This window comes from Lactuca sativa, chromosome 4 (assembly GCF_002870075.4).
Source record: "Lactuca sativa cultivar Salinas chromosome 4, Lsat_Salinas_v11, whole genome shotgun sequence".
In the NCBI taxonomy this organism is placed as follows: Eukaryota; Viridiplantae; Streptophyta; class Magnoliopsida; order Asterales; family Asteraceae; genus Lactuca; species Lactuca sativa.
The window spans coordinates 85,194,220-85,266,308 of NC_056626.2; the positions used below are offsets into that span (position 1 = coordinate 85,194,220).

The 72,089-nt window shown below is 37.1% G+C and overlaps 1 protein-coding gene across 1 annotated transcript; it reads right to left on the minus strand.

The window, feature by feature from the left end:
* Positions 1–17,463: 17,463 nt before the first annotated feature.
* LOC111917174 (actin-related protein 2/3 complex subunit 1A) lies at positions 17,464–21,775 on the minus strand. Its single transcript, XM_023912828.2, has 16 exons — positions 21,625–21,775; positions 21,444–21,519; positions 20,573–20,658; positions 20,354–20,430; positions 20,121–20,215; positions 19,956–20,025; positions 19,811–19,880; positions 19,536–19,609; positions 19,400–19,451; positions 19,095–19,176; positions 18,812–18,900; positions 18,638–18,723; positions 18,493–18,556; positions 18,275–18,366; positions 18,080–18,141; positions 17,464–17,748 (listed from the first exon to the last, which is right to left on the minus strand). Exons 2-16 carry the CDS (start codon positions 21,511–21,513, stop codon positions 17,684–17,686), a joined length of 1,134 nt encoding a protein of 377 aa, XP_023768596.1. The 5' UTR covers positions 21,514–21,519; positions 21,625–21,775; the 3' UTR covers positions 17,464–17,683.
* Positions 21,776–72,089: the final 50,314 nt, after the last annotated feature.

The window sequence follows — 72,089 nt, forward strand, 5'->3', positions numbered from 1 at the left end:
CGAGAGACCAACCCATCGGGTTGGGTTTAGGGTTTGGTTTTAAATATTTGAAAACCGATATCATTTTTTAGGTTCGGTTTTGGGTCAAAACCGACCCATGATCACCCCTAACTGAAATCAAGAACCAAAAATTAAACATAACAAAAAGAAATAACAGATACCCTAGATTCACAACTACTGGTGATGATTACTATCAGCAGCTTCCAGGTGTCGAAAAATGAAGACGAAGGAGGCCACCACAAAATAAATCAGAAATATGAATCTCATAATCACTAATATGCTACCGATATGAACATTATGCAGGTTGAAGGCGACCCCAATAACGAAGATTATCCCTACGATATAATTGACATCATGGAAAATTCTTGTGTATAGTTCCATGTTCTAGGTTGATATCTAAACATGCCACCCCTTCAAAACATTCAAAATATATAACATTACAACAAAACTCATACTAGAATATTCAAAATATCTTACATTACAGCAAAACTCATACTAGAATGGGTTATTTAAATAACATCTGCCAAAGAAGTTGATACGGATGACTTAGCATCATTAGGAAACAATAATTTCAAGTCCGCACTTCCAAACAATAAGAATGTCATTCTTAATGCGCCATTGAGATCGTCACCGCCGTTTGTGGCATTATGTTTCAGTATCAATGTAGCATTTTGTAACGCTCGTGTTTCTCACTAAGCATTAATTATAAAATATGTATTTAAGTCGGTCAACAATTGTAACCTTATATGAATATATGAAAGTGAATTATTCGAATATGTGTGACTTATATTATGTGCGTAGAAATTGGACAAATAATATGTGTATATTACTTGTATAACACTTATTTTAAAACATAATAAATAGGGCTAAAATAAGTGTAAAAAATAAATAAATAATCTAAACGAGAGTTGTAAAGATCGTGATTACGGGCTCATACATATAAAGAACGCTTAAATATGACTTCGTATGAGGAAGTTATGATTTTTCAAAGTTCCGTGTCCAACCCTATATGTAAGTCCCAAAATTTGCTTGTGTATCAATCAGATCCAATTGATGGTGCGGAATCCCAATCAATTGGATGATGTCAGATCAAATAGAAGAGAAGGAGAAGAAGAATAACTTGAATCTAATGTAATGATGATATGATTGATGCTCCTTACAATAGATTCTCTCTCACACACACACACTTCTTTTCTCTAACTTTCTCTCTCTTGTCTAGCCTTCCCTCCTTTTTCTTAACCGTACACTCCCACATGCACTCCTCTATTTATATGGACCTCCAGCCATACACATGTGTACAGCCGCACACCCTGTGTACGGCCGTACACAGAAACCGCAAACACATACAACATTACATAAAAATATATTTTCCTAGAAAAGCAAAGTATAAACCATATTTTTGACCCAACAATCTCCCCCTTGGTTTATAACTTTCTTTTCTAATTGACCCAACAAGCTCCCCCTAAAAAGTAGCTGGCTTTTTCTTGTTAATCTTCATTGGGAGCTTGTCTTCAGCATTAATCTTTGATTTCTTCACAGCTTCAAGATGAACTTGATGAATCTTCATGAATGACTTCATCTCAAGCGGTTGGGCTTTTCTTCAAGATTTGACTCTGAACGCACATTGGGTGAGGAGGCTTGATGTACAGATTCTTGAAAGATAGCGCTTCAACTTGAGAATCTATAGAGAGAACAAATCTTCTGGATCACTTCAGCAGGTACAAAGATAGCAGCAGATTGATTGAGGAGGCTTCAATGCAATCTGTGACATAATCTTCAAGTACAGCTTCACCATGCTTCTGGGGTTGACAAACTGAATGTCGAAAGAATAATCTTCATTTCTTGCTCCTTCGAATGTGAATTCTTTGATGCTCACGGACGAGGCTTTGGCTCAGAAATCTTCAACACAAACTCCATGAGTCTTATCTACACCTGAAATCACTTTTCAAGACAAAACAAAACTAAAAGAAAACTTAGCACACAAATGAAAACAGAAAAAAAAATATTTTTGGATTTTTGATTTTTCTAAACAAGAAATAAAACATAAATAACACTATTTTTGGATTTTTAAATTTTTCTGATTTTTCCTTAATTTTTTTTTTTTGATTTTTGAATTTTTTTGATTTTTTTTTTAATTTTTAATTCTCCCCTAATATTTAAATTAGAAGAAACTATGACAAATTTAACAAAAATAAAAATGATATCTAACTTCAAGAGAGATTTGGGATCAAAGTTTTTAGACAGCCTTTATCCACTTATCGGTACCTTTCATATTTACATCTTTGTCTGGTCGATCGTCGGTATTGTTGTCCACTTAAACACGAAAAATTGTGACAAATTTAGGACATACTATTTGTTACAAGACAGGTGAACTTAAGTTCCTAAAAATTATATCTGATCCTAATTTATTAGATACTATATCTTAAGGACCATTCATCTGACGACGACCAGGGATATTATTATCCACCTAAATTGAGCAGCGAGATCTATAGACAATCTGTATGTGTTCAATTTTAAGTGTACTAGAACGTGTTTCCCGCTTCCTGATATGCCCCAGCCATCAAGAACTTCCAGAGTACTCCTTACACCGGGTGAGCAGACAACCATTCAGAGAGAAGATAGATTCAGAATTCTATTACTTATTACTTCAGAGGGGTTGAGAAGTAGAAGGTTGCATATGTTGTGTACCAGGTCGGATTAGAAGTCACGCAAAGGAGACAACATATGGCTAACAGATAAGAAGTTTTTCACATATATAACATGCAGAGAAATAGAGTTGCATATGTTGTGTACCAGGTCGGATTGGAATTCACGCAAAGGAGACAACATATGACTAACAGACGGAAAGAAAGAAAATGATATTCTACAGACCTAATTTATCGGAATTTACCAGTCGCCCCATCCAACCGGAATTAAGGACAAAATCCGCACATCGAGGAAAAGTTAAACCACGGTTCCAAGTACGAGTTCAATTAATGGATCTAAATAGGTCAAGATTTGTCAAGTCTATAAATTTCCTAAGTTCAACTCTCCCTAGTCAAGTCCATTTAAAAAATTTCCGTGCCTACCGACGCATCAAACCATAGCATAGACCCTTCAACTTCGGGTACGTTACGCAGACTCAGGTTGCCTGTTATCACTTTATCATATCACTTCCCAGAACATCTCCCTCAGGCAACACATTTCATAACCAACAATTTTTTTGATTATCTGATTTTCTAATGTTTTTGGATTTTTAAAATTTTCTAATTTTTGTTTTGTTTTTATTTCTCCCCCTAAATTTGTGCATAAGAGAGAAACGAAAGTAAATGCGCAAATTTGAGATAGGTTGCGTATTAGCCTATGTGCTCTGAATGAAAGTCGTAGTAATCATAATTCTGAAAGCGTGCATATAAAGAATGCCTAAATCTGTCTTTGTAGGAAGAAGTTATGATTTTTTTAAAGTTTAGGTGCAGTAGTGTGTGACATGAAACTGAAATTAAAATTGTTTGATTATTAACCAAAAAAACATAAACGAGAATTGAAGATCTTAGAAATATCAACCCATCGATATAGAGAACGTCGAGAACTGAGTTTGTATAAAGAACTTACGAATTTTACATGGACTTTTGCATTGTAATCTTCACATACTATTAAATTTAAGATAGGATGAGAATTAGCCAACATAGTCTAAACGAAAGTTGTAGTACTCATCGATATCTATGTGTGGATATAAAGGGCGTCGAAAATAGAGATCGTATGAGAGAGATATGATTTTTTTTTTAAATTTGATAAAACTACCTGAGATATGCGACGCTGCACCAGCCATTGTCTACCATGTGTTAGCTTTTCGGTGTAGGAACTGCACCTACCTACCAAGGGTGTGGCGTGCCTCCCCTTAAATCCACCTATAATTAGAATGTAATGCCCCTCATTTTCCTCACATATTCCAAATCAATTCCTTTGGAAATCTCCACTCTTAGGTCCGAATTCCTCTAGTATTTAGGAGTCTTTAGCAGAGCTATGAGGCATTAGAGAGCCCAACAAAATAGAAGCTTTCAGGTCAGAGTTTTGCCAGCAAACTTTTCAGACTTGTTTCAGAAAACTCTATAAGCTTAAGTTAATCTGCACTTATAATACCTTAAATGTAACTTATATTTATGTTTATTAACATTATTATAAACCTATAAATAAGATTTATCAGTGATTCCATGTCATAATACTGATTGATCTACTTACGGGGATGATGTCTATGCTAGATTTAGTAGGTGTTTAATGTAGATTTTCCAAATAATATATATATATATATATATATATATATATATATATATATATACACACACACACACACCCCAAATGGATCCTACTTTCAATATGATCTTACATGGTTATTCCTTATCATCTAGATCTTGATGTATTCATTGAGATTATTGAGGAATCTAAACTATCATCATTATAGTCGTGATAATTATGAAACAAAGACTAAGACTTAGTGATAATTATATCTATATCTTTCAAAAGGAAAAAGCTAAGATGTTAGGCTAAGCGTTGTGCTAATCATAAGCCATCCACTTTCATTAAGTGAGTACATAGTTACTTTCATCTTACACGTATATATGAAGTATTTAGATGATTATATGTTATTTGTGCTTATTATATGTTTTTAAGATATCTATGTTAGATGAAATAATATGACATGATTTTTCTTGATTTAACCATATATGTATTTTTGTATTTATAATATATTGGGTAGCAAAGGGCTATGAAACATGAAAATGATGATGAGAGGCTGTGGCCATTATAGTACTACTACATTAATGTGATAGGTTTTGAGCAATACATCATTCCTATGGTGTACATGCAAACCCTAATAGCTTTTGGATCTAGTTTGTCTAATGAACATGGAATTGAATATCCAAAGCTATAAACCCTAGATCTAGCATACAATTAATCGTATTAACATAAAATAGGGTTTAGGTCTAACCTTTGATTGTTATATAGCATTAACAATCTAACCCTTCGCTTCAAAAAGCTTAGTGCCTCAAGTGTTGCACCTCTAATAGAGTCACAAACACCACTATAGTACTACTACATTAATGTGATGGGTTTTGAGCAATACATCATTCCTATGGTGTACATGCAAACCCTAATAGCTTTTGGATCTAGTTTGTCTAATGAACATGGAATTGAATATCCAAAGCTATAAACCCTAGATCTAGCATACAATTAATCGTATTAACATAAAATAGGGTTTAGGTCTAACCTTTGATTGTTATATAGCATTAACAATCTAACCCTTCGCTTCAAAAAGCTTAGTGCCTCAAGTGTTGCACCTCTAATAGAGTCACAAACACCACTAAGCAACTAGATGAAGAAGAAAGAGAATAAGGCACCTAAAAACGTCAAGAAACCCTAAGGGAAGTCTTAGCCACGTTTTTGGGGCCATAGGGGTCCTTTATATAGGTAGGCTATTAGGGTTTTCAATTAGGAAACCCTAATCTGACTGCTTAGGCCCTAAGCAGCCCATGGATTCATTTAACATATCCCTTGGACGAATTCCTTATGGGCTTCCCATAGAACTCGTCCAACCTATATATTATTAGGTAATCCATAGCCCAATTGCAATTATCTTATAATTACAAATCCAGTCCCCTAAGTTTAATTAATCTCTTTTAGCCACAAAATTAATTCTTAATTAATTCTTGACTAATATTAATTAAACATTATGATTTCTCCTTTAATATGTTATTCTCATAATATATTAATAAATCATAATTAAACCTTTCTCTCCTCAATTCATCCTACATATTGCTATGGTGAGGGCAACCCAAAAGGACCATGCTCATAATCGGGTCAAGTACATACCAAAATAGTTATGGACTTAGACACTAATCCAACAGTCTCCCACTTGGATAAGTCTAATAACTATTTTGTATAACTTCAGAACCTGATCAACAATCGTAGCTTTCAAAAGCCGCTGTCAACTCTGATGTTATCAGATACGCCTTTAGATAAGGGATTCTATATTCCTTCATTCTCAAGATATCGTATAGACATAAGACATGAATTTTAATCATTCTCTCTATACCGTTTCCCGACTTCCGATTTATGACGACTGATAACAGACTACAATTGAACATATCAACTTAGTCTCGGCTTGGCCAAACACTTAGGTGTCATCACTAAATCATCGAGGGGCCCACATATATCGCTTTTATCCCACTTTGGGTAAAAGGAATGGATAAACTTCGACTCAAATGCTCACTTGCATTTACTGATCGAATCACACACAATAATAAGTTTTATAACATCAATTTACTGGTGCGTTTACTTATTATCAATGTGTAACCGACCAACAAATAACAACTCACACGTCTCGGTTTCAAGAATATACAATATTATCGACTCACAATCACTCGCGATATAATCCATGAAGTGATTCACGTGAGCGTGGGTTTAATCCAATACTCTAATCTTATCAAAGTACTCATGAACTTTGCAGCAAACTTGTGCTATGTCTAAACTCTTCAGATAATCTACAGACTCTTCATGACAGTCTTCCTTTATACCTACTTCCAACATATGACCGACTGTGGAGGTTTGAATAACCCAGTTATTCTGGAAGTCAAAACATGCAAACTGAAACACAACAATAATACTTAATCTTATATGGCCCCAAACTTGTGAGAGTAAATAAAACACTTTTATTTAACCACCATATTGATTACTCATTATTCATCATTTAATGTTTCAGATAATCAACTTACTACTCGAATTACAACAATAATTGTCTCATGCTCCAAGCATGCACACTTTGTTTCCTATGGTCCATGCTTTGTAAAATTGATCAATTGAAAACTTTTCCAATGATGCTCATTTCACAATTCATAATCCTCATTGTTAGTGTAAGAACACAAGGTTCTTGCCACTACTAGAATATGTTAGATTCTAACATTTTATGCAACGATCCTTTCGCAAAGCCATAGCAAAAAAGTCACCAAGACTTGGCCAATGAAATTACAAGGTCTCTATAAGAAATTGTTACAAGACAATTCTATAGACGTGATGTCTCTCACTCAAAGTACATTCCTTTGAACATCCTTTTGCATAAAATTTTCTAATCTAGACATAAATTCTCAATTTCCAACTCCTAATATGAAACATTTCCATATTTGACATATGACAACTCATTCTTAATAGAATCTTATCTATTCATAATAATGTCGATATGGTCCATCCAATACTATACTTCCAACTACTCACAAGCGACCAATCCTCGGCGAACTTTGGATCGTCCTTTGATAGTTGTTTAATTATTTTAGTCAACACCGATTCTAGTCCTTTTTCCCTCTTAAAGCGCTAGACATTTGGAAAATTTTAGAATGGTCAAATATTATAGCATTTGCAATCGATCCTATACCTGAAGCGTATGGGAAACGGTGCATAATGTCTTACATAAAGATATGATACTTTATCAATCTTCTGCCATAATATTTTATGTGTCACGTTCTCACAATTCGAACTATGAAGAGGGATGCCGTAATCATAATCGAAATTTGAGAACACACTATGTATCCTTTGACTATTTATTAAAATTTCTCAATCTAAACTTAGATTTTGAAACGAAGTATAATATTCTCTCCCTTAATTATAGCAAAACAACTTTTCAATCCATGCAACTTTGCAAAATTGAATCTTTGTTTTTCTATAATTAATATTGCTAACTTGCAATACTTACCATAATAATCATACAAGCATAACATTTTTGCTCCCACTATCATGATGATTATTATCATATAAGCATAACACTTATGCTCCCACTAGCTTTGACATGTATTCAGAAACAGCTGAACTTCCAGAAAACAATACCTATTGAATTTCTGAAGTTCATATTTCTAATACCAGATGCTTCGATAAGCCTTTATCTAAGCTTCTTAAACTTATACACGTTTGCCTTAGAAAGCTCACATGTGTGTCTTGACAAATTCAGAACTTATGTTACTAAGTCCCAATGTTAGACTAATTGCCAAATCTCACAATTCGAACTATGGAAAGGGATGTCGTAACCATAATCGAATTTGAGAATACAATTTTCACAATTGCTATCTTCCTAAAATCTCTCTTAGTGAAAACATTTCCTCACAGTCATTTTCATGAAGGAGGGAATCTTATGACACTTAGATTTTATGTGTTCCTATCCATGTGAATTTGCCAAAACCAAAGTTTGCGGCAAATCCAAACTCATATGGACCAAACTTTCTTAATCTTGATTTCTTGCCTTATGGTAACACGAGTGCCCACCATGTCTTCCAAGTAGTTTAGCAACTTATCCTTACATATCAATGTACTTTCCATCGATCAAGGTGCTTTGTTTTTATGCATTCAAATGAGAACTCATAGAACTCACATACAAAATTAACTCAATTGGAATGGAACAGAAACAAAATAATGTCAATACAATAGGTTGTAAACCTCAAGTCGTGTGTTAGTGATGGTCGAAAAGGTTTATTCTTGATTTGTTCTTGAAACTTTTTCAAGATCATTAAAACTCCCACTGACCTCTTGACATATATGATTCTCTTGTCAAGAAACTTTCCTATACAAAACAAATATTCAAGAGTTAGTGCAGTTCTTATCAAGACAAAACACTTCACATGATTGGTCCTAGTTGGTCTTTGTCTTATCCAAGACATCACAACTTACCAATTTCAAATGTGCAGAATAAGAAAACTTTTCCAAATTCCACATTTGATGAGTGTTATAAACCTACTTGAGACTTGTCACTCAATTCACAATCTTGGAGTATAACTCTAAGACTTGATGTTGGAACGAAGTATGATTGACTTCTTGATTTTAACCATTTCCACAATTCTCGATTCCTCTTCTTAGACATACAAATGCACTAAGACTCACTTAGAGGATCAATTGAGATATGATTCTTAATCATTAAGACTTATCATAAAACACAATAAAAGATACTCTCCCTTCTTCTTAGAATAGAGAAACTTTTATCTTTCTGCCTACTTGATTCTTCTTTATTCGTTCTACTATTCATTGAAGCTTTTTCAATCAACTCAGAGTTACACTTAATCTTATAAGTATAATCATCTTTATTAAACTTTAGTAAATCATGACGAATATCTTTGTCACTCTTGTGGTGGACTTGATCAACACACAACCTAGTGTACTCGATCTCCTAGTCCTTCACTTGACACTTTGTCAAAGAATGAGTCTAATTTCCAAATATGAAGTCTCTCATTCATCATGCAACCAAGTTGTATGATTCTAAGTTTCTATCCAATTGAAACTTGGGCGATGAGAAACTCTCCCTATTTGGTAAATTCTCGACATTTCCACAAATAACATAATTAAGAATCAAACTCATTATTGCTAATAATAGAAACATTCAAACATCAATTGTTTTCATACACGCCATTGCAATGATAAATAAATAATATAAAATCAAAATTTATTTTATTGCGGAAAAATTTGTCCTTGCAATGCAATTCAACTGAAAAAACTATGTTGTTACATATTCCTAAGCAATCTATTCTAACTCCAAGTGGTAGCTCAAGAATCCAATCTTCAAGCAATGCGATCGAAATCCATTTCTTCACGATTAGATTCAGCTCACTTCTTCCCTTAAGCTTCCCCTCTTTTCTTCAATCCTACAAAACATCAAAATGTAATCTTATCACATCATGTATTAAGAATCTAGAATTGGAACTTAAAAGAGTTAGTTAATGGATTTTATCTAAAGTGGAGCCATACGTCTTGACTCTCCCATCTCTTAGATCTTTCAGGTAAATAGGGCAGCTTCGTCTCCAATGCCCCTTCTCTTGGGAATAAAAGCAAATGAACGCTTTTGGAATGGCACAAGGAACTATCTCAGAATTTACCTTTTCTGGATCTCCAATGTCACCATTTTCAATGTCCATTGAAGTCTGGGAGTTTTATTCACTAGACAAATTTGCTTGACCAGCTCGCCAAATCATCGCTGATTCAGCAGCTATAGCAAATAGGTCAAATCAATGAGGGTCACGTCATGATCCATCATATAGTACTCTCTAACAATCTCACTATATGATTCAGGATGTGACTGAAGAACCCAGTCAACAGCCAACTCACCTGAAATCTCGACACCCAACATCCTTAACCTATCAATGTGTGACTTCATCTCTAAGACGTGTGCACACACAGACTTTCCATCTTCGTGCTTACTTGCCAATAGGGCTTGAGTGAGCTTGAACTTTTCAAGCCTTCGAACTTGTGGGTTAGGGAGAACAATTGGAGGAGGTGGAGGAAGTGAAGCATGATTTCTTGTTCCTCGATCATATCGTGGAATATCATCTTCATTTGGAAAACTTGTTCCAAGGGATTTAGGAAAACCATAGTTGTTTGACATCTACAAAACGGGAGAAAATTCAAGTTAAGTTGATTATAATCCTTGATGTAACACCCAATTGAAACATCGAGGCTAGGATCCAACACAATACTCTACAACCTAGAAGAGGGATGTCGTAATCTAGTCGCAGAATATTTGAAGGTAGGTAAATGATGATTTACCAAATTCCACCATGAAAAACAAAAAATAAGTTTAAGTTTTAAATGAATTGAAACTCCTAGATCTTTTGAGATTCATTGAACTTTTCAATGGCATGTTTAATCTCGATTATGCCCTTCAAGTTTGCGACTGGGATGCCGAGGATCACAAACAAGGTGTGAATAACCATACGAATCACGTAGTGCACCTAATGCTACTATCACCTAATCAATGTGCCGGTTAGCCACACACGCTCCATTGATCTATGATTAACATCGAGTCACCATTCGGTACCAATTTCATCCCAAAATTAGTGTGCCGGTTAACCACACATGCTCCACTAACGTTTGACAAGGGTACGAAGTGTAATTCCATGGATTAGCATACAATTTCACATTTTGCCTAAAGTAACTAGAATTTGAGAATTTGTAAAAGCATGTAGTTACTTTGTACTTCATTATAGTTATAATGGAATGTTTATGTCCTATCCTACCCGTTCGGCTAACGTCCCTCCACTAGTCAAGAGTGTGGTGGGTAAGAGTGGATACCCATTCAATCGCCATTTTATATGCAAATTTCCTTAAACACCCCTTATAGACCACCTTCATGAATGAGGCCTACTAACGGCAAGACTGACCTTTTACTCATATATAATATTAGACTTTTAATGTTATATATAGTATAGGGTGTATTTTACACTTTTAAAATACAAGGTGATTTTATTTAATAAATTATACTTTTAATTTAATTAAATGTAAACCAAAACTTTATGGGTTTATTAAATCTCTTTTAATTATACACCTTAATTAATTAATAAAACCATAAGGGTGTAATTTGAATTTTTTTCAAAATACTAGGTTTTTAGAATTTAACATTTCAAAATTAAACTTTTTAATCAACTTTTAAATTCCAAAACTTGAGGGCAAGTTTTGAAACATTTCAAAACATTAGGATTTAGAATTTAAATATTTTAAAATTAAACTTTTAATCAAAATTTTAAATTCCAAAACTTGAGGGCAAGTTTTGAAACTTTTCATTTTAACTATTTAAATTTCAAAAACAAAACTTTTAAGTTCAAATTTAAAATATAAAACCTAAAGGAGAAAATTTGAAACTTTTCCAAAAACATTCTAGATCAACAATTCAAATAAGGCAATTATCTAATTTTGACCTAATCAAATATCTTGCAGGATAATTCATCAAATAACTCAAATAATCAAACACTATCTTATAAGGTAACAAATATTTGATTAATGGTAATTATCTTCTATTTTGGTAAGGATATTCACCCAAAATCAATAAAAACCGGATTTTATTTATCAAAACATTTTTGGTAGTAATCCTAAGCCAAAATAGCAAGAAAATCGCGAAAATAAGCTGGCAGACTTACTGACTCGTCGAGTTCAGCAATGGATTCAGCGAGTCCATCCCTAAAAACTCAAAAAAAAATTCGATTTTCAGTTAATATTCAATCAAATAAGCATCAAATTTATTAACAAATAGCCCTAGGCTCTGATACCACTGATGGGTTTTGCGCAATACATCATTCCTATGGTGTACATGCAAACCCTAATAGCTTTTGGATCTAGTTTGTCTAATGAACATGCAATTGAATATCCAAAGCTATAAACCCTTGATCTAGCATACAATTAATCATATTAACATAAAATAGGGTTTAGGTCTAACCTTTGATTGTTATATAGCATTAACAATCTACTCCTTGGCTTCAGAAAGCTTAGTGCCTCAAGTGTTGCACCTCTAATAGAGTCACAAACACCACTAAGCAACTAGATGAAGAATAAAGAGAATGAGGCACCTAAAAACGTCCAGAAACCCTAAGGGAAGTCTTAGCCATGTTTTTGGGGCCATAAGGAGCCATAAGGGTCCTTTATATAGGTAGGCTATTAGGGTTTTCAACTAGGAAGCTCTAATCTGACTGCTTAGGCCCTAAGCAGCCCATGGATCCCTTTAACATATCCCTTGGACGAATTCCTTATGGGCTTCCCATAGAATTCGTCCAACCTATATATTATTAGGTAATCCATAGCCCAATTGCAATTATCTTATAATTATAAATCCAGTCCCCTAAGTTTAATTAATCTCTTTTAGCCACAAAATTAATTCTTAATTAATTCTTGACTAATATTAATTAAACATTATGATTTCTCCTTTAATATATTATTCTCATAATATATTAATAAATCATAATTAAACTTTTTTCTCCTTAATTCATCCTACATATTGCTATGGTGAGGGCAACCCAAAAGGACCATGCTCATAATCGGGTCAAGTACATACCAAAATAGTTATGGACTTAGACACTAATCCAACACAATGAACTAGTCATCTGGCAACATATAGATGACGAACACGGGATATTCTAGGCAGTCCAGTGGAACACTTGCAGACTCGCAACCTATAGGCGTTAATGAACTACGTGTTCATTCGATGTACTCTTTCTTGCCCATGGTTTCTTTAATGATATATATATATATATATATATATATATATATATATATATATAAGGAATCCCCGAGGCAGTATTGACTACTCGTTTCATACAATGATCCTTTAGGATATGTGCTTTGAGATCGTCATTTGAGAATCAGGGAGTGAGAACAACAGGAACGGGTAATAAGGTTAACTTTTTGATGAGAAACATAGACTTAATTATATTAATGTGGATTGAAAACCTATGTGTTCACCAGGCTCCCAAGCCTGACCCACTCAGGTTTTTTGTATCACAGGTAGCGGTACGAAAGCACAAGGATGATGAGATTAAAACTACTGAGAGATTTAAGGAGTTTGTAGGCCATTAGTATAATAAATTTATGTAAGGTCTGTAATGACTAGTTTTATGCTTATATCTCTGTATCGATGATGACGTCCTAAGTTTTTAATTATTAATGAAAATTGTTTCTTTAGAAATGCTTTTATCTCACATTAAAATTACTATGGAATAAATTCCGCACAAATAAAAGAATAATCTGTTTTAAATAAGCATAAAGAAAATATCTTTTCGGACCGTAAAATTGGGGATGTCACACATTTTCCGGAGGATCTTGGGAATTTGGCATAGATAAACTGGGGGACGAGAGGATATCCTGGGTCGAATGACATGGTAATGAATCTTCTGGATCATCTAGATGATGTGGATTAGATATTAAAGAATCCTCTTGAATAGCCACCTGAGATTTCTTGGAAAACAGACTATATGTCGCAAGTGGTAGCTTCATAGACCGCCCAAATTGACTAGTATGCCTGAAGGTGTTTGACAACTGGCCTGAGGCGGCGGGAAGTTACTTTGTGCAAGCAGTATAGGAGAGATAGTTACCAGAATAATTTCTGGAGAAAAGATATTATGAGATTTCCTAGTCAGCGTTCCTGGATGATGTGTCAACGATAAAATTGATGATGTTCTGATAGGTAAGATAGTGGCGGCGGAAGGTGGTGAGGTTACATGCCTTACATAGTGAGATTGTCAACGGTTCGACGTCGGTGTAGAAGATAGGTGGTTGTCTTGTGGTAGCAGAGAGTTAGTTTGTACATCACTCGTCGGAGGTGTTGTTTCGCTTTGTGAAAAGACATGTCGTGATGAATGTATTAAAGGTGATGTGGCTGCTCATCGAAATTTGCGTCGATGTGGCTTTGCCGTTTGAGTTTAAAGACTAAACAATCCCAATTATTCATCTTGGTTTCTATAATTCTGTTTCTTTCTGTTTGTTTAGGTGTATATTACAAAAATGTGCAAAAAAATGATTTTCTTTGTGTGATTTATCTAAAAGGTATGTGCATATGAAATTTGTGTTGTTTACAACTTTACACTGAAATTTCTCAAAGAAAAAAGTTTCTAGCAAGGTCAATACATGAGAGGTGATCATGCTCACTCGATGATTATGCTTGAAGTCGTGGTCTCACAAGACATATGGATTTTGTAGGCATTCATTGGTGTCATTGTTTCCAACAATGATCTCAATGTCCTCCATCAATCTCCATTATTTGATGAATAAATGCATGAAAAGGCACCCAAGTGTCCATTTCAGGTTAGTAAAGTAGATATACCACGGTTGAGCTACTTTTGTGAAAACATTTACATATCCAACGAATGACAAACGGAGAAGATTCAAGGCGACATACGAAGCAAAAATAAAGGATGTTGAACTAGATTTTAATGTCCTAAAATCTTGTTGGGTTATAGTTGCACTCCCTACATGAGCAATGCAAGCGCGAATGATAGGTGTATTTTATACACCTATTTTGCATGTTGAATTTCGTCTTCTCATTGCATTTTAGTCCTTAATACTTGCATTAAATTAATAATTGGGAAACTTGTATGACTTGTTCAGAATGTCTGGTACTTCACTATTTTTGAATAATTTTGTAGGCATTGCATGCATGCGGGAAATGGAGCTTTGAAACATAAAGGAGAGAAGATAAAACATACAAGATGTGGAAGGAAGCTTAAAGACAACCCAAAGTCGCTGCACTTCATCATAGCAAATGACTACACTTAAAATGCAATCCATGTTGCACCACCATGAATCATGTTTGTCCATTTTATCATATTTTCGAGCAACGGGCTGAAGATAAACTGAAGACAGAGTGAAGCTTAAAGACCATTTGGTGTTTCAGCAAAAAGCGCAGTCACATGCAAGATCTCATGGTCATGAGTTTCCTTTGAGATTAATTTGGGCATTTACTATATGAGTTAAAATAGAAGGAATATGCTCATTTTTTAGGGGACGGTTTTTGTAACTCTGGTGGACAATTTTGGGAGACTTTTGGAGAATTTTGAAGACTTATAATCATTGCAAACACTTTAATTTGCAGTTTGTAAGCATTAAATGCTTTCAAGTACATTAATTTGTTTGATTTGATTTTAGCATAGCCTGGCTAAAAACCTTGGTTTTCGATTTCTATTTAAAACATGTTGATCGTTTGATTTGAAACATATGACTTGATGCTTGATTTATGATTATATTTTAGTGATTGTGTCATTATCTTAGCCATAATCATTGAGCTTGACTTGTGTTTAATTGACCACTTATATGAATTGAGTTCATATGTTTAATTAACTTTTAGGGCATCTAATTGTTCTATAAAGTTCATGTGAGGTAACAAGGAATATGTTTTCTTATTGTAGAATACAAATCATATGTTTTCACACTTCCGAGCGTATGAGAAGAAATGAACATTGTTGGGAAGCTTGTACAAAACTTAATGTGGTTTTCCAGTACAATCTAAGAGTGTGTTTGGGTTGAATAGTAATGCTAGGTTTAGTCAAAGAGTGTATGTTGATTAGATAACTTAACAAGCGAGAGACGTTAAAGTGTGTTAACATCTTCAGTACCAACATAAAATAGTAATTATGAATTATAACAAGACATAATCAAATTAAATGACAACATTGAGAACTGAAACTGGAACCGTTTCAACCTATTTACAAAATTTATTTAATCTTTTGCATGCTTTCAAACTAGATTGTTCTTTATAACAACCCCAAACAAATAAGTATAGACTATTGTCATGTGTCTTTGTGATTCGGCTATGCTTGTCCTGTACTTCGTTTTAGTGTATTTTTTTAGTGACTCTGCTTGTCTTATATTTCGTTTTAGTGTAATTTTTTTTAGTGCAATTGAGCAGTGAATTATAGGATACTTTTGTACCTCTTTATTTGTTGGTTTTAACACCATAACAACGAAAAATTAGGAAAATAATGATTGTTTGAATTATAATGCACAATAAGATTATAAAAGACGAAGATGTAGTGATATATTATAATCGCGTAATCGATCCTCCGGTCGATCAATTAGTAAATGATGATTTCTCCAAGAATTGCAAGACTAAGAAATGCACCATAACTTTCAATCAAATCTCGTGGAACAGATTGCGAGCGTCTACATATCTAACATCGATGGTTAATAGTTTTTTTGTAACTTGGATGTTATTTCAACGGTGCTTTTTTAGTTTCCACGATACCCCACCCTCCATTTTCTCCTCCTTATTATATATATAATTAATTTTCAGTGGCCTTAGGAATAATAAAGTTTTTATGTTTCAAACTTTTGCCACATTTCTTTGCCTGTTTTGACATTTTTAATCCTTAAAATAATAAATTTTCCTTTTTTTACTTTTGCCCTAACATTTGTCAACTTGCGACTATGTTGCTGGCTCATCTGCTTTTTCTGTTTTTTTTTTACCTCAATTTGCTTAGTCATCCATTTTTATCCACTTTTGCTCACATTTCTTTGTTTGTCTTGACAGTTTTAATCCCTAAAGTAATAAATTTTCCTTTTTACCTTTTTCCCCCATTACAAAACAGCCAATGATTAGCAAAAAAAAACAGATCATCTTTCATAAAACTTGCATGTTACAGTTTCTCGCCACACTAAACCGTTTCAAACCCACAACGTAGTGCAAAGGTTTTTATTAGTTACAATGATTGATAAACAATGATATGTAAGATTATTTATAAAAAAAATGTTAGTTTGCTTTTCCAGGCATATGTTAGATACACATCTTTTTAGTTCTCACAAAACAAACGACGGCTGGTGTTGTGAAGCTCGGTACTCAAACCTTGTTCCTCAAACTTGTCATGTGATTGTCATTTGTATTCGTGCTGTTTGTCCATTTGAATAAATCCACTGCTATAAGTCTCTTAAGATGTTATAACAAGTCGAGTCAAAACACAAATTTAGTGATTGGATTTCATGTTCTCAGAAGCCTTGAATTGGATTGTTCCTAAGTAAATTCCATGATATCTTTCTATGAAGGATCAAACTAATACGAAAGTGCCTCAAACGATTAATTTCTATTTCCATGTTCGATTTTCATTAACCTTGGTCAAAAACCCCAAAGTACCCTTACCTATTAGGTGCTACATGGAGACGTCAGGTCTAAAGCTGTGTGAACAAGTTGCATAGATCTCAACAACAAAAAAATAAAAAGGAATACGGAGAGATATTCAATTGATACTAACAAGGAAACAAAGTCATAGCATAGCATAGCATAGCATCGTTACTTGATTTATATTGTTCTAGTATATAAGAAACACCATGTGAAAAACAAAAATACGGATGTTAAAAAGACACACTCCAGATAGAAGCTTGAAAAGTACAATCATCCATGCACGGGGTACAACCTTTATTCATAAGATTTACATTACATATACTCGAGTAAGTCTTCCTGATTTTTCAAATCCCATATCACAACTTTTCCATCTAATCCTGTAATATCAATCAAAAAATAATATCATCAAACTGATAACTCGACTGTGCTATGTACTTATTTATGCAACAAAGTTACACATTTTATTAAAACATGTAACGTTGTGACTTTCTTACCTAAATGCACAAAATAAGAAATTGGTAATTTCGGCTTTAATTTTTTTTTTCTTATCTCAGCAGTGTAATTAGCTTTGTATTTGGATGACATTGCTATAACTGGGAAGATATTTAATGTTGTAATAGGAAGAAATGAAAGTAAGATGCTCTAAAAAAGAAATCAATGAAAGTACAAAATGGTTATTGGTTTAAAAAACGAGGGAATTATGTTTACCTGAAGTGCTAAAGCTTGTCATTTTGTTACTCCCTGATGATGTCTTGAAAGGCACAATGCAACTACAAATGTCAGATAGGAAAATTAATTAAACAAGAGTGAAAAATGTCATTATGCCTTCACAAGATTAAAATTAAGAAAGATAAATTAAATTAGAAAAAAAAAAAAAAAAAAAGTAAGAATTGTGATATATACTTGATGCAGTTGTCATGAACACCACCACGAGATTTATCATTACTGGTTCCCTGTTTTGAGCTTCCATAGAACTTCCCAAATGCTTCTGTCAGCTGCAAATCAGAAACAATTAGTCAATTACAGAACATTCAATGATGATTTATGGCAAGTTTTTCTGAAAATAATGAAAGTTGACTTTTTTTCATCAAGAAAGGCGTAAATAATTTGAGTGTAAGAACCTGCGACCCATATCTTGCACTAGAAGATGCTGACTTTTTTTCATCAAGGAACCTCACAAAGCTCCTAAAAACATACATCAAAGAAAACAAATGAAATATACTTTTGGTGCAATTAACCCTGAAAATTTGAATCTCAGAATCATACCATGATCCTATTCCATCTGCTGCAAAAACCATGGGATTGCAGTCATATCCCACACCAATTACAAGTTTCTCAGAGACAAACATAACCTGAAATAATAAAATATGTTGTTTGTGAAAACTTGAATAACAAGAAGTGCAAAAACAATGCAGAATGATAGAGAGGATGCTGACCCACATCACGAAGAGGCAAATCACGCAATACTACACTTTGAGCAGAAGGGGAAGGTCCGATATGGTCAACAAAGTATATCATTGAATTATGACCTGTTTGTTATACCAACAAAAACATGGAAGATAATATCTTGTTACTCATTGTAGATTTAATTTGCCTACAATAATTTGTATGAAGAATTGCAAATATTCTATTGATTCAGCATTTTTCACTTAATCAGAATCCACAATTACAAACTTATAGCAACTTAACATGAATATGAAACAAAAAGTGTAAATTCCCTCACCTACATAAGCTAAGCTATTTCCACTTGGGGACCATTTGACACCAAAAGCCCAACAAAATGAGAGATCAAGCTGAACAATTTGCTGCTCAAACATAACAAGAAATAAACTTAATTTTTTTATAGCATTGTAAGTTTGTAACTAACATAAGTTATAAGTATAAATGAGAAAGTGCATGCAATTAGGGTTATGTGGTAGCATATATGTATTCCTCTAGGTTAATTAGGGTCATTCATTTGATTTTTTTTTTTTTATCTTCTCCATAGCACAAATTCTAGGTTAAGTCAGGAATATAATAAAGCCAAACCTCTCCAAATTTTGCATCTAATGAGGAGCCACTTCCTGATTTCCTTGGTTTACTGACAACCATAATCACATGTGTCAGTGAAAATGTTGTGGTAAAAGTAAAGAGATTAAATGTAGGAAAAGATGAAGCTTAATACCCTGCATCAACCCCTTTAATAAAAGTCGAGAAAACTCGACATTTTCCATCGGTAGATGTTGTAGCAATGAGAACCTGTCAAGAATAACCAATCATGTCAAAGTAATAACATTTTCTAACATATAATTAATTGTCTAAGAAACAGCAAAAGAAACTTATCCTAGAGTTGCAATCGTGAGAAGAAAAATGGATGTACAAAAAGAAAGTTTAATATCAAATTTAAAGTGGAAAAGGGCGAAAATTTTAAAGTTATGTGTAATAAGAGAAAATACAAACATTATTAGGATGCCAAGCAACACTGGTCACAGAAGAATCATGCTTTTTCCTGATTAGCTTACTAACCCACCTGAGGAAATGAATATTGTATATGGTTTATAAGTAACTGAAGAAGTTAAAAGTCTAAAGAGGAAGCTATTATTACCAGTTATTCTCCTGCTCATAGTAACATATACAAACAGTTTTAGCTCCACTTCCCACAGCAAATTTGTTTCCTGTAAACAATAATTAGTGACTAAGATGATACAGGTGAATCCTACTTATGTGTCCATGAGTATAATTGAGAATCCATAAGAGAGGTCTACAATACCTTTAGGGCTCCATTGCACACAGAGTGCAGCTCGATTGAGCCTGAGGATAACAAGAGTTGGTACCCATACAGATCCTTCTTGATTCCAAACATACCTGCAAATTTGAGAAGCTTTCATAACATAGAATCTAAAAAACAATAAGAACATTCACTCATGAATGAGAGAGAGAGAGAGAGAGATGCAAATAGGATCCCAAAATTGAATAGAATAAATATGTAAAACATTCACTCACGAATTGCGATCATGAGACACAGTAACTATTCTGTTTGATGATTTACTCCAATCTATTCCTGCAACAATTTGGTCATGCTGCACCAAGGAAGAAGCTAAAGTTTGAGAAATATAATGCAAAAGAATACCAAAGAAAGTAAAGGATAGGTGTGATAAGTTAGAAAGATTAAAGCATAAACAAGTATATAGAAAGGAAGTGATGTAAGAAAATATCAAGTACCTTTTGCAGAACATGAATCCTTTCCCAATTTTCTTCAACTGATTTGTAGATGTGAACCTCATGATTGTTTGGACAAAGAGCTATCACTGCAGGAAACACAGTCACTATTACAATCCTGCATAATAGGTGCAAGTAGAGAGAAAAAGAAAAACATGTTGCAAAATGGCTATGTTATCATAGAAGAGCATAGTAAACTTAGAAGAAACAAAAGGACCATGTACACAGTAAAAGGACATACAATAGAAAAAGAGAAAATATGCATTATAGCAAGCCTCAAACGCCTAAAGAAGTGGGCTACTATTTTCATAAGAATAGTTGAGAACACTTTCAAAAACTGCTTTGTAAGTGTTGAAAAGATGAAGTTTGGTCAGCCGTTTGGATCGATCTTACTAAGGTCCAGATGCTCCCAATTCTTCATCTCCATGGTAATTCTAGGAAATTTTCCTTTGAACAATGAACATACTAACCAGATCTCCAACATTTATAAGGATTGCAAAATGTATCCATGAAAATCACGAATCACATTAAACTCTGTAACATGTACTACAAACAAAAAAATATGGCGATGTTAAGTTTGCAATACTTTATACGAATTTGTCATTTTCAAAAGTATTGCGGTTGAGCATCTAAGTCAACAACATTATGTAGTATCTTAGGGAGCATAATTCATAATGGCAACAGCTATACCTACTAAAATCAAAAGAAATACATCAGTCTTGAAATCTGTAACTTCCCAAAATTTTCTTTCATCATTATGAACATATCTCTAATCGTGGAACCAAAACGGAGCATCTCAAGTTTATTAACCTATAATCAAGGTTACATCCAAACATAGACAAATTCATTATGAAGATATGTATCTGTATCTTACTTGAGTGGTCGGGGCTCCAAGCATGGCAAGTAACGCACTCAGCAAACTGATTAACTGCAATTGCCGCCATTTCAATCTGCAAACCAGAAAAAAAAAAAACAATATACTTTCAAGAACTGCTCGATCGTCCTATAGAATTTCCAAATTTCCGATAAATTCGATGAGGAGAGAGATAGAGAACCAGAATTAATTAGAATGGAGAACAAGGGTAATCATGTAGATTTGAATCGCGATGAAGACAAGATCTGTGACTGGATGCAAATCCTTGCGTTTTTAACAATCCATTAGGGTTTTAAAATTATTTTTCTTCATTACATTTTACTTTTTCGGGGGTTTTATTACGAAATTTCACTTTGAGTCCCTTCGGCTAAAACTGTTATCATATCAATCCTCTAAGCTAAGTAGATATTAAAAATAAATAAATAAATAGCCAATCATTTTTTAAGGCGATACCTTATAAAATACACGTTTTTAAAAAAACCTCTTAAATGACTAGGGGTGAGTATAAAAACCGAAAAACCGAACTATAATCGCTAAAACCGTTAAAACCGAACCATATTAACCGAACCATTTTTAAAACCGTTTGATTTGGTTATTATTTTTGATAACCGATATCTAGTGGTTCAGTTTTGGTTTTTATATGGTAACCGACCCTATATTAACCGAACCACTTATATATATATATATATATATATATATATATATATATATATATATATATATATATATATATATATATATATATATATAAATAATAATAATAATAATAAAATAGATTCCCTAGCAAATCTCAAAATCCAGCGTCCAATCGTCCATAAATATTGAATATACCAAAGCCCAAATAAAATAAAACTCTTTGATTATTGACAATACCGGCGACATTCTATCCTTCTTGAGTTCTCGTTTTCTCCATTCTTCTTCTTCAATCTTCATTGTCACAAGTCCACTTGCATATTAGAAAATAGAAGTCTCTTTCTCATCCCCTTCAGATTCACTATTCAGGTATTTTTTTATATCATTATGTTATTTTGTTTTTTTTTTCGTGTTGTACTGTACTATACATCTTCGTTCGTTCCATGTTTGTTTTTGAAGTTTGCTTTAATGAGTTTAAATTACAATCCCACTGTTACGTGACCTCTTAAAATGCTAAACCCATATCCACAAATTCTAATGTGGATATATTTTCAGGAAATATTTAAAGTGCATCAAAAAACCAAAATCCGAGTGGGATTGGAATTTAAATAGTTTTTTAACGCAAGTCTAAAATATTTAAGTGCCTTCACCCATATTATCACTAATTCATTATGAATAAATTTTCAGAAAATTCTATATGGAAGAAGCCACAAAAAACCAAAATACGAGTTTAAGGGATGAATTGGATCCGGTCATTGATGTTACTAATGAAAGCAATGAACCAGCAAATGATGTGGAATTTTATGGATTTCTTACAAATTTTTTACAATATTACAAAAAAAAGTTTCCGGTAATAAATATGTAGCATCAAATTTGTTTGTTGGGGAGCTAGTCACAATGCATGCGGCCATATCATATATGTGTTTAAACAAAAATGAAAAAAAAAAAAAGAGGTATGGCGTTGTCAATGAAAGCGAAATATGATAAGTATTAGGACAACTTGGATAACATGAATTTACTGTTGCATATTGCATTAGTTTTAGATCCTCGAAATAAGATGTTTTTTCTTGATTATTGTTGGGGTTGATTTATGGTACCAATTCTGAAAAAAGCAATGAAGTAAATCAGCGAGTGCTAGAAAGTTTAAAGGAGTTATTTATTCAATACAAGAAAATGACGGATAAAGAAAATGAGAAAAAGACAATCGGTTGTTCAACAGCTACAAATGCATCCTTTACTAGTTTTGTAGATCTAGATTTGGATGATGGTTATGCTAAATATTTGGAAAATCGTGGAAAATGTATTAATAATACTGAATTGGATATATATTTGGCCGATACAACGGAAAAGAAAATGAAGGGAGATAATTTTGATGTACTAAGTTGGTGGAATCGCAATTCGGGCAAGTACCCTATACTTTCTCAAATTGCAAAACATGTTTTAGGAATGCCAATTTCAACCGTTGCTAGTGAGTTGGCATTTAGTACCGGTGGTAGGGTTATTGATAAATTTAGAAGTTCTCTTACACCAAAGACCGCCGAAGCGTTGATATGCACACAAGATTGGTTACATTCTACGCCATCGGATTTGCAAGAGACGGCTATTCATGGACTACAACTACAAGAACTAATGGTGAATTTGGAGAAACTAGAAATTGGTAGCCTCTAAAATTTTCCTCGTTTAATGAGTTATATTTTGTAATCTTTTTCCATATAAATTTTAACAATTTGTGAAATGTTGTTTATTGTAGATTACTTTTCAAAGAGAGCAAAATCATATTTTTTTTTTCTTGATTTTAGTAGTAAATGCATTTATAGTTGATGTTTCATGTTTTTTATTCTTGATTTTAGTAGTAAATGCATTTTCCTGTTTTTAGTAGTTGATAGTTTTGAGAAAATTAGTAAAACAACCAATTTTCTAAGCAATGTAATTTTTGTTTCTTATATTTTATGGCAATGAATTTTACTTTTCTTTGAAATAAATTTACTTTTTATAACCTTTTTGGTTAACCAAAATTAACCGATAACCACACTTGAATTAACCACTTAACCATTAACCAAAACCGATTTTAACCACCTAGTAATGGTTAACAAAATGTATTAACCAAATAATTTGGTTATGGTTCGGTTTTTTCTATTAACCGCTCCAAACCGCTCCATACACACCCCTACAAATGACCTGACCATATAGCCACACAAGGGTTTCGCCTAGGGATGTGTTCGGTAACTCGAAGGTACCAAAATCAGGAATTGGATTTTGTAGAAACTAAGGTGCTATTTGTTTTTTCTAAAAATATCGTCTAACTATTTATTATTGCGCCGCGCAGCACACGCACAACAGTTGGCCATTCGCAGCTGTTTGTTTTTCAGAAGACTTTTGACTTAAAAACTATTGCGTGTGTGCTGTGTGGTGCAACACTTGACCATCTGCTTCAAACCTCTTCACACCTTACTTTAACTTATTACAGCATTCAACAGAGGTGAAAAAGCAAACAAGTTTTTTATTACATGTTGGAGCTGTTTGGTCCCCCTCTTCTGCTACAGAGTATTGCAGAGGTGGTCCGCATACTTCAGACATTTTCGCTTAGAAAAAACAAACAACATCTAAGTAACGAACCTATATCTAATATATGGTACCATTACTTTCGTATACCATTGTACCAATCCCATTTTACTATCAATTCTTTATGTGCAACAACATATGTTTGAAGTTATAAACCTTGGGGCTTAAGTATAACAAAGACAAAATTGTATAAAACGTTGATCCAAAAATGTTTGGACTAGCATGAGATGTCCAAACTTTTCAATTTGTTGCGAGTTTGGTCCAATTTTCTATGAACTTTTTCATAATGACAATTTTGCCCTAATTTTTTTATTTTTCATTATTTTTATTATTTAAAGATTTTTCTGATTAAGAGAAAAATAAAAAAGAAAATTTGTATTTTCTATTTTATTTTTATAATTTTTAATAACAGAAAAAATAGAAAATGAAAATGCAAACTCTCTCTCTCTCTCTCTCTCTCTCTCTCTCTCTCTCTCTCTCTCTCTCCCTCCCTCTAAAAAATTAACCCATCCAGCTTATTGATGGAACCCTAAAAAATTAACCCTAGCTTGATACCATTCCATACTACCAACCACCTACCATTGACACCTACTTGACGCAAAACTCAACCTAATAACCTTCATTCTCGTTTTTACCAACCCGTCGCCTCCTCTTCCATTGTCGTGAACCACCATTGATGGAACCCTAGCTGTCGTTCATTCATTCCAATCACTATCTCTTAATTCCACTGCTGAAACTAGATCTGCACCACCCGTGTTGGCATAAATTTTGTGGAAATGGAATTTTCAAATGAACTGAACATGACCCGTGTCGTTTTTAACTAAAAGAACATGAATCGTGTTCACGAAGTTATTATGGGATGAATTTTTCAAAAAATATAACACAACACGTAATCATGTTAATCAATTGTTAAAATCAATTTTACAAGTGTGCATCCTTGTTAATCTGCATCGTCGAGAAGAACTGCCCTTTGTAGATGATAAGGACCAGTGTCTTGTCTTAGGTATTCCGGAGTAGTAGACGAGGTTGAAGGAGAAAGGAGTTGGAATTAGGGAAATTGAAGCAATTGATGGAATCAGGAGCCATAATCTTTCTTTGTCGCCGGAATCAACACCAAGCCCAAAGCAGGGTGTCGGAATCAACACATGGAACACAAATTCTTTTCCCGAAGACAACAGGTTGCAGGTCGCAAGAGGTGGTTGTTGTGAAGGTCGAAGGTGTTAAAGGAACTAGCGAACGTCGTTGTGGCAGTGGTTAATGTCAAGCAGGGTCAGTTGATCGAGAGAGAAATGGTTAAATCATTCGATAATATACTTACAAGCAAGAAACTATATTTTTGGCTGGGCTGGTGACCTAAAAGTTGCGATCGATCAAAGAAAGAAAAATGTGGAAGATTGAGATGCAAAGAAGATATATGAAACTATTAAAAGTTTGTCCCACATCGCTGGTAGGAGTATTCTTTAAAGGCAAATGTATTCTACAAAAGGGAGCTTGTATCTCTTGGAAAACCAAACCCAACTGCGTTTTGGGCAAGCCGACTCCTTTGAGTTGGTGGGTCCCCTAGAGTTAGCTGGACCGACTTGGTCCGATTTGGAGTGCGAGTTGGTCCGATTTAGTCCAATTTGGTCCGAACTGGACCGATTTTGACCAGGGCTGACTAGTCAACCCACTAGCCCCTAAAAATTCCACCTATATATAAAAATGGATTATCAAATCAAGGCTTCTAGGACATTATCCTATTTCATATATATATATATATATATATATATATAATAATAATAATAATAATAATAATAATAATAATAATAACTTCCACCTATTTATTATTTAGAAAAAATACAACTAAATTAAGGGATTTTCTAATAAGGGCACATATAAGAATTATTAATTATCAAAAATATTACCATAATTAAATGTGAAATGCATTAATTATGGAGATTATTAATGAATTTTATATTTAATTATGGTAATGTTTCTTATAATTAATGTGTATAACATTTAATTATGGTAATAATTATGATTAATTAATACTTCTTATATGTGCCCTTAGGGCACATATTAGAAAATCCCCTAAATTAAATATATTATAATGACCACCCCACTCTTTTTTTGACACGTTGGGTCTCATCTCTTTCTTTCTCATGATTTTGAATACGCTCTTCTTCCTAAAAATTTCGATTGCAGGTCATTTAAAAAAAAAATCAAGTTTAATTCTAACTTCCCTCCACCACTTCTTGCTCAAGGATTAATTACTAATGGTTGCATAACATCGTCTTGATCAATTGGAATGCATTCATCTTCCCAAATCAATTGCAGCTTACACCTCTCATTTTCCTACGTATCCTACCAGATTCTATAATCATACCTTTATGTATATATATATATATATATATATATATATATATATATATATATATATATATGTATATTGTAGGGTTTCAAAGCACTCCATGGATGATGGCAATGGGCCCCTTTGATGAAGTGTAGGTTAACAGCCCAAGACTTGTCTTTTCCCTATAAATAGTCATGTATTATTCATTATTAGGGTTAGGAGTGAGGCAAAATGTAGCCGCCACGTTGTGAGGTTTCTGTAGAGTTAGATTCTTATTTCTTAAGTGTAATTTGTTCCTCACAATTCAATAAATCGAGTGATCATTCGACCTAATCTTCATATTTGTGTTTGTTCTTATTTTCCGCATCTTGTTCATCAAATCTCAATTAGGGTTTTTAAACTCAACAAGTGGTATCAGAGCGGGTTTTTGAAGATCTATTGATTTTTGAAGTATCGGTTCTTGGTTTGATGATTTTCTGCACAAGTTATTGAAGATTATTGATGTTTTGGCGTTTTAGCGTTATGGAATCAAGATTTCTGTTCAAGCAATTGTTAATGAAAACTTATGTTTTCTGTCACTGTTCATCTGGGTATTATTTTAATCCAACTCGTTTTCTATTCATATTAGATTTGCTTCTCGGGAATTAGTCCATTTATTTAATTTCATATTCATTCAATCCAAAATCAATTTACTACATCGATTGATCTATTTTGTTTGATTTGGCCCATAAGTATTGGTCCTTTACTATTCACATCGACCCAATTTGCTTTTCTTTTGTCTTTGTGCGTCTTATGCTTTGAAGACAACACTTCTATCTGTTCATCATTCGATGAACATTATCATCTGAGGTTATTGTTTCTATCTCAATCAAAATCGATGACTATTTATTAATTATCTGAGGTCATTGTTTGTAATCGTATATTCACCAATCGATTTTTTTATCGTATTCCATGTCGATTCTTACTTTCATATTCTCAAAGATCGATTTGATTAACTAGTATTGAACTTGAAATTATCTTTGAATGAATTCGATCTTTGATAATGGCAATTGGGTATTAATGTTTAATTATCAAGATTCATGAATCGATTCCTTTTAGCTTTCATCCAACTTTTTTTTTTCAATTCTGCCATTCAAAATCTTAAAGTCGATTTGATAAAGTCGTGTTGATCTTGAAATTCTAATGGTTTCATTCTGATTTATCTGTGATTGAAATCGATTTATGAAAGTGACGATTGGGTGTTTGATTGAATGCATCTCAATGTCTGATGATGAACGGACGAACATATTATATTTTGATTTGGAGAGTCAAACCAGAAAAAGTCAAAATCGAAACCATTTGGAATCGGGATAATGTAATTGATGTGGATGTGTTTGGCACTTGAACCATAGTCGTAATTTCTGATAAGATCGGATGTTAAGATCGGAAGTTTACTGCGTTCTGGATTTCCTTGAATTTTTGTTCGCATCGCCAAGTGGGTCTTGCAATCAGTGCTTAGAACAATCGGAATAAATTGAATGATGTCTCGGAAATGAGCATGTGTTTGGAATGTTGGGGCTTAAATCGGAAGTGTGGTCAAACTTTAAGGCCAAAATTGTTGTGAAAAATTCTTACCTGTGAACGAATGAAGAACAAAGCCATCTCAATTGGTATGCACAACGGTCAACAGAAAAGTCAAAATTGCCTGGAAAGTTCTTCCAGTGAACGTCCGCTTTGGGGGTATAATCGATGGACTCGAAACGAACTTGGGTTTTATGTTTGTGATTTGGAACGAACATCATACCTGCAATATTTCGGATGTGGAATTGATTTCTAGGCTCACACTAACATTCGTTGACATGGATTCAATTTGGGTTGTATTCGTTTGATTCAGAAGCGAACCTGTGATTGAGTTTGGTTGGTAGCTCTTGGAACAAAAGAATGGAGATTCGCCTTGGGGTAATGCTGATGAATTAGGACCGAACCTGGAACAACGAACTTGGGTTCGCTTGTTAATGGTTGGAGCGAAAGGAGGATAAACCAAAAGCGAACCTATGCTCGGACCGAACATGGTTTCGATTCAATGAACCTGGACCAAACTTGGTTTCGGTTGCTTGTACTTGGAGCGAACCTATTGCAGTCGATGTTTATATGTGCCAATTTCAAGGTTTCGCGTCTGGTTTGAGTCATCGTTGAAAGATCAACTGGAGTATGATGCTGTGCTCTTTCATCTACGTCTAAATGGGGAAGAAGATAGTAAAGTTTCATTTTTTTGGTCCCTGCAATTTCAGCGCATTGGCACTTTTGGTCCCTGTTGTTTTCACAGATTGGTATTTTTGGATCATTTCCAGTTTTTGCTTCAAATAAAGGGGTATATTGATGCTGAATTACCATTCCAGCCCCTGTCTTTCAGCAAGTGACAGTTTCGGCCCAATATTCAGAAAAGTTTACTACATTGAGGGCCAGTGAACAGTTTTGGATTTTTAACGCACATATTTTTTTTCCGTGAACAGAAAAATAAAGATTCCATCAAGTCTTGGCGGTTCGGAAAGTCGTTTTTCGTGATAACGTCAAATTTTCACGACTTTTTTCGGATTTTATACTTTATTGTATATATCATTTTGTCACGGGGGAGCATAGTTAATTTTTATCCATTCAAGATCATTCTCATGACCATAAGAAGGCTTTATAATCACGTTTTCGATTATAAATCGGGGGAGAATTTGATATGGCCATTCGAAATTGGAGTTGTAACTTTTCAAATTTGAAGATTTTTGATAAAGCTTGTGGTAGAATTATGAAGGTAGCTTTTACAGTGGAAGTTCTTCATCGAGCTTTGCTAAAGCTTTTACAGAGAAGTATCCTTTATAGTAGAAGTTCTTCATCGAGCTCGGCTAAGGACTTATTATATCTCCGACTTCTAGTATTTTCTCGATCAAGTGACGTTACGAATCTTAAAGTTTGGGTTGTTACATGATATTTTTTTGATGGCTTATATCATTAGCTTATTTGAAGATTATTGTGACTTGGAGAGGGAGCTCTTCAAAGACAAGAAGTGATTCGGTTTCTTTGATCTGAAATGGGTTTTTATGGCGGGTTTAGTTTTCATGAAGATTCTTTGGGATTACATTCGAAAATGAAGTTTAAAGACATTACTTCAGTGCTTGGTTTATATATCTTAGAGCATGTGTTTGAAGACTATTGAAGAATCAAGATTCGTGGATTGCTTCATATATTCCTCGTTGCAGATCTTTTTATTTGCTAAATGCTCGTTTTGGAAGTTAAAGAATTGTCATCCATTCCATACTTTGAGGGGGAGATTGTATGGTTTCAAAGCACTCCATGGATGATGGCAATGGGCCCCTTTGATGAAGTGTAGGTTAAAAGCCCAAGACTTGTCTTTTCCTTATAAATAGTCATGTATTATTCATGATTAGGGTTAGGAGTGAGGCAAAATGTAGCCGCCATGTTGTGAGGTTTCTGTAGAGTTAGATTCTTATTTCTTAAGTGTAATTTGTTCCTCACAATTCAATAAATCGAGTGATTATTCGACCTAATCTTCATATTTGTGTTTGTTCTTATTTTCCGCATCTTGTTCATCAAATCTCAATTAGGGTTTTTAAACTCAACATATATATATATATATATAGAGAGAGAGAGAGAGACAGAGAGAGAGAGAGAGAGTTATGTTCAAATGAGAACATTTGAGAACATTTTTTAATTAGACTAATACAAAAGGCCCCACCCTACTATGACGTCTCTCAACCTTTTTTGAACTTGCACCACCCAATTAAACCACCGGACCATTACCGGAGTCAGCGTCCGTCGTCGGAATCGTCGGACACTCGCCTGAATCAACCAACTGTTTCCTCTCCCTCCATATCCACTAGTATTATCGTCAGAAAATATCTTTTTCCCGGCTTTCATCTTCTTGAAACGCCTCCCTGTACCACCTCCTTGAATCAGTCGTGAAACCACGTTTTCGGCAACCACCTCCCTCTCCTTTACTCTCTCATATTGTTTTATCAGCCACCAGATTTGTTTTCACCAGATCTGAAATAGAAGGCTACGAAATCAACTATTCGGAAAACGAAGTTATCGGAAACCGCCCCTCTCTTATCATCTTCGATCTCGTTTCACTGGTAATCAAATTTGTGATTTGTGTGTTTGAATGAAAATGGGATCATCATGTACCGATATTTCACATTGATTTGGAGTTTTTTGTGTTGCACACCAACTGTTTGATGAAAGTCCTCTTAGAATTTTTTAATAAGTAGGGCTGATTTGACGATGACAAAAAGCTTTGCAAGGACCTGTTTAAAAAAGTGTGAAATCTTGTATTTGTTATAAAGTATAATACAATTCTTTCAATCATATATGATTAATATATGTTATAATCATAAATGTTTTAGTCATATATGTGTAAAATCACATATGATTGATATATGTTATAATCACAATTTTTTTTTGAATATTTACATTCTATGTTATAGTTTTTTAAATCATATATTATTAATATATTTTGTAATAATAATTCTTTATGTTGTTAATGACAGTTCTATTGTTTCATAATGTCTTTTACAAACAATAATGTTAATTTCTTCAGAAATGAAAATGAAATTAGTATTGAAGATGTTAATGAAGATGTTGAACATTCAAGTCATCAAATCACAAACTATATGGATGAAGATTTTGAACATTCAAGTCATCAAATCCAAAACTTTAGTGTTTCAGGTAAAAAAAATTAAATACTTATTTAATCTTTTATTATTATATATCAAGTTTTTTTAATTATTAATGTTTTTTAGAATTGAATATATATATATATATATATATATATATATATATATATATATATCAATGTATGTAATGTACAATCACATGTGATTGATAATGAAGTCCGTATACAATTACATGTGATTAATAATAATTTATTATATAATCACATGTGATTAAAAGTAATTCATTATTGTTAATTTAATCAGTTTTGTTAATCTTATGTGATTATTAATTAGTAATTCATTATTAATGTTTTTAGAATTGAATATATATCAATGTATGTAATGTACAATCACATGTGATTGATAATGAATTCCTTATACAATCACATTTGATTAATAATGAATTCCTTATATAAACAGATGTGATTATAAGTAATTGATTATTGTTGATTTAATCTGTTTTGTTAATCTTTTGTGATTATTAATTAGTTTTTTTTAATAATTATGTTTAATAGAGTGTTAATCATATCTGATTATGCATTTTTTTTAATATTTGAATAAATATTGACATATTTTTATTTTATATATGTTCAATTATTTATTTTAATCACATATGATTATATAAGGAGTTTTATTATTAATCACATGTGATTTTATATTGTTTTGATTTATGTATATTCAATTGTTTCTTTTATAATAATATATTATTAAAATGTTTTCTATATTTGATCATATAGGTGACTGTTCTAATTCTTTTAATGATGGAAATTCAAATAGTAGGACTAGTTCAAGTTGTGTATCAAAGTTTTATATGTCAGAGGTTCTGCATGATATCAAACCAGATGTTCCTGAAGAGTTTAAACCTACTAACGAAATGAGGTTCAAAGATGTGGATGAGGGAATTAATTTTTATAAAAGATTATGCAGAGAAAGCTGGTTTTGATGTTCGTTTGAACACATTAAGGAAAGTTGGTGATATAATAAAGCATAGGTTTTTGGTTTGTAACAGGATGGGTAAACCAAAATTGAATCCAACAGAATGTAATATGTGACAATAGTCAAATTCGGGTCAAGTCTAAGTCGAACAAAGTCATCGAGTCAAACCGGTCAACTCAATTAAACCTTGTATATTAAGGTTTGTGTTATGTAATTTCTGTATAACTCACTATTTTAACGAGAAAACATCATTTGGAAAATTCGTGTGTTTAATTTTCCTTAGCCTTAGTGCTAAACAATGAACCAAAGTGATAAAACAATGTTGCATACTCATCAGGAGTGTGTAAGATCCTAAAACATGGCTCAATGGGGCTTACGGACCTTGTGTTCTGAAGCCAAACACTCACAAATGTCACACACGAAACCTCTCTCAATCGTTTTCACTCTATCTCTCTTTATCGAGAATCTCTCCCAAATCTCTCCTTGTATGAGAAATCTCTCCAAGAATGTGAAATCTCTCCCAAATCTCTCCTAGTATGTGAAATCTCTCCCAAATCTCTCTTTGTATGAGAAATCTCTCCAAGTATGTGAAATCTCTCCCAAATCTCTCCCCTTATGAGAAATCTTTCCAAGATTGTAAAATCTCTCTCAAAACCCCTTTCGATTTATTTTGATCATTTAAGGGCATCCGTGTACTTGGCTTGATAAGAAACCGCTCAAGGAGGGGAAAATCTTGGAAAAAGACCCCTTGGGACCGAAGCCTCCCCTTAGGGGCCAAGTCCCTCTTGAACCGAGGTCTAGAGTAGAACCGAAGCCCCAGGAGAAGCCATCCGGAGCCGCAGCCAAGGAGGCCGACCACAGTCAGCGAGTCGCAGCAAGCCGACCGCAGCCAGCGAGCCGCAACCACGCACCGCAGCAGAACTTCCCTCGGACTGCAGCTTCTTTCCTTCGGATCCGCCTCCACGACCAAGACTCCCTCCAGATTCCAAGGCTGCTGATGACCGCAATCTCGCCCAGACTTCGGAATTCACCCTTTTTCACCCGGTTTTTGACTAATTCTCCATTTTAAGTCCGTTTTTAATTGTTTTAACGCGGGATTTTCTCCAGAACTCATATTTTAACATATAAGACCCTAAATAATCATAATTTGGGCATATTTTCATGAAAATATTTATTTGAGAATAAAATCTTTTAAGTGAGATCTTGAGGTGGAGTGTAGATCTTGCCATAATATTTGACACAAACCACCACCCTATGCCCATTCCTTTGACCAATCCTTGTACTCCCCACTACTCCTAGTCACTTCAAGGCACTACCCCTCTCTTTTCCCAGCCACCCACGTCCAAAAAGAGCTGGAGAACCCTCATTCACTCTTCACTTCACACATTTTTCCTCATTCTCTCCAAGTATCAAACATCACTTTTCTCTCAAATTCCCCCACTCCAATTTCGAGATTTAAGGGTTGATCTTCACACTTTCTCTCATTTTTGGTAAGTTCATCATTCTCCTTATGGTTATTACATTCCCTTTTACTCAAATTCATAGAGTACTTACACCAACATCATCACATTCATGTTAGATCTTTGAATCTTCAAGAGATCTTTCAAGTGTTCTTGAGTTGAACACTTCTCATCTTCAACATTCACCTGCTGAAATCACTCAAGGTGAGTTCATACCCCTATATTTTCGTGTTTTCTTAAGTTTTTAGGGGGGGGGGGGGGAATACAAGTTAAGATACCAAGAACATAACTAAGCTTTTCTAACAGCTTTCATCAGAAAAGTTGGACTCCATTCACGGACTGTTTTGGACAAATTAAACATTTTAGTTTTCAAAACTGTTTTAGGTGCAAGTAGTTCCAGTTCTTAGCTTTAAAATGGCTACTTTCACATCTCAATACGATTTTTCTACAATTTATGGTGATTTTTACAAAACTGCCTATCATTTCAAACATCAATTCGGACCAGTCTGTGATTATGGACTTGTTCACACAAGTTAGAGGTCATTAAAAATCATGAGAAAATTTATGGATAAACAAGACTCATTTTACAAACTCTCAGAATTTATGGATTCTGATTTGGACCCTTGATGATTTTTCTATAAATTTTCTAAGAACAGTAAATGAAAATATTAATAACAGAAAAATGCTATCAATATCATTTCACCTTGTAACATGTTGAGCAAGGTGTATATCTTTATGTGATTATATGTTTTTGAAAATAAATGAAATTTTGACTTAGTATATAGTCATACATCAGTTAACAAATGGAGTTTGCTAGATAGAGCATAGAAATAACGATTTGTTATAATCATAGCACATCTATTACATACAAACATTTGAATAAACTATGTTAAGTATAGTTTATGTACATTACCACTTTTTCCCTTGTTTTGATAAACTATAATAGGTATATTTTATGATTCATCACATAACACACTCATACAAAAAGGGTACATTCATACAAAAGGTTTTACATTCACGCACACCACACGTAAACTTGTTAACTTAAATTGTGAGACATTCTCTTTCCGTACGTCCGAGTGCGAGACTTAAATTTCTGGTAGCTATATCCAGAGTCTCTTGTAGGGAGAACGTGATAGTTGTGTATAGATCTATATTGGGTTAGACACCCCACACCTGAGCTGCATGCAACAGCTAGACCGGCAGGTATGTGGTGACAAATGTCATATCAGTTTCGCGACGCCTGAGAAACGTCGTGGCAGGTTCATTCAGTCATAGTATGGTTATAGCGGCTCACTTAGGAAGTTAACAACTCATAAAGTTTACGGGAATTTTTCTTTATAATCAAAAAGGGTTTTATGCCGATTTAAAACCATGGTTATATTATTAAGTATGGAAAATACTTGTTTATTCTTGGTTCTGGGATTTAGGACTACATACACATATTAAAGAAAATATTGGATTTTCTGGATACATATTCAAATGCCTTTACAAGGAAAATGGTTTAATTCTCTAAATCTCTTATGAACTCACCAACCTTTGTGTTGACACTTTTTCATTCAACTTGTATTCTTAGGAAATCACTAAACAGGAAATCAAGTGCATTTTGAGGATGGGACGTTAAGGCGTCAAACATTTCATATTTTGTCAACATATTGTAATTGATTTTGAAACATGTAATTCATACAATGATGTAACTTTTTCAATTATATATATGTTGGTTGGGTTTGCTTAAATCACTATTGCATTTATTGTTATGATACTATACATGAAGTCCTCCACCCCCGGACGTTTCCGCCATCCTTGGTTTGGGGGTGTGACAGATTGGTATCAGAGCACGGTTTATAGTGAATTAAGTATATCAAACAACATAGGATATACAAACTATAAACACATTTGGGACTAAGAGTCTCTGATTTTAAAACATTCTAACGGGTTATACTTTTAGAAAATGAATAGTTTCTTGTTTAAAAGTATACCTACATGCATTACATACTCGCATAGTGTCATAACTGGAAGAATATAAACTAAAAGAAGAGGAGTTGAATGCTACGAGTATGCCTTGGTATGAGTAATCAGTTCCGGGAAGGATATAGCCTGATCAACTATATTTGTCCAAGAAGTGACTTACTCATATTAGGGGATAGTCGTAGGGTGCAACAAATCTAATAACCTAACTCCACCCTACAAAGAATGCTCTAAGAACCAAATCTAAAACATTTAAAATACTATAGGAGTATTTGTATGTTGCTATATCGCAATATTATTATTATTAACCGCTATCTGCTTCTTACACCCCTATTCTCGCGCAGACGACATGGCAGGATTCCATTTACCAGGAGACCCATACTTTCCCAATCAGGGAAATGCCAGCTGGATTGAGGAAGAGCCCGAAGAGCTGATTGAAGAGGACCCTGAAGAGGATCCCGAAGAGGATCCCGAAGAAGAAGAAGAAGAAGAGGAGGTAGACGAAGAAGAAGAAGAAGAGGAAGACGACAAGGTGGACATGGATGAGGACGAAGGTGAAGAAGAGCCAGAGGAGGAAGTCTTCAACCCTTCTTACATCGCCAGGGTGCCTGCAAACCACTTTAGCCACAACGGGCTTGAGCCCCGTTGGGCAACCATGATCGAGAGGTGGAGCCGGTAACAACGCCAACGGTCACCATATGGCGACCAACGAGGTTACTATGACCTCAGTCACGGGGGACCGGCTGACAGATCCCTCCCCGTTATGGTCCAACACATCACGAACTTGGGGAACCAGAGTAGGGAAATGGCAGACCAGGTTCAAAATCTCAGCGCTATTACGGCAGCCACCGATGCACGCACCCGGGATCTGGAGAGGGACTTCTATCTCGTGGACCAACTCATCGAGGACCTTATCACTGCTCGAGCGGAGGTAAGGGAGTACCAGGAGAGGCATGCAGCTCTCGAGGAGAGAGTGATCGCGGCCGAACGCCGGATTGCAGAGCTTCAGGGAGCCTCGACCTCATCTCAGAGCCACCATGGACCAGATGCCACCCGCCGCGAGTAGTGTTTGCATTGCTCATGTTTTGTTATAAATCTAGGATTTCGAGTATGCGTTGGTGCTACTCTTTATTGCGAATAGGTTGACCCCGCAACTAAGTGATCACACTAGTCAAAGGGGCTTTTGTACTGCCAAAACTTTATCTTTTATTATGATGTAATGTAGACCTTTGTGAGGTCAAACTTTCTCAAAACAATATGTACTAACAAGTTATCAATGAATTTGGCATGTATTCTGCTTTCTAGAATGTTGACATGAACAAACACATGACTCTGCTTGGGTCAATACTATTTAATTCATAAGTTTATTGCATAAACTTTTCGATGAATTACCTTCTAAAGTAATAAACTCGGGATAAAATACAATTGAGATGAAACCAGTAGCACTCGAATCGTTATTACTATTGGAATCTTATCGACTTGTTATTTTAAACTTATGATAGAACTATGCCACCAAGGAAAAGACCAAGACCTTCCGGTAGCACAACACCACCTCCTCCGCCGCCGCCACCACAATTTGATCCAGCAATGTTCCAGGCTGCAGTAACAGCAGCTGTGGCAGCAGCTATGTCACAAATCAGCCCTAACGGTAATGGTGGATCCGGATCTGGTGCTACACCCTCTAATCAGGGTGACAGTTCGGGGTGCACAAAAGAATGCACTTACAAGGACTTCACAAACGGCAACCCCGATTCTTTCAATGGAAGCGGGGGCGTCATCGCACTAATGCAATGGTTCGAGAGAACCGAAGCAGTCTTCGAAATTTGTGCTTGCCCCGAAGCGAGCAAAGTCAAGTATGCAACATTCACTTTCATCGGAAGAGCTCTAACTTGGTGGAACGGCAGAGTTAAGTCGCTTACTCTTGCAGTGGCTAACTCCATAAGCTGGGAGGATTTAAAAGCTTTAATGCTGAAGGAATATTGCCCAAGAGGCGAAGTGCAGAAACTGGAAGAGGAATTCTGGAACCTCAAGATGTCGGGGACGGATCTCGAAGCTTATACCGCCCGATTCAATGACCTAGCACTCCTCTGTCCCGCAATGGTCACTCCGGAGGAGAAAAAGGTAGAACGATACCTTTGGGGGATATCACCCCAGATTCATGATAGTGTACTGGCCTCGAAACCCACTACCTTTGAGAGTGCCAAGGAATTGGCACAACAACTTATCGATCACAGGGCCAGCCGTGGTACCGTGATCGCCACCACCGACCAAGCAAAGGGAGGAAACAACAAGAGGAAGTTCTGGAACAATAAAAAGAAGCAACTGGCACTGGACCCCGTAAAGAAGCAAAAGACCGTTGCTGTCCGTGCTGCCACTACTACTACCACTCCAGCACCACCGAAGCAATATGCTGGAAATCTCCCCAAGTGCAACAAGTGCAACTACCACCACAATGGTGCTTGTCGGGAAATGCACTGCAAAAACTGCGACAAGAAAGGGCATACCGCTCGTTTCTGTAAAGCGCCAGCACGACCGAGCAACCAAGTTGCCAATGCGGGGGCAAGCCAAACCTGCTATGGATGTGGTGAAGCAGGACACTTCAGGAGAAACTGCCCCAAGGCACAAGCTCCTAATGCTGGTGGTGTAGGGAGAGTCCTAACGATGGGACACGGAGAAGCAGTCAAGGACCCCTCGGTGGTTACCGGTACGTTCCTCCTCAATAACTCTTATGCATGCGTACTTTTCGATAGTGGGGCAGAAAGAAGTTTCGTAAGTCACCAATTCAAACATTTACTTAAGCAAAATTCCAAGTCATTAAAAGATTCATACGTCGTAGAAATGGCAAACGGAAAGGTTGAGCGCGCTAATGATATTTACATAGGGTGTACCCTCACTCTAGACAACCATTCGTTCAAAATCGATCTAATGCCGATCACAATAAAAAGTTTTGACGTCATCATTGGTATGGATTGGTTGGGTCCTAATCGTGCCGACATTTTATGTTACGAAAGGGCCGTCCGCCTCAATCTTCCGAATGGCAAAACCCTTGCCGTTTATGGCGACAAACCTAGTGCGAACCTACAAATCATCTCTTGTGTCAAAGCCCGAAAGTATCTCCGAAAGGAATACCATGTCTTCTTAGCCCACGTCGTAGATAAGAATCAAGGGGTAAAGGACATCAAAGACATTCCGGAAGTGTGCAACTTTCCTGACGTATTCCCAGAAGATTTGCCAGGTGTACCGCTCGCACGACAAGTCGAATTCCGAATCGACTTGGTTCCCGGTGCTACCCTCGTAGCCAAAGCACCATATCGCCTCGCACCGGCAGAAATGCAAGAGCTGTCTAGTCAATTGAGCAAGCTATTAAGCAAGGGATTCATCAAACTAAGCTTTTCACCCTGGGGGAGCACCAGTTCTATTTGTGAAAAAGAAGGATGGATCCTTTCGCATGTGTATCAATTATAGGGAGTTAAACAAACTTACCACCAAAAATCGATATCCCCTACCCCGAATCGACGACCTTTTTGACCAACTTCAGGGAGCGAGCTACTTTTCAAAAATTGACTTGAGGTCGGGTTACCATCAATTACGAGTTCAAGAAGAAGATATCCCCAAGACGGCATTCAGAACTCGCTATGGACACTACTGTCACACCCGACCCCGAACCAGACGGTGGAAACGTCCGAGGGCTCTTGTGACTTAAATTGAATACCATCACAATGATTATACATGAATCATAACACCATTCATCACCATGCATTGAAATATTACAACTGATATTGTTTACATTTAGTACATTGTTTTAAACATTACAATTCCCTAACGTAAACCGTTTGATAAATAATCTAAGCAAAACACCATGACATAACTTGATACATATTCTTCCGTTTACCTATTTCCTGAGAATACAAGTTATTTTGAAAAACGTCAACATATGAAATGTTGGTGAGTTCATAAGTAATGTTACGGGAAAATGATTTTTTTGTGAAGATTGCAAACCCAGAAAATCCTATATTTTCTGAAAAGAGTATTTGTTAAAAAAAAAGTGTGAAGATCCGTAAATATGCTTGTCGATTTTGAAAACATGTATAATTGTTGAACTTTGTATACATCACATAGGTTAAAATGTTGAACTCCCCGGGAAAACCCGATGTTTTCCCAATATGTAAATTACATGACTTGTTTATTGTTATACCGATACGACGATTGTTTTTGATTACCCAGGTGACATTGGATTAATTAAGGGTTGTGAGTTGTTACAATCACGCATTATTGAAAATGACTAATTTATAACTACAAATTATGAACGATCCTTGAGGCGTCGTCCATACTACTCACATAATCCAACCACCCTGACTTCTCTTGTTTAACGTCAAGAATCTGTTTACTCGGTTTCTCATAGCCCCACAACCGAGGAGAAAGGAAGGTACAAATCCCCCTTTATTTCCATAAGTTATTCAAGGCTATCGGAAATGTGAAAGGCACTTGGCCCGACTCGCATTTGACTTCTCGACTTCGCTAGCAGTACTAATGGACCCTTGGGGCCCAATAGCACACTAGAGCTATTGAAAGTCCTTTTATATGGAATTAGGTCATAGAAGGCCCATTAACATGTAGGCGCGTCCCCTTCGGGCCCAAAGATCATGTTATTGGGCTAACAAGGCCCAACAAGCACGATTTGAAACTTTCAAGCCCAAAGATTAAATATTGACTCCTCATAGTTATCGCGTGTTTATTGAAATCCTATGATTTATTGATTTTTGTTTTGTTATTGATTCGAGATCGAATCAATTCATTCTGTAACGATATTGGGTGTTGAGTGTGTATTTGTTCTTATGCTTCGTCGGTAGTCGTGGGTCTTGCATTTCTTCTTAATGAATTAATTCATTTAAAAGTAAGATTTTTACTTTTTCACAACCTTTCTTTTATAAAAATGGCACTTTTAGTCCTTTATATATAAGAATTTCATTTTAGTCCTTAACACATTATTTTGACACTTTTGTGTCATAAACTTGTAGAAAAGACATTTTTACCCCAAATTTTGTTTTGTAACAGCTTTAGTCCTTCCAGAATAAAGTTTTCTCGGTTAAAACCCTCAATTTCGCAACTTTGACAGTTTTGGCCCAAAATAGAAAATTTTTACATTTTTGATCCTTTTTGAATTTGAAAAGCATTTTTGACCATTGGAATTGTTTTATTTCACTTCAAATCCCTTGTTTTATAGAAAGTTGCATTTTCCGCCCCTCAAATTTGGAAATTTCGCATTTTGAAGCTTATTGGGCCGAAAAGCCCAAATTTAGCCCATTAAATTCAAAATTTACGTTTAAGCCCCTCCAAATTGTTGATGTTCAGAAAATTATCATAGAAACTGTTTGGACCCTTTTGACCCTCCAGAAATAATAATTTGTCGGTTTGGACCCCAAGTTTTGTATTTTTGACAATTTAAGCCCAAAAATGAGTTTTATGTTCAAGTATGTTCATCCTAACCATATAAACTATTTTTCTTGACTTGATTAGTGTAAAATAGTTTAGGTTATGTTTATTTCCTTCCCCATGTTTTAGATCTCGGTTTTACACACTTGTTGAATAACATATTTATCACAAACACATAATATCACACACATACATGCGTCAAATCATACATATCATACATTTACACATAGATCTACACATTTACTTGTATTCTCCCCCATAAAACTCATAAAAACCAAAAAGAAGGGGGTATGAAACTCACCTTGAGTTGTGGATCGGTTTTGAAGAAGAAAAGAGAAGAGTTTGTTGTTATTTTCGGCCCTAGCAACCTTTCTTGGAAGATCTCGAATTTAAAGTGCTTCTAAGGTGCAAGATCACAAGATTGAATGGATTTAGAAGAGATTTTGATGAAATGAAGGGAGTTAGATCATAAGTTAGCCATTAACTTACCTTAGATGATGAATAACTTGATGAAGATCCTTAGACTTCAAGCCAAATTTTTGAGATTTTGGATGAAGAAGAGTGGATGATTCTTGAGTGATTTAGAGAGAGTTTTGTGAGGTGTGTGTTCATTCTCTTGCTCTTGGCCGAAGGAAAAAGAGGGAGAGGGAGAGAGAAGATTGATGAGATAGTGCATGGATACTTGGGTTGTTTGTATGGATAACCTCCATGTAAAAATGAGGTGGCAAGGCCTAAGTCAACTCTTCCCCATGGATTGGGCTTGGGCCGAGAATGGAGGGGGAAAAGAGAATGTTTGGGCCTTAAACGCTTAAGCCTAATTTTCATGGTTATGTTGAGTGATTTTTGGTCCAAATAAATATAAATGTGATTTTTATGACCTATTAGGGCTAAATTAGGTTAATTATGGCCCAATATGGTTCATTTAAATAATTTATTTCATTCTAGGCCCAATATGGCCCAAAATATTGAAATAAATGGAAGTGGGTCCAGTTAGAGCCCATTCAAGAGTTTTAAGCCCAAGATAGTCCAATTGGAAGCTTATTGGTCCATTGGGCCCAATAAGGAAATCCTAATCCATAATGGACTTAAACAAGGATTTCTAAGGTTTCCAATTGCTTATTGACTATTTGCAATGCTTGTATGAAGTGTTTGATTGAAATTTTGTTGTCATAGAGTAAGCATCATACATGCTTTCATGTTTTTGATTCATAATTGACTTTAAGTGTTATAGTTACAAGGCACTAAAAATTTCTACTTGTGACAACTACGAATTTGCAGTGATGCCATTCGGATTAACAAACGCGCCTGCGATGTTCATGGATCTGATGAACCGAGTGTGTCGACCCTTCTTAGATAAATTCGTGATCATGTTCATCGATGATATCTTGGTTTATTCAAGAAGCGAAGAAGAGCACAGGCAACACCTGCGACTAATATTGGAGACGCTAAGATCCGAGAAGCTTTACGCCAAGTTTTCAAAGTGTGAATTTTGGCTCCGAGAAGTGGGATTCCTTGGCCACGTGGTAAGCAAGAAAGGAATACAAGTGGATCCTTCAAAGATCAAGGCGATTGAAAATTGGTCAACACCTACAACGCCAACGGAAATCCGACAATTTTTGGGACTCGCGGACTACTACCGAAGGTTCATACAAAACTTCTCCAAGATTGCTAAGCCCCTCACCACCCTGAATTAGAAAGGCGTGATGTTCAAATGAGAAGATAAACAAGAAGCCACCTTCCAGACACTAAAGCAAGCTCTATGCAGCGCACCAATCTTGTCTCTTCTGGAAGGAATTGATGACTTCGTGGTATATTGCGATGCTTCAAATCAAGGCCTCGGATGCGTGATCATGCAGATAGGGAAAGTCATCGCCTACGCGTCAAGACAACTTAAGACATACGAAGTTAATTACACTACCCATGACCTTGAACTGGGAACGGAAGTGTTCGCCTTAAAGATCTAGAGGCACTACCTCTACGACACAAAATGTACCATCTTCACCGATCACAAAAGTCTTCAGCATATCCTCAATCAAAAAGAGCTCAACATGCGGCAACGAAGATGGGTTGAACTGCTGAACGACTACGAGTGTGAAATTCTCTACCACCTGGGCAAGGCCAATGTAGTGGCTGATGCCCTAAGCAGGAAGGAATATTCGGGCCACCGAGTAAAATCCTTAACCATGACCATCCATTCCCACCTGGCCACACAAATCAAGGAAGCCTAACTAGAAGCCTTGAAACCAGAGAATGTGGCAGGTGAGGCATTAAGGGGAATTTGATAAAAACTTAGAAGTCAAGGATGATGGAACTCGTTATCTCATGAACCGAATCTGGACCCCGAAGTTCGGTGGGTTCCGAGACATGGTCATGAATGAAGCACACAAGACTCGATACTCCATCCATCCAGGGTCAGATAAGATGTATCTAGACCTCAAAAAGTTATACTGGTGGCCGAACATGAAAGACGAGATTGCTACTTATGTGGGCAAGTGTCTGACTTGCGCCAAGGTCAAGGTGGAATACCAGAAACCCTTAGGACTACTATAACAGCCTGATATACCGGAATGGAAGTGGGAACGGATAACCATGGACTTCATAACCAAGCTGCCTAAGACTTCAGGCGGGTTTGACACCATATGGGTAATCGTAGACAGATTGACTAAGTCTGCGCACTTCCTGCAAATAAAGGAAACCGACAAGATGGAGAAGTTAACCAGGACGTACATCAAGGAGATTGTGCGACTGCATGGTGTACCAATATCCATTATCTCCGACCGAGATAGTAGATTCACCTCGCGATTTTGGCAGTCTCTACAGAAATCCTTGGGAACTAGGCTAGACATGAGTACGGCCTAACATCCACAAACCGACGGGAAAAGCGAGCGCACCATACAAACATTAGAAGACATGTTGAGAGCCTGTGTGATAGACTTTGGTAAGGCATGGGATACCCATTTGCCGCTGATTGAATTCTCCTATAATAACAACTATCACACTAGCATTAAAGTCGCTCCATTCGAAGCTCTCTACGGTCACAATTGCAGATCATCCCTGTGTTGGGCCGAAGTGGGGGATACCCAACTAGCTAGGGGGCAAGTCCCTAATAGCATCCTTACTGGTCCTGAAATCATAAGGGAGACCACATAAAAGATTGTTCAAATTCGGGAAAGACTGAAGGCGTCTCGTGATCGACAAAAGAGTTACGCAGACTAGCGACGCAAACCCTTAGAATTCCAGGTCAGAGATCGGGTACTACTAAAAGTTTCCCCTTGGAAAGGAATGATACGTTTCGGTAAACGTGGGAAACTAAACCCGAGGTACATCAGACCGTTCGAAATCCTTGCCAGGATTGGTCCTGTGGCGTACAAACTCCGATTACCACAAGAACTTAATAACGTACACCCAACATTTCACGTATCCAACTTAAAGAAGTGTCTGTCTGACGAAACACTTGTAATACCTCTCGACGAGATCGAAGTTAACGAAAATCTCCACTTCATGGAAGAACCAGTTGAGATTATGAATCGGGAGGTCAAAAGAACGAAACAAATTCATATTCCCATCGTGAAGGTCCGATGGAACGCTAAACGGGGACCTGAGTTCACCTGGGAACACGAAGATCAAATGAAACAAAAATACCCGCATCTTTTCCCAAACTCCTGAAGTCCCGGCCAAAACGTAAATTTCGGGACGAAATTCCCTCTAACGGGGGGATGATGTGACAATAGTCAAATTCGGGTCAAGTCTAAGTCGAACAAAGTCATCGAGTCAAATCGGTCAACTAAATTAAACCTTGTATATTAAGGTTTGTGTTATGTAATTTTTGTATAACTCACTATTTTAACGAGAAAACATCATTTGGAAAATTCGTGTGTTTAATTTTCCTTAGCCTTAGTGCTAAACAATGAACCAAACTGATAAAACAATGTTGCATACTCATCAGGAGTGTGTAAGATCCTAAAACATGGCTCAATGGGGCTTACGGACCTTGTGTTGCGAAGCCAAACACTCACAAATGTCACACACGAAACCTCTCTCAATCGTTTTCACTCTATCTCTCTTTATCAAGAATCTCTCCCAAGTCTCTCCTTGTATGAGAAATCTCTCCAAGAATGTGAAATCTCTCCCAAATCTCTCCTAGTATGTGAAATCTCTCCCAAATCTCTCTTTGTATGAGAAATCTCTCCCAAATCTCTCTTTGTATGAGAAATCTCTCCAAGTATGTGAAATCTCTCCCAAATCTCTCCCCTTATGAGAAATCTTTCCAAGATTGTAAAATCTCTCTCAAAACCCGTTTCGATTTATTTTGATCATTTAAGGGCATCCGTGTACTTGGCTTGATAAAAACCGCTCAAGGAGGGGAAAATCTTGGAAAAAGACCCCTTGGGACCGAAGCCTCCCCTTACGGGCCAAGTCCCTCTTGAACCGAGGTCTAGAGTAGAACCGAAACCCCAGGAGAAGCCATCCGGAGCCGCAGCCAAGGAGGCCGACCGCAGTCAGCGAGCCGCAGCAAGCCGACCGCAGCCAGCGAGCCGCAGCCACGCACCGCAGCAGAACTTCCCTCGGACCGCAGCTTCTTTCCTTCGGATCCGCCTCCACGACCAAGACTCCCTCCGGATTCCAAGGCTGCTGATGACCGCAATCTCGCCCAGACTTCGAAATTCACCCTTTTTCACCCGGTTTTTGACTAATTCTCCATTTTAAGTCCGTTTTTAATTGTTTTAACGCGGGATTTTCTCCAGAAATCATATTTTAACATATAAGACCCTAAATAATCATAATTTGGGCATATTTTCATGAAAATATTTATTTGAGAATAAAATCTTTTAAGTGAGATCTTGAGGTGGAGTGTGGATCTTTCCATAATATTTGACACAAACCACCACCCCATGCCCATTCCTTTGACCAATCCTTGTACTCCCCACTACTCCTAGTCACTTCAAGGTACTACCCCTCTCTTTTCCCAGCCACCAACGTCCAAAAAGAGCTGGAGAACCCTCTTTCACTCTTCACTTCACACATTTTTCCTCATTCTCCACAAGTATCAAACATCACTTTTCTCTCAAATTCCCCCACTCCAATTTCAAGATTTAAGGGTTGATCTTCACACTTTCTCTCATTTTTGGTAAGTTCATCATTCTCCTTATGGTTATTACATTCCCTTTTACTCAAATTCATAGATTACTTACACCAACATCATCACATTCATGTTAGATCTTTGAATCTTCAAGAGATCTTTCAAGTGTTCTTGAGTTGAACACTTCTCATCTTCAACATTCACCTGCTGAAATCACTCAATGTGAGTTCATAACCCTATATTTTCGTGTTTTCTTAGGTTTTTAGGGGGGGAATACAAGTTAAGATACCAAGAACATAACTAAGGTTTTCTAACAGCTTTCATCAGAAAAGTTGGACTCCATTCACGGACTGTTTTGGACAACTTAAGCATTTTAGTTTTCAAAACTGTTTTAGGTGAAAGTAGTTCCAGTTCTTAGCTTTAAAATGGTTACTTGCACATCTCCATACGATTTTTCTACAATTTATGGTGATTTTTACAAAACTGCCTATCATTTAAAACATCAATTCGGACCAGTCTGTGATTATGGACTTGTTCACACAAGTTAGAGGTCATTAAAAATCATGAGAAAATTTATGGATAAACAAGACTCATTTTACAAACTCTCAGAATTTATGGATTCTGATTTGGACCCTTGATGATTTTTCTATAAATTTTCTAAGAACAGTAAATGAAAATATTAATAACAGAAAAATGCTATCAATATCATTTCACCTTGTAACATGTTGAGCAAGGTGTATATCTTTATGTGATTATATGTTTTTGCAAATAAATGAAATTTTGACTTAGTATATAGTCATACATCAGTTAACAAATGGAGTTTGCTAGATAGAGCATAGAAATAACGATTTGTTATAATCATAGCACATCTATTACATACAAACATTTGAATAAACTATGTTAAGTATAGTTTATGTACATTACCACTTTTTCCCTTGTTTTGATAAACTATAATAGGTATATTTTATGATTCATCACATAACACACTCATACAAAAAGGTTACATTCATACAAAAAGGTTTTACATTCACGCACACCACACGTAAACTTGTTAACTTAAATTGTGAGACATTCTCTTTCCGTACGTCCGAGTGCGAGACTTAAATTTCTGGTAGCTATATCCAGAGTCTCTTGTAGGGAGAACGTGATAGTTGTGTATAGATCTATATTGGGTTAGACACCCCACACCTGAGCTGCATGCAACAGCTAGACCGGCAGGTATGTGGTGACAAATGTCATATCAGTTTCGCGACGCCTGAGAAACGTCGTGGCAGGTTCATTCAGTCATAGTATGGTTATAGCGGCTCACTTAGGAAGTTAACAACTCATAAAGTTTACGAGAATTTTTCTTTATAATCAAAAAGGGTTTTATGCTGATTTAAAACCATGGTTATATTATTAAGTATGGAAAATACTTGTTTATTCTTGGTTCTGGGATTTAGGACTACATACACATATTAAAGAAAATATTGGATTTTCTGGATACATATTCAAACGCTTTTACAAGGAAAATGGTTTACTTCTCTAAATCTCTTATGAACTCACCAACCTTTGTGTTGACACTTTTTCAAACAACTTGTATTCTCAGGAAATCACTAAACAGGAAATCAAGTGCATTTTGAGGATGGGACGTTAAGGCGTCAAAAATTTCATATTTTGTCAACATATTGTAATTGATTTTGAAACATGTAATTCATACAATGATGTAACTTTTTCAATTATATATATGTTGGTTGGGTTTGCTTAAATCACTATTGCATTTGCTGTTATGATACTATACATGAAGTCCTCCACCCCCGGACGTTTCCGCCATCCGTTGTTTGGGGGTGTGACATAATATAATTTACAGGGTTACAGATTGTAAAGATAAAATTGTTATGAAACGTATCAAAAGAAATGTGAGTATAGGTTTGATAAGTTTAAAGAAAATCACAACCACGAGCTTGAAGATACATTTCACTTGAAAAGTACAAGGACTCTTTCATACTCTGGCAAGAAGTTCATTGTTCGAGCGTCTACTCCAAAAGTGGGTGCTACAAATGCTTACAAACTGAAATCAACTTTGAATGGTGTAAGGGGCAAGGTTGTAGATTACAGAAATTTTAAGAGGGATTTGGGCTCTATTATTGGATTCAGAGATGCTCAACTTATTGTAAACAAGATGAATGATCGGAAAAACAACTCTCCAAATTATTCATTTTTTATAGATGTGATGAGAATATTGTCTTAAATGCAATGTTTTGGGCCAATGAAACTAATAAAGCACACTACAGTGAATTTGGAGATGTTATGTCACTTGATGCAACATGTCGTACAAATAAGTAAGTTTTTTTTTTTTTTCTGTATTTATGTTTATAAACAGATGTAATTTATATTTACTCAATAATTATACTGATGTGATTATTATTGCAATCACATGTGATTTATATTTTCTCAATAATTATATTGATGTCATTATTATTGTGTCACACCCCCGAACCGTTATGAAATGGCGGAAACATCCAGGGGCGGATGACGTCATGCTTAGCATCACAACCATTGTACATAGTAATCATAGTAAACACAACCATTACATTGCCATATGAATATTTACAACTGTTTGAAAACATTGTTAACATTGTTTATGTACATCAATATAAGCAAAAGTAAAGACGAGACTTCAATATGCTCCATCTTCTCCAAAAGTGGGTGAGGTACCTGTCTAATGCTGACCTGAGAATACAAGCGGTTTTGAAAACATATCAGCATAAATATGGTGAGTTCATAAGTATGTTTTTGAATTGAAAACTAGTCACTGAGTTTGTGCAAATGATTTCTTTGCATTATAGTAAAATGTTGTTTGTATCGGAAATCGTTGTTATCAAGTTCTAAAATATATGCATGCTTACCAATAAAATCCAATATTTTCTAACATGTTCGTTGGTTTCTGTATGAAAAGTACGTTCTGTTTGAAAATCCTGGTTACCACTAGTATGTAATGTAGTATCGTTTGTAAACCTTGGTTGCCGCCAGTATGTATAGTAGTTTTATTACATAAAATAAAACTATAGAAGAAAGAATTCCCGTAAACAAAAGTTAGTTAATACTATTGTGAGTTCGTATAATCATACTAATATGACAGATAACCTCCTTAACGTTTCTTCAGGCGTCGTACGTTACAAAATTTGTCACCCCAGGCGTGCCCGCCTAACTGTAGCTAACAGTTCAGGTGTGGGATTGTCGGTCCCGAATAGATTTATTCACAAATTCCACGCTCTCCCTCCAGGAGACTCTGGTTATACTAAAGGCGAGTATTTATTGGTACCCCAAGGGCAAGGCGAAGATAAGTCTCACAATCCTGTATTAGCTAGTTTACGTGTTGTTCTGTTGTTCTCGAGTTCGTAAGCGTTTATTATCAGTGTAGAGTATAAATAATTATGCCAAAATAATTATTTGGCAAGATACCCTAGTTTTGTATTCGTAGAAATGAATAAACTAAATCTGGCATAGTTTATATGTTGGCTTTGTTTGAAGTTTGAATCCGTAAGACTGGTAATGAAATCCCAAGCTATGCCTATTATAGTTTGAATGGTGTGTTACGTTCATGTATGGTTTTGAAAACTATGCAATTATGATTAGAAAGTATCCCTTATGCTCCGCATATTACAAAAGGGATAAGGAATCTAAAATGTTTGTTGGAAAACTAGTTTAATTGCATCAGTTATTAAGTTGTGAAAATATTAATGTGTTGCTTGTATTCCCCCCCCTAAAAACATGAAAAACTCGAAATAAGCGTAGGGGTATGAACTCACTGTTTATCGTAGGATCCGGAAGCACAATTGGTTATGAGCGTCGAGTGTCAATTGATGTTTTGTACGCGAGTGGATCTTATTAACATATGATAACACATATGTGATTACACTTAAGGTATATAGCCACTATTAGACCCATGGATATATCTTAGGGACATGAAACACTTAGAATTTGGTGTTACAAACACCTATTGAAGTCCCCAAATGAGTGTAATGCTTTAGATTTGAGTGTAAAAACTTGACTTTTATGTGTATGCGACTAGGGTGTGCGGCCAAACATGAGTGTGCAGTTGCACACAGGAGTGTGCTGCCGTACAGAGGGTATGTGCGGCCGTACACAGGAGTGTGTAGTCGTACACTCCTCGTTTGTGTTCGAAATGTTGATTTTTAGGTGTTTTTGTGACAACCCTATATTTTTCCAAAGCAGTGTAACGCTCGAATGTCAAATATAACAAAAACCATTTGGAACCAACTAAATTAACCTCGAAAATAAAGTGTTCAAATATCTAAGTTGGGATGCATCAAATATTAGATAACGTGCCAAGGTTTCCAAAAACATAAAGAACGTTCAAAACCGGGTTATATTGAAGAAATTATCACCACTCGTATATTTACGACACGCCGTTAAAACGCTATTTAACGTAAAAAGTGAAATTTCAATAAAATGCATTTTTGCCTTAAGTATCTAAACAAAAGATGTAGAGTCCGCTAAACTGTAAACATACATAAAAAGATCGCCCAATTTGGACCTCGTATGAAGAAGTTATGAATTTTCAAAGTTTCGTAACAGTAGTAGAGGGCTAAAAACTCGAATTGAAGATCGAGTGTTAATTAGCTAACGCAACCTAAATGAGAGTTGAAGATCTCCACAATAGGAGCAAATTGATAAAAAGACAAACGAAAACCGACGTCGAATATAGAAACTATGAATTTTTAACGGACTTTAGGAGTCCCGGCCTATTAAAAATATATATCATTAAAAATAAAATCAAAACTAGCTGACGGAGTCTAAATGAAAGTTGTAGAGCATAATCTCACCTACGTGTGGATATAAAGAACGCGAAAAACGGAGCCCGAACGCGAAAGTTACGGAATTTAGAAGACGGGAGCTGGGATTACGCCCCGCGTAATATGGGAGTACGCCCCACGTACTAGACCCAGAGTCGAGTCCCATCGGTTGCACCTCTACGCTTAGCTAGACCGGAGTCGTAAGACATGACGCATTGTTACGCCCCGCGTAACCGAAGTACGCCCCGTGTACCGAGTACGCCCAACGTACTCCAGAAGTACGCCCCGCGTACGAGGAGTTTCCAGCCTATAAATAGAGAGGTTAAGCTTCGAGTTTTTGCACACATTCTCAAATCCTCAGTCACTCTCCCATACTTCTAAGCCCTAGAGATCATCCCGACGCCCTCGGTTTCCGCACTCGAGCCCCCGACAAAAGATCTACGCTATAGAGATCCACGAAGAGCCCGAAGACGCAACTTTCCGCGGTCGAAGTTCTGCTCAACTCTAGCCTCTCTCTTCAAACCAAACGAGTGAGTTCATACCCCTACTTTTCAATTCTTTTCATGTTTTAGGGGGGAAATACAAGTACATTACAAGTCAAAGTATCGTTTTTATAAACATAATTATAATATCTACCCTATAGGGTATTGATACAAACATCTTTATGTTTAGAGGGCTATTATATCACCAAGTTATTCTTACTAAATGGAAACATACTTTTGAGAAACTATAATGAGTATAGCTAACAAGTTATTCATACATTTTACATATACATCTTGACAAATGAAATACTTTCAAATGAAGTAAAGTCTTTATCATCGTAAATCTGTTTATACCAAGTAATGTGAGATATTCAAACTTCAATGTACTCGTATGTATGCATTTCAAGTCCTGTATTATATACCATAATCTCTTGGAGAGAGAGCGTGATACTTGTGTATAAATCTATACGGGATTGACAACCCCGCACCTAAACTACTAGCTATAGTTAGACCGGCAGGTCTAGGGTGACAAATGTCATAACACTACAACACCTGAAGAATGTTGTTACAGGCCGTCAGTGTCAATAGTATGGTTATAAAACTCACATAAAAGTATAAAAACAAGTTTGATTTACGAGATTCATATATGCATTCAGTTTTCCACTTTATTTTTAGCACAAAGTTTATCATTTTTATTCAAGTATGGAACATACTAACGCACTCCAACTCTGGAAACTTTTCAAACCATTTATAGAAAATATTGGATTTTCTGAAAACCTCGTTCATCGATTTACTACCAAAAAGGACATACTTTTCAATGCAAAACACTTACGAACTCACCAACTTAATTGTTGACACTTTTTCGAAACCACTTGTATTTCTCAGGGAATCCGTAATACAGGTAACCACCAGCTTTTGAAGAAGGAACGCTAAGGACGTTTATCATTAAACATTTATATCATCATATTGTAATATTCTTTTGCAAACATGTATAACGCAACAAGATACGTTTTTATTATATATATGATGGTTGTGTTACTTTCTTTACAATATTCAATTGTTGTGATACTATGTGAAGTCATCCACCCCTGAATGTTTCTGCCATTCTGGTTTGGGGGTGTGACAGATTGGTATCAGAGCATTGTTTATAGTGAACTAAGTATATCGAACCACATAAGATATACAAACTATAAATGCAAAGGGGACCAAAAACCCTTTGACGAAACGTTTTCATGAACAATATACTTCCTTTTAAAGATATACAATTTTTTTTACTAGCATGCATTAATCTCGTATCATAACAAGTTTTCTAAAAAGTATTGAGGCAAGTTACGACACTACGATTTAGCCTCGGGGTATGTAATCAGGTCGAGAATAAATATAGCCTGATCAACTATATTTATCCTGGATTTGACCAACGTACGTCGAGGAATGGTCATAGTGGACAACAAGCCAAAAACTTACCAAATACAAATTATTTTAGATTCGCCAAATTTGAAATACTATAGGAGTATAGTTAAAAATAGTTGTACAATAAAATATTTGTGCTCCGTAAAAATATAGTTAAAAATAGTAAGTCGTTAAGTAGAAATTTCTTTTCTTATAAAATTCTCATAGCTCTATCCTAGTACAGACAAATGGCCGGATTCCATTTACCAGGAGATCCCTACTACCCAAACCAAGGCAACGGCGGTTGGATAGAAGAAGACCCGGAGGAAGACCCAGAGGAAATCGAAGAAGAGGCTGAGGAAGAACCCGAAGGGGTTATCGAAGAAGAATTTGAAGTCGAAGTCGGAGAAGAATTCGAAGTCGACGAAGAGGTCGAGGAAATTTCTAGTGGAACGGACTCCGAGCCGGAAGTAATCGACTCTCCCATCCCTCATCCTCCCGAAATCAGACCATATCAACCGGGACCCATTCCCATGTGGGGAAGCCACCTCTACTACTGGAGCCGCCAGCAAGGTGTACGCCTTCCTTTCGGCATGTGCCGAGATTTTTACAATGTCAGTGGGGGAGGCTCAGCTGATCAAGCACTTCCTGTTATTGTGAACGCTATAGCTACCCAGAACTACGAGACGGACAGGCAAGCAGCCAGAGTTCGCGAAGTCAATGCTGCTACTCAAGGTAACGCCGTAGACATCCGTCGTTTGGAAGGACTACATGAGAATACCCAAATCTACACAGGGACGCTTCAGAACCAGATGATAACGGCACTAGCAGAAATAAGGAAAATGAAGAAACAACAAGCAGATCTCGAGAGGCGCTTGATGGGAGTCAAGCAGTCGGATGTCGAATCTAGCTCCAAACGTGCAACACGCCACAAGTAGAGCTTGTTCAAACCCCAACAATTTTGTTATAAAATAGGATTTCGGATAAAAGTTTTTCCCTTATTTCCTTTTGTATCTGTAATCGGAGACCTCTAGGTAGGTCAAATTTTCAAACAAGAAACGTAATGTAACACACCTCAGGTGTGACCTATATATATGAATATGAAGTACTTCTTTGTATACCTCTCGGAACTTATGAGTGTTAACAAAAATTACTATGCCTACCTTGAAACCATAAACTAAAGTCAAAACAAATTACAAGATACAACTAACACACGATTATCAAAACATTAGAAACTTATAGTATTCATTCTTATTTTTCTCTACCAGAACATGCCTCCTTGTAAATCAACACGCAGAAACTCAGCTTCAACACCACCTCCACCACCTCCTCAAACTATGGATGCCGTTATGTTCCAGACTGCTGTAATCGCTGCTGTAACCACAGCGATGGATCAAATGAGCAACAACAGATCGGGGGGAGGAACAAACAGCTTTACAAATGGCCAAGGTCAAGGCCGTTCAGGGGTATGCACTTACAAAGACTTCACCAACAGAAAACCTATTCCCTTTTATGGGACTGGGGGAGTATTGGCTCTATCTCAATGGATAGAGAAAACGGAAGCTGGATTCGAAATCTGCGCATGCCCTGAAGAAAGCAAAGTAAAGTTTGTTGCTTTTACTTTCTCTAAACGCGCCCTGACATGGTGGAACGACCACGTTCAGACACTAACCCTAGTGGTGGCGAACTCCATGGGTTGGGAAAACCTGAAACGAATGCTCCTTCGAGAATACTGCCCAAGAGGCGAGATTCAGAAGCTTGAACAGGAACTGTGGAACCTTTCGATGGTAGGCTCGGACATAGCAGGTTACACCAACAGGTTCAGTGACTTAATAACACTTTGCCCAGGAATGTTAATCCTGGAAAGCCAAAAGGTCGAGAGATACATCTGGGGACTATCACCCCAACTTCGAGGAAGTGTGTTAGCTTCCAAACCCATGACCTTCGCCAGCACCAAGGAACTGGCGCAATCTCTTGTTGATCATGGTGTCTGTCAAGGAGTCACGGCTATCATGGCTGAACCAACCAAAGGGAACAGCAACAACGAGATCAATGCCAACAACAACAACAAGAAGAAATTCTGGAACAAGAGAAAGGGGCAAACTTCGCAAGAACCTTCAAAGAAACAAATGGTTGCGGTTCATGCTGCTACTACCCCCACCACAACTCCTGCTACCCCTGCGCCAACAAAACCATATGCGGGGAATCTGCCCAAGTGCAGCAAGTGCAACTACCATCACCACGGTATTTGCCGCGAGATGCACTGCAAGAACTGTGACAGGAAAGGGCACACAGCCCGTTTCTGTAGAACACCGGCACAACCAATCACTCAAGTTCCTGGTACTGGAGTAAGCCAGGCGTGTTATGGGTGCGGAGAAACTGGACACTTCAAGAGGAATTGTCCAAAGGAAAGGAATGCTGGCGGTGTGGGGAGAGTGCTGGCAATAGGGCAGAATGAAGCGATAGCAGACCCCATGGTGGTTACGGGTACGTTTCTACTCAACAACATTTATGCATGCATACTCTTTGACTGCGGTGCGGAGAGAAGTTTTGTGAGTCATAAATTCAAACACCTACTTAGTCAAAAACCCCAACCACTCAATAAAATAGTCACTGTAGAAATGGCAAACGGTAATACAGAAAACGCAAACGATTTGTACGTAGGGTGCACACTAAATTTAAACGAGCGCTTGTTTCGAGTCGATCTTATGCCCATCTCGATAAGAAGTTTCGATGTCATCATCGGTATGGACTGGTTGAGCCTTCACCATGCCGATATACTTTGTCACGAAAGGGCCGTTCGCCTAAATCTGCCAAATGGCGAAACCCTTGTCATTTATGGTGACAAACCTAGTTCAAGTTTACAAATCATCTCCTGTGTTAAGGCACAAAAATATCTTCGTAAGGAATACCATGCCTTTCTAGCCCACGTAGTAGACCAGAAACAAGAACCAAAGAACATTAAAGACATTCCGGAAGTCTGCAACTTCCTAGATATTTTCCCAGAAGATCTTCCAGGAATTCCACCAGAGCGTCAAGTTGAGTTCAGAATCGACTTAATCCCCGGAGCTACCCCAGTAGCAAAATCGCCTTACCGTTTAGCCCTAGCCGAGATGCAGGAACTGTCCAGTCAATTAAACGAGCTGCTGAGCAAGGGATTCATCAGACCGAGCTTCTCACCATGGGGAGCACCGGTCCTATTCGTGAAAAAGAAGGACGGATCCTTTCGCATGTGCATCGATTATCGGGAGCTGAACAAACTGACGATCAAGAACCGATATCCCCTACCGCGCATAGACGATCTGTTCGATCAACTGCAGGGAGCAAGCTACTTCTCAAAGATCGATCTAAGATCTGGTTATCACCAACTGCGAGTGCTGGAAGGAGACATCCCTAAAACGGCTTTCCGAACACGTTATGGTCACTACGAGTTCGTAATAATGCCCTTCGGATTGACAAATGCTCCAGCGGTGTTCATGGACTTGATGAACCGAGTATGTCGTCCCTTCCTGGATAAATTCGTGATGGTGTTCATAGATGATATACTCATCTATTCTAGAAGCGAGGAAGAACACAGCCAACACCTCCGCCAAGTTTTGGAAACGTTGAGGGCAGAAAAGCTTTACGCAAAATTTTCCAAGTGCGGATTTTGGATTCGGAAAGTGGATTTCCTAGGACATGTAGTAAGCAAGGAGGGGATACACATGGATCCTTCTAAGATCAAGGCAATAGAAAGTTGGACGACACCAAGGACCCCTACAGAAATCCGACAATTTTTGGGACTTGCCGGGTATTACCGAAGGTTCATACAGAATTTTTCGAAGATTGCCAAACCACTTACCACCCTAACGCAGAAGAGTGTGACCTTCGACTGGGGAGAAAAACAAGACGCCTCGTTTCAAACACTAAAGCGAGCCTTATGTAGTGCGCCTATCCTAACCTTGCCCGAAGGAACGGAGGACTTCGTGGTTTATTGCGATTCATCAAACCAAGGACTTGGGTGTGTCCTGATGCAACGAGGGAAGGTCATCGCCTACGCCTCAAGGCAACTAAAGACACACGAAGTAAACTACACAACGCACGATCTTGAGCTAGGAGCAGTCATCTTCGCTCTGAAAATATGGAGACACTATCTCTACGGCACGAAATGTACGATATTCACCGACCACAAAAGCCTCCAACATATCCTCAACCAGAAAGAACTCAACATGAGACAAAGACAGTGGGTAGAACTACTAAATGATTATGAATGCGAGATTCGATATCATCCCGGAAAGGCTAACGTGGTGGCCGATGCACTCAGCCGGAAGGAATACTCGGGCCGCAGAGTGAAGTCTTTAACCATGACAATCCATTCACAGTTGTCCACACAAATCAAGGAAGCTCAGATAGAAGCCTTAACATCGGTAAATGTGGCAGGAGAAGCCTTAAGGGGAATGGATAAGAAGTTTGAGGTCAAGAATGATGGAGTTCACTACTTCATGGATCGGATCTGGACGCCGAAGATTGGCGGATTCAGAGAAGTCGTCATGAACGAAGCCCATGAAACACGATACTCCATACACCCCGACTCCGATAAGATGTATCTCGACCTTAAGAAGTCGTATTGGTGGCCGAACATGAAGGCCGAAATTGCTACCTACGTGAGTAAGTGTCTGACGTGTGCCAAGGTCAAAGTAGAATAGCAAAAGCCCTCAGGATTGTTGCAACAACCAGAAATACCAGAATGGAAGTGGGAACGTATAACCATGGATTTCATAACCAAACTACCCAGAACGGCAAACGGACTCGACACTATCTGGGTGATTGTCGACAGGTTAACTAAATCAGCGCACTTCCTACCGATCAAAGAGACGGATAAATTAGAGAAGCTAACTAGGACATACCTCAGAGAAATTGTACGACTACATGGTGTGCCCATATCCATTATCTCGGACCGAGATAGTAGGTTCACCTCAAGGTTCTGGCAGTCGCTACAAAAAGCTTTGGGGACAAGGCTTGACATGAGTACCGCTTATCACCCACAAACTGACGGCCAGAGCGAGAGAACCATACAAACTTTAGAAGATATGTTGAGGTCCTGCGTAATCGATTTTGGTAAGGCATGGGACACACATCTACCCTTGGTCGAATTCTCGTACAATAACAGCTACCACACTAGTATCAAGGCTGCCCCGTTCGAAGCCCTCTATGGCCGCAAATGCAGGTAACCTTTGTGCTGAGCCGAAGTGGGGGACACACAGCTAGCAAAAGGACAAGCAACAGACAACACGTTCACTGGACCAGAAATCATAAGGGAAACTACGGAGAAGATTGTTCAGATTCGGGAACGTCTAAAAGCATCAACGGACAGACAAAAGAGTTACGCAGATAAAAGACGGAAACCCTTGGAATTCCAGGTCGGAGATCGAGTCCTACTAAAGGTCTCGCCCTGGAAGGGGTTAATACGCTTCGGGAAGCGCGGAAAACTAAACCCAAGATACATCGGACCCTTCGAGATCCTTGCCAGGATCGGTCCAGTGGCCTACAAACTTAGATTACCTCAGGAGCTCCACAACATACACCCTACCTTTCACGTATCAAACCTAAAGAAGTGCTTGTCCGATGAGACCCTTGTCATCCCTCTAGGCGAAATCGCAATAAATGAAAATCTCCAATTTGTAGAGGAACCAGTAGAGATCATGGATCGGGAAATAAAAAGGACTAAACAAAGCCACATACCTATTGTAAAGGTCCGCTGGAACGCCAAGCGAGGACCTGAATACACCTGGGAACGCGAGGATCAGATGAAATAGAAATACCCGCAACCTTTTCCTAACTTGTAAACTCTATATTAGATTAAATTTCGGGACGAAATTCCCTTAACGAGGGGATGATGTGACAACCCTATATTTTTCCAAAGCAGTGTAACGCTCGAATGTCAAATATAACGAAAACCATTTGGAACCAACTAAATTAACATTGAAAATAAAGTGTTCAAATATCTAAGTTGGGATGCATCAAATATTAGATAACGTGCCAAGGTTTCCAAAAACATAAAGAACGTTGAAAACCGGGTTATATTGAAGAAATTATAACCACTCGTATATTTACGACACGCCGTTAAAACGCTATTTAACGTAAAAAGTGAAATTTCAATAAAATGCATTTTTGCCTTAAGTATCTAAAAAGAAGATGTAGAGTCCGCTAAACTGTAAACATACATAAAAAGATCACCCAATTTGGACCTCGTATGAAGAAGTTACGAATTTTCAAAGTTTCGTAACAGTAGTAGAGGGCTAAAAACTCGAATTGAATATTGAGTGTTAATTAGCTAACGCAACCTAAATGAGAGTTGAAGATCTCCACAATAGGAGCAAATTGATAAAAAGACAAACGAAAACCGACGTCGAATAAAGAAACTATGAATTTTTAACGGACTTTAGGAGTCCCGGCCTATTAAAAATATATATCATTAAAAATAAAATCAAAACTAGCCGACGGAGTCTAAATGAAAGTTGTAGAGCATAATCTCACCTACGCGTGGATATAAAGAACGCGAAAAACGGAGCCCGTACGCGAAAGTTACAGAATTTAGAAGACGGGAGCTGGGATTACGCCCCGCGTAATATGGGAGTACGCCCCGCGTACTAGACCCAAAGTCAAGTCCCATCGGCTGCACCTCTACACTTAGCTAGACCGGAGTCGTAAGCCATGATGCATTGTTACGCCCCGCGTACCGAGTACGCCCAGCGTACTCCGGAAGTACGCCCCGCGTACGAGGAGTTTCCAGCCTATAAATAGAGAGGTTAAGCTTCGAGTTTTTGCACACATTCTCAAATCCTCAGTCACTCTCCCATACTTCTAAGCCCCAAAGATCATCCCGACGCCCTCGGTTTCCGCACTCGAGCCCCCGACGAAAGATCTACGCTACAGAGATCCCCGAAGAGCCCGAAGACGCAACTTTCTGCGGTCGAAGTTCTGCTCAACTCTAGCCTCTCTCTCTTCAAACCAAACGAGTGAGTTCATACCCCTACTTTTCAATTCTTTTCATGTTTTAGGGGGGAAATACAAGTACATTACAAGTCAAAGTATCGTTTTTATAAACATAATTATAATATCTACCCTATAGGGTATTGATACAAACATCTTTATGTTTAGAGGGCTATTATATCACCAAGTTATTCTTACTAAATGGAAACATACTTTTGAGAAACTATAATGAGTATAGCTAACAAGTTATTCATACATTTTACATATACATCTTGACAAATGAAATACTTTCAAATGAAGTAAAGTCTTTATCATCGTAAATCTGTTTATACCAAGTAATGTGAGATATTCAAACTTCAATGTACTCGTATGTATGCATTTCAAGTCCTGTATTATATACCATAATCTCTTGGAGAGAGAGCGTGATACTTGTGTATAGATCTATACGGGATTGACAACCCCTCACCTAAACTACTTGCTATAGTTAGACCGGTAGGTCTGGGGTGACAAATGTCATAACACTACAACACCTGAAGAATGTTGTTACAGGCCGTCAGTGTCAATAGTATGGTTATAAAACTCACATAAAAGTATAAAAACAAGTTTGATTTACGAGATTCATATATGCATTCAGTTTTCCACTTTATTTTTAGCACAAAGTTTATCATTTTTATTCAAGTATGGAACATACTAACGCACTCCAACTCTGGAAACTTTTCAAACCATTTATAGAAAATATTGGATTTTCTGAAAACCTCGTTCATCGATTTACTACCAAAAAGGACATACTTTTCAATGCAAAACACTTATGAACTCACCAACTTAATTGTTGACACTTTTTCGAAACCACTTGTATTTCTCAGGGAATCCGTAATACAGGTAACCACCAGCTTTTGAAGAAGGAATGCTAAGGACGTTTATCATTAAACATTTATATCATCATATTGTAATATTCTTTTGCAAACATGTATAACGCAACAAGATACGTTTTTATTATATATATATGATGGTTGGGTTACTTTCTTTACAATATTCAATTGTTGTGATACTACGTGAAGTCATCCACCCCCAAATGTTTCCACCATTCTGGTTTGGGGGTGTGACAGTTTTCGAGGTGATCTTGTGCTAATACCAAGTCCTATTAGTAAATGAAGGCCAATACTCTTCACTTTGGAGAGTTTAGTGTGTGTGCGGCCAACTTATGAAGGTGTGCGGCCGCACTCCTTCAAAGGATGAAGAATCCAAAGAACATGAAGAGTTTCAAGCTTAGATTTGAATGTTTTACCTGAATAATAAGCTAGATGATGGAGTTTTTCACGTTTTTGAGGTCCTTAGAGTGTTCTTGGATGAGATCTTTAGAGAGAGAAAGTAGAGTGAGAGGTAGAGTGCAGCCAAGTGAGAAAAGAATGAATGAAGGGGGTCCTTCCCTATATATAGGGTCGGGTGTGAGGCTGGGTGTGCGGCTGGCTGGCCGCACACTCGGGTGTCCAGCCGCACACACCTTCTTTGGTGTGTTTGGCCTGGTTTTTGTGATGTCCAACCGCACACACCTTCTTTGGTGTGTTTGGCCTGGTTTTTGTGATGCTTCACATTTCTAATCCTTCTTATGAATCATCCTTGGCTGTACTTTCGCTTAGAACACTTAAACGAACCCTTGAATGGCGTTAAAAGATAACAGAATCACATTAAACATTGATATTGATAACTAATCGTACAAGATAAAAGTTCCGGGTTATCACATCATCCCCCCGATAGAGGGAATTTCATCCCGAAATTCAAGAATATGAATACAAGTCATGGACTTAGGAAAGATGGGGGTACTTCTGTTTCATTGAGTCTTCGCGCTCCCAAGTGAACTCGGGTCCCTGCTTGGCATTCCAGCGAACCTTCACTATTGGGATGCGGCTTTGTTTCGTACGTTTGACCTGCTGATCCATGATTTCGATTGGTTCTTCCACGAAGTTGAGTTTCTCGTTGTGTTCGATCTCTTCGAGAGGGATCATAAGGGTTTCGTCGGATAAGCACTTTTTAAGATTAGAGACGTGTAATACATGATGGATGTTACTAAGCTCTTGAGGTAATCGAAGTTTGTATGCTACCGGACCGATCCTAGCGAGGATCTCGAAAGGTACTATGTACATTGGATTTAGTTTCCCGCGCTTTCCAAAGCGTATCATGCCTTTCCAGGGCGAGACCTTCAACAAGACACGATCCCCAACCTGGAGCTCCAAGGGTTTTCGTCGTTTATCGGCGTAGCTCTTTTGTCTATCTCTAGAGGCTTTCAATCGTTCTCGGATTTGAATGATCTTTTCGGTAGTTTCGCGGATGATTTCAGGGCCAGTAAGAGTACTATCGGGGATTTGTCCCTTGGTTAGCTGCGTGTCGCCAACCTCCGCCCAACACAGAGGGGATCTTCACTTGCGACCATAGAGGGCCTCGAATGGTGCAACTTTGATGCGGGTGTGGTAACTGTTGTTGTAAGAGAACTCAACCAAGGGTAAATGAGTGTCCTACGACTTTCCGAAATCGATGACACATGCTCTCAACATGTATTCCAAGTTCTGGATGGTTCTCTCACTCTGCCCATGTGTCTGAGGATGATAAGCTGTGCTCATCTCCAACTTAGTTCCAAGAGCCTTCTGTAGGGACTGCAAAATCTCGAAGTAAACCTGCTATATCGATAGGAGATAACGAACACAGGAACACCATGCAGTCGTACTATCTCTTGAATGTAGATTCGCGTGAGTCTTTCCATCTTGACCGTTTCTTTAACCGATAGGAAGTGGGCGGATTTCGTCAATCGATCGACAATTAACTAAATGGTATCGTACCCACTCCGAGATTTGGGTAATTTGGTAATGAAATCCATAGAAACCATCTCCCACTTCCACTCAGGTATCTCGGGCTGCTGGAGCAGAACTGAGGGCTTCTGATATTCGACCTTCACCTTGGCGCAAGTCAGACACTTGCTTACAAAGGTAGCGATTTCTGCTTTCATGTTTGGCCACCAATATAGTTTCTTGAGATCAAGGTACATTTTATCCGAACCTGGGTGAACGGAGTATCTAGTCTTGTGAGCTTCATTCATGACGACCTCCCTGTAACCACCGAACTTTGGGGTCCAGATCCGGTCCATGAAATAATAGACCACGTGTCCTTTGATATCTAGGTTATTATCCATTCCTCTCAAGGCTTCATTCAACACGTTCTCTGGTTTTAGGGCTTCCAGCCGAGCTTCTCGGATTTGTGCGGATAAGTGGGAATGGATGGTCATCGTCAGTGTCTTCACTTTGCGGTCTGAGTATTCCTTTCGGCTAAGGGCATCTGCCACTACATTGGCCTTGCCGGGATGATAGCAGATTTCGCACTCATAGTCGCTGAGCAGCTCTACCCATTGTCGTTGTCTCATGTTTAAGTCTTTCTGATCGAGGATGTGTTGTAAGCTTTTATGGTTAGTGAAGATCGTGCACTTGGTTCTGTAGAGATAATGTCTCCAGATTTTCAATGCGAAGACCACTGCTCCCAACTCTAAGTCGTGATTTGTATAATTGACTTCGTGTGCTTTCAACTGCCTTGAGGCATAAGCGATAACCTTCCCTCGCTGCATGAGCACACATCCTAAGCCCTGGTTGGATGCATCACAAAAGACAACAAAGTCCTCCGTCCCTTCGGGCAGGGACAAGATAGGTGCGCTGCATAGGGCCTGCTTCAATTTTTGGAACGCGGCATCTTGCTTTTCGGTCCAACAAAAGGGTACACCTTTCTGAGTCAGAGTGGTTAGGGGTTTGGCAATTCTGGAGAAATTCTGGATGAACCTACGATAATAGCCAGCAAGACCCAAGAATTGACGGATCTCTGTGGGTGTCTTCGGTGCCGACCAGTTCAATATTGCTTTGATTTTGGACGGGTCCACATGTATGCCATCCTCGCTTACCACGTGACCTAAGAAAGTTACTTTTCGAATCCAGAATTCGCACTTGGAGAATTTTGCGTACAACTTCTCTGCTCTAAGTGTTTCCATGACTAATCTCAATTGTTGTTTGTGGTCTTCCTCGCTTTGGGAATAAACAAGTATATCATCGATGAATACGATAACAAACTTGTCCAGAAAGGAGTGACACACCCGGTTCATCAGGTCCATGAACACTGTCGGTGCATTAGTTAGACCGAAGGGCATCACTGCAAACTCATAGTGACCATATCGAGTCCTAAATGTTGTCTTAGGTACATCATTCTCATGGACTCGTAGCTGATGGTAACCTGATCTAAGGTCTATTTTTGAGAAGTAACTGGCTCCCTGAAGTTGATCAAAAAGGTCGTCTATTTGAGGAAGAGGATAACGGTTTTTGATGGTGAGCTTGTTCAATTCACGGTAATCTATACACACCCGAAAGGATCCATTCTTCTTTATCACGAATAACACCGGGGTTCCATATGGTGAGGAACTCGATCTGATGAATCCTTTGTTGAGTAGCTCATTGAGTTGGCTGGATAATTCTTGCATTTCTGCTGGGGCTAGTCGATATGGGGACTTAGCTACGGGGTTAGCTCCGGGAATTAAGTCGATGCGAAACTCGACTTGACGTTCGGGAGGAATTCCTGGAAGCTCTTCGGGAAAGACATTAGGAAAATTGCAGACTTCGGGGATGCTCTCGAGGTCTTTAACTTCCTGTTTCTCGTTAACTACATGGGCTAGGAATGCATGGCATTCCTTTCGCAAAAGTTTTCGGGCTTTGATGCACGAGATGATTCGAAGGTTGGAGCTAAGTTTGTCACCATAGATCATGAGGGTTTTGCTAGAGAGAAGATTGAGACGGATAGCTTTTTCGTAACAAAGGATATCAGCATGATTGGGGCTCAACCAATCCATGCCAATGATGACATCAAATCTTTTTATGGAGACTGGCATAAGGTCAATAAAAAAAGAATGATTGTTGAGGGTAAGGATGCAGCCTATGAATATGTCGTTAGCGTTCTCTTTCTCACCGTTAGCCATCTTGATGGTAAATGTTTCGGTTAGTAGTTGAGGTTTATGTTTAAGAAGATGTTTGAATGAATGGCTAACAAAACTTCTTTCCGCACCAGAATCGAAAAGGATGCATGCATAAGAGTTGTCGAGGAGGAACGTACCTGTGACAACGGTGGGATCGACGACCGCCTCCTCTTGCCCCATCGTTAGAACTCTCCCGGTGTTGACAATTGTTGTTGCCATGGGGAAATTTCTCTTGTAGTGCCCGACCTCGCCACAACCATAGCAGGGCTGACCGGCACCTGCTCCAGATGCCTGATTTGTTGGTTGGGCTGGTGTTCTGCAGTTTCGAGCAATGTGGCCCTTCTTGCCACAGTTGTTGTAGAGCATATCACGACATGGGTCGGGAATACGGTGATGATAAGTGCACTTGCTGCACCAAGGGAGGGTACCCGTATATCCACTGGTAGGTGCTTGAGTTGCAGTAGCAGCAGCAGGAGTTGTGACAGCGTGGACTGCCACAGTTTGTTGTTTCTTGGAGGGTCCTTGCGAACTCTGACCCTTTCACTTGTTCCAGAATTTCTTTTTATTCTCACCACTCTCCTTTGCTGGTTCAGGAGTGGCTATCGTTGCATCAAGATCAACTCCGTGGTCTATGAGAGTTTGCGCCAGGCACTTGGCGCTGTCAAATGTGGTTGGCTTGGCAGCCAAGACATTTCCTTGAGTTGGGGGTGTCAATCTCCAAATGTATCTCTGTATTTTCTTGCTTTTAGGGGTGACCATTCCCGAGCAAAGGAGTGCTAGGTATTCAAACCTACAAGTGTAGGTGGCAATATCAGAACCCTTCATCTTTAGGTTCCAGAGTTCGTGCTCTAGTTTCTACATTTCGCCCCATGGGTAGTACTCAGCAAGCATGAGCTCTTTCAAGCTCTCCCACCCCATAGCATTTGCTACTGGCAGGGTTAGGGATTTAACCTGACCATTCCACCAAGTCAATGCTCTGTCGATGAAAGTGCAGGCGGCGAATTTCACCTTGTTAGCTTTCGAACAGGAACAAATTTCAAAAATAGACTCGATCTTCGCGAATCATCAAGTCAGGGAAATAACACCTCCAGTGCCATCGAAAGATGGGGGTTTTGTGTTCATGAAGTCTTTATAGGAACACTCCTTCTGGTGTCCCTGACCACCTTCCTGATTTTGGGGATGAGTACCACCTCCGGGCCCACTAGAGCCACCAAGGTTCATTTGTGACATTACGAAAGCCACAACGGCAGTGACAGCTGCCTGAAACATGACGAGATCGAACTGAGGAGGTGGTGGTGGAGGATTGTTGTTCTAAAATGTTCAGGAAGGAGAGGATGGTAAGTCCACTGAATTGAATCAAGAGATATGAAACAAGGTATATCTCATTATAATAGATAGAGTGTTCTACTAAGCGATAAACATAGGAAAAACTACCAATGCAAGAGAATTATCGCTAAAAGAAATGAGTAGCAACACTAGGAAGTGAATCTTTACAAGGAATTTGACTCTAGCAAAATACTCCTATAGTATTTTATGTTTGTTGTAACGATGTTTTGTTGCATGGATATCTGGTAAGTTTTAGGCCTGCTGTACACCATAGTCACTCCCAAGCACATGTTGGCCATGTCACGAATAAATATAGTTGATCAGGCTATATTGACCCTAGACATGACTACATAACTACCCAGGTTTAACCGCAGTGCCCAACATCCATTTACTTTTGTTTTGTTCTAGTCGTGGTTACTGTTTCTGGTATATAGGTATTATTGTATACTTCTTGCAAACATACTTATATTTTAAAGCATACTTTTAGTTCAGACCGCTTCGGCCCCTTAGTGTTTATAGTTGTATACCATGTAAGGTTAGGTATACTTAGTTCACTATAAGCAAAAGCTTTGATACCAATCTGTCACACCCCTGAACCGTTATAAAACGGCGGAAACGTCTGGGGGCGGGTGACGTCATGCTTAGCATCACAACCATTGTACATAGTAATCATAGTAAACACAACCATTACATTGCCATATGAATATTTACAACTGTTTGAAAACATTTTTAACATAGTTTATGTACATCGGTATAAGAAAAAGTAAAGATGAGACTTCAATATGCTCCATCTTCTCCAAAAGTGGGCGAGGTACCTACCTAACGCTGACCTGAGAATACAAGCGGTTTTGAAAACATATTAGCATAAAGCTGGTGAGTTCATAAGTATGTTTTTGAATTGAAAACTATTCACTGAGTTTGTGCAAATGATTTCTTTGCATTATAGTAAAACGTCGTTGGTATCGAAAATCGTTGTTATCAAGTTCTGAAATATATGTATGCTTACCAAGAAAATCCAATATTTTCTAACATGTTCGTTGGTTTCTGTATGAAAAGTACGTTCTGTTTGAAAATCCTGGTTACCACCAATATGTAATGTAGGATCGTTTGTAAACCGTGGTTGCCACCAGTATGTATAGTAGTTTTATTACATAAAATAAAACTATAAAAGAAAGAATTCCCGTAAACAAAAGTTAGTTAATACTATTGTGAGTTCGTATAACCATACTAATATGACAGATAACCTCCTTAACGTTTCTTCAGGCGTCGTACATTACAAAATTTGTCACCCCAGGCGTGCCCGCCTAATTGTAGCTAACAGTTCAGGTGTGGGATTGTCGGTCCCGAATAGATCTATTCACAAATTCCACACTCTCCCTCCAGGAGACTCTGGTTATACTAAAGGCGAGGATTTATTGGTACCCCAAGGGCAAGGCGAAGATAAGTGTCACAATCCTGTATTAGCTAGTTTACGTGTTGTTCTGTTGTTCTCGAGTTCGTAAGCGTTTATTATCAGTGTAGAGTATAAGTAATTATACCAAAATAATTATTTGGCAAGATACCCTAGTTTTGTATTCGTAGAAATGAATAAACTAAATCTGGCATAGTTTATATGTTGGCTTTGTTTGAAGTTTGAATCCGTAAGACTGGTAATGAAATCCCAAGTTATACCTATTATAGTTTGAATGGTTTGTTACGTTCACGTATGGTTTTGAAAACTATGCAATTATGATTAGAAAGTATCCCTTATGCTCTGCATATTACAAAAGGGATAAGGAATCTAAAATATTTGTTGGAGAACTAGTTTAATTGCATCAGTTATGAAGTTGTAAAAACATTAATGTGTGGCTTGTATTCCTCCCCCTAAAAACATGAAAAACTCGGAAAAAGCATAGGGGTATGAACTCACTGTTTATCGTAGGATCCGAAAGCACAATTGGTTATGAGCGCCGAGTGTCAATTGATGTTGTGTACGCGAGTGGATCCTATTAACATATGATAAGACATATGTGATTACACTTAAGGTATATAGCCACTATTAGACCCATGGATATATCTTAGGGACATGAAAATGTTGGATTAATGTCTAATTCCATAACTATAATTGGTAAGACTTGACCCGACCCGACATGGTCCATTTGGGTTGCATGGAATCATGCACTTGGATAGACTATAATGAGAGAAATAACACTTACGGTTGATTAATATATTATAAGTTCTAATATATTAATAAGATTATTTAATTAGTTTTGATCAAGAATTAATCTAGTATTAATTAAGTGATCAAAAGAAGAGTAATTAAATATATGGGTTGGTGTAAGTCATCCATACTTATATAGTGGGCTAATGCTCCATGGATTGTCAAGTTAGGCTACAACCCATAAGATTCTCCATGGTGTATTTGTACCCATGGATCATGGAAATGAAAGGCCATGACAATTAGGGTTTACATGGTGTAACCCTAACTATATAATGATCTTATTCTTGGAGAAAAATCGGCCACTATGAGATATAGAAAGGGCTAGCCGATTTTATGAAGTGTTCCAATTTCTCTCATGTAATTCAATGTGTATTTGGTGTTGTGTGAACCATTTGAGGTGTCACACTTGAGGCACTAGGCACTCAAGCTTCATGAAGACATTCTACATCAAAGAGGTATGTATTCTATCTTGTTATATTCATTGTTTTGTATGCTAGATTAGGATAATACCTTGGATGTTCATATTTGTATGTATAATAGAGAAAACATATATCCAAGGTATTTAGGGTTGCATGTACACTTAGGAGTGTTAGAATGATCAAAACCCATTAGTGGTATCAGAGCCTAGGCTTGTTTTCTTGTTATACTTGCAAAAAGTGCTTAGAAAATCGAAGTTTTTTGCTGTCTGGGCAACAGACTCGGCGAGTCCATGCATAAAAAGTGATGAAAACAATCCAACTTGCCGAGTTGGTTCATGCACTCGAGGAGTTGGACCCCCAGACAGCATATTTTCGACTTTTTTGGCTGGAATTGGACTAAGAACATTACCCAAAGATGTTTTTGGACTTATAAACTTGTTTTTGATGTGGTAATGTTCATGCTAATCCAATTTTAAAGATAATTGTCATTAGATTCATGTTTTGTATTAGTTTAAAGTGTTACTCTAATTACATGACAAAGTTTGATGTGAATTATCTTTGTTCATATGAGTTGCTTAGATTAATAGAAAAGTTGATTGATTATGTGTTTTAATCCATTTTAATCTAAGAGTTGAGTCTAAAATGTGTTTGTGTAACTTGTCCTCAAGTTACATGAAAAGTCACATTAAAGTCTCTTAAAACTCATAAAAGTTGGCAAAGGTTACAAAGATGAAGAGTCTTGTTTTCATTGAAAGTTTTATGACTCCATAACTTGTCCTCAAGTTATGGAGGTTCAAGAGTCACTTCATTAAAATGAAATTGTGTAACCTTAATTAATTCCATAAGTTATAAAATAAAGAAAAGTTAATTCTTTTATTAGTTTAAAGTCTTCCATAACTTGTCCTCAAGTTATGGAACTTGAAGAGCTTTTAATTAAAACTACTTTAAACACATAAGTTATGGAATTAATTAGTTTTGAATAGTTTCAAAACTTGCCATCAAGTTTTGGAATTTGAAAAGTTTTCCTTATGAATACTTTAATTCCAAGTTAGCCCTTAGAATTTTAAAAAGTTAAAATTCGACCCTTATACTTTATAATATTATAAGTTAATAATATATATATATATATATATATATATATATATATATATATATATATATATATATATATGTATAAGAGCAAGGCAGTCTTACCATTAGTAGGCCTCATTCACGAAGCCGGTCTATAAGGGGGGGGGGGGGGTATAAGGTTACTGCCTATAAAATGGCAGTTTAATGGGTGTCCACTCTCACCCATCGCTTCCTTGACTGGTGGAGGGTCATTAGCCGAACAGGTAGGAAATGACTATAATTCTCCCTTCATTAAAAGTATTAATGATAAATACTAAGTAACTAAACACTTAGAAATACCCAATCTTAGTTACTTAGAAAAATGTGAATAAGGTGCTAATCCATGAAATTACACTTTGCACTTTGTTTAAGTCGTTGGTGGAGCGTGTGTGGTTAACCGGCACACTAACTTGGATTTAACAAGGTAGGCAAAGGGTAACTTATTGTTTATCATAGTATCGGTGGAGCGTGTGTGGTTAACCGGCACATCGATTAAGGGGTAAACATTTAAGGGTACCAAGTAATTTGCATGGTTACTTCACACCTTGTTTTGTGATCCTCGGCATCCCAGTCACAAAACCTGAAGGGCACACTCGAGATTGAAACATGCCTTTGAAAAGTTCAATGAATCTCAAAAGATCTAGGAATTTGAAATCCAAGTAAAACTTAATAAAATTATTTCGTTTTCGTGGTGGAAATTGGTAAATCGTCATTTACCTACCTTCAACTATTTTATAACTTGGATTACGACATCCCTCTTCCAGTTATAAATAGTTTGCTGGGTCCTAGCCTTAATATTTCATATTGGGTGTCATATTAAGGACTTTAGATCAACTATCTTGAATAATCTCCCAAAAGATGTCTAGTTTAGACATCTATGATCCTCCCAAATCTCTTGGAACTTCACTTCTTTCACCTCCTCCAATTATTCTCCCTATCCCTCAAGTTTTAGGTCAATCAAGCCCTATTGGCAAGAAATGTTTATGTGTGCTCGCATCTTGAAGATGAAGTCACATATTGATAAGCGGGGAGAGTTGGGTGTCAAAGTCTTGAGAAAGTTGGATGTCCAATCACTTTCTAAGTCACATAGTGAGTTCCTTTGGGACTCCTTTGAAATAGACTATGACAAGACCCTTAATGATCTTATCTATTTGCTTGGTGCTACTAAATCAACAATGATTTGGAGGGCTAGTAAAGCAAATTTGATTAGGAGATCGACTTCCCAAAAACTTTATGGAAAATGACAACGGTGACACTGGAAATCCAGAAAAAGCATTCTCTTCCCAATGGAAAGGGATCGACCATAGTTAACTCGGTTGACCAAATGGTAAAGAGAAAGGTTAAGTCTGCGATAGTCTCATGTACCATTCTCAAAGAGTCCATATGTTTCTCTTGCCAAAGGAAGGGGCATTAATTGCGAAGCTGCCAATTTTTACCTAAGGATGTTAAAGTCAATAAGCTCGACTCTACTTCAGGTAAAGTCCACTATCTAACTCTGTTAAGTTTCTATTCTGAGATTCTTGATTCATGGGTCACAAGTTGATGTTTTAAGAATCAAAGAAAAGTGAAGAAACTTAAAGAAAGAATATGCTGAATCTGATCGCATAGAAGGAGTTATGAATTGTTGAAAATCGGATTCTTGAGCTACTTCTTAGGAGTTATGATATATTGCTTAGGAATAGATAAAAACAAAGTTTTCATATGCTTTTGCACTGTAAGGATAGTTTTTCCACAAAGTTTTAAAATAGAAGGAAATTTTTTAATTTTATTTATTTTAAAATATCCTTACAATGGAATTTGTGAAAATTTTGTTGCTTATATGATTCCATTGATAGCAATATTGGAAATATGG

What these genes read in the sequence shown, in the direction of transcription:
- LOC111917174 (XM_023912828.2), bottom strand. Translation starts at nt 21,513, where the DNA reads ATGGCGGCAATTGCAGTTAATCAGTTTGCTGAGTGCGTTACTTGCCAT. An exon ending in TTGGAGCCCCGACCACTCAA is followed by an intron (nt 20,659 to 21,443) that starts GTAAGATACAGA and finishes TGTTTCCTGCAG; the next exon opens with TGATAGCTCTTTGTCCAAAC. An exon ending in TAGATGCAAAATTTGGAGAG is followed by an intron (nt 19,177 to 19,399) that starts GTTTGGCTTTAT and finishes ATGTTTGAGCAG; the next exon opens with CAAATTGTTCAGCTTGATCT.